Source organism: Amblyraja radiata, chromosome 46 (genome assembly GCF_010909765.2).
Source record: "Amblyraja radiata isolate CabotCenter1 chromosome 46, sAmbRad1.1.pri, whole genome shotgun sequence".
NCBI classification, from domain to species: Eukaryota; Metazoa; Chordata; class Chondrichthyes; order Rajiformes; family Rajidae; genus Amblyraja; species Amblyraja radiata.
In genome coordinates this window covers 7993975-8065479 of record NC_046001.1, presented here as the reverse complement: position 1 = coordinate 8065479, position 71505 = coordinate 7993975, and the positions used below count along the sequence as shown (strand labels likewise).

At 44.1% G+C, this 71505-nt stretch overlaps 2 protein-coding genes across 7 annotated transcripts; one reads left to right on the top strand and one right to left on the bottom strand.

Annotated features, from left to right (window-relative positions):
- The first annotated feature begins 11986 nt into the window (after positions 1 to 11986).
- avil (advillin) lies at positions 11987 to 49108 on the top strand. 6 transcript variants are annotated; one of them, XM_033015442.1, is made up of 25 exons: positions 11987 to 12249; positions 20514 to 20692; positions 20853 to 21007; positions 22468 to 22630; positions 23115 to 23232; positions 27933 to 28125; positions 29261 to 29359; positions 29949 to 30023; positions 32139 to 32335; positions 33050 to 33158; positions 34525 to 34635; positions 35656 to 35861; positions 36080 to 36158; positions 36493 to 36591; positions 37724 to 37877; positions 38511 to 38611; positions 39253 to 39390; positions 41554 to 41712; positions 42013 to 42192; positions 42373 to 42518; positions 43168 to 43312; positions 44763 to 44951; positions 45545 to 45613; positions 46670 to 46786; positions 47654 to 49108. In XM_033015442.1, exons 6-25 carry the CDS (start codon positions 27967 to 27969, stop codon positions 47765 to 47767), a joined length of 2646 nt encoding a protein of 881 aa, XP_032871333.1. In that variant the 5' UTR covers positions 11987 to 12249; positions 20514 to 20692; positions 20853 to 21007; positions 22468 to 22630; positions 23115 to 23232; positions 27933 to 27966; the 3' UTR covers positions 47768 to 49108. The 6 variants fall into 6 exon arrangements, with proteins under 6 accessions (XP_032871333.1, XP_032871331.1, XP_032871329.1 ...); XM_033015440.1 differs by adding an exon at positions 14369 to 14424 and having other exon boundaries at positions 20514 to 21007; XM_033015438.1 differs by having other exon boundaries at positions 20514 to 21007.
- Positions 49109 to 52353: 3245 nt separating this feature from the next.
- tsfm (Ts translation elongation factor, mitochondrial) lies at positions 52354 to 65533 on the bottom strand. The gene is made up of 6 exons (XM_033015570.1): positions 65344 to 65533; positions 64357 to 64512; positions 63692 to 63820; positions 62442 to 62564; positions 53903 to 53987; positions 52354 to 52859 (listed from the first exon to the last, which is right to left on the bottom strand). Exons 1-6 carry the CDS (start codon positions 65389 to 65391, stop codon positions 52411 to 52413), a joined length of 990 nt encoding a protein of 329 aa, XP_032871461.1. The 5' UTR covers positions 65392 to 65533; the 3' UTR covers positions 52354 to 52410.
- Positions 65534 to 71505: the final 5972 nt, after the last annotated feature.

Genomic DNA, 71505 nt, shown 5'->3' with positions numbered 1-71505 from the left:
CCCACCCATCCCTCTCTCCCCCACCCCCCTTCCCTCTCTACCACCACCCCCTTACCCCTACCCCTCTGTCCCTCTTTCATCACTCCCCCTACCCCTCTCTCACCACTCTTCCACTTCTATCCCCTTACCCGACGCCTCTCCCTCCCCCACCCCTCTCTCTTCCGCTCCCTTCCCCTCTCTCCCCCACCCCTTCCCCTACCCCTCTGTCCCTCTTCTACCACTCCCGCTACCCCTCTACCCCTCCCTCCCTCCCCACTCTTCCACTTCTCTCCCACTCTCTCCTCCCCCCTCTCCCATCCCTCTCTCCCCCCACCCCCTTCCCACTCTAACCCACCCCCTTCCCTCTCTCTCCCCCACCCCCTTCCCCCTATCCCTCTGTCCCTCCTTCCATCACTCCCGCTAACCCCTCTCCTCCTCCTCCCCAATCTGCCACTTCTCTCCCCTCATCCCCCACCCACTCTCCCTCCCCACTCTTTCCCCTCTCTCCCCCCACCACTCTCCCCCTCCCTCCCTCTTCCCCTCCCTCCCCATGCCCACCTCCCCCACATCTCTCTCCCCATCTCTCACCCCCTACCCTGCAAGTAGATGATTCATAAGCTGTAAAGTGATTCATAAGCTGTAAAGCGCTTGGGACATCCCACAAAGGGAGTAAAAATTTAGTAAAGCAAGCCTCTAATCAGAAAAATGTTGAATACTTTAAAATGAAAACAAATAAAATTTTGTTTTTACCTGTTTTGCTCCAAATTCCAACATCTGCAGTCTCTTATGTATCCAACTTGCTTTTACTGTGCCTTCCAAGAATTTGGGCCATCACAACGCACTTTACTGCCAATGTAGCACTCTTGAAGTATGATCACAGTTGGAAACAAGAATGCACACAAGCCAACCAGCGAACAGCAAGCTCCTACAAAGAACAATGTGATAATAACAATAATAATGCCTTTTATTTATGGGCACCTTTCAAGACTCTCAAGGACACCTAACAGTTAAAACAAGCATGAAGCAAAAACAAATACAGCAACAATACACAATTCGGAGAGAGAGCAGCGCCAGCCAATGGTCAATCTGTTACTGCAATGTAAATTATTAAATTTAGATGGTAAATCAGGGGAAGGAGTGGGGTCTAAACCCTGGCAGAAGATATTTGTTGTTCATTGAAACGGTAAGGGTTTGTTAGGTTGAGCCAGCAGTTATGCCCATCCCTAATTGCCTGAAAAAGGTGGCGGTGAGCTGCCTTCTTGAACTGTTGCAGTGCTTGAGGCATGGGTATACCCACAATGCTGTCAGGAATTCACGGATTGTTCACAGGAGTTCACGGATTTTGAACAAGTGACAGTAGGGCAGCGCATGCTGAGATTTACAAAGGGTAAGTACATTTAGGTTTGATTTCAGAAGGGCATAGAATCTATTAATCAAGTCCACTCTCAAACCAGACTCCCAGAAAGGGAATTAAATCAAATGTTTAAAAACGTGCTTAAAAAGAAATTGGACAATTAAAACTACCCAATAGAAATGCAGATTTTATCCTCCAAAAATTGGCTTTTAGAAGTAGCGCTAATATCTTTACTCACAAGAGGGAGCTCTTAAAGCTCCCAACACCATCGCTAATCTCTTCCTTGCTGATGATTTGGAATGATGTGTCAATTGTACAATATGTACGTGGCCTTTCAGGCAGTGAATTTTCTTCACATGCATTTCCTACACATCTGCTCTCACCTTCCCTCTCCCAGATAAAATAAAGATAGAGTTCCCCTGGTCCTCACCTTTCACTCCTCTAGCCTCCGCATAACATCTTTCACCACTTCCACTACCAGTCACATCTTCCCCTTTCTGCTTGTCAGACCTAGATTACGAAAACTTCATTTTCGGGTACTTCCACTGTCCTTTGTGTTCCTAACACACTATCCTCCATTCTGCTCTCCCTTTCTGCTTTAGTGTTAGAAACCAGTAGCCATTTGCACTGACCCTCTCTGACATAAATTCCTCTATACACTTATTGTTGCCATCATTTTAGTGAAAAGTCTGACTCCAAACCTTCCTCTTTTGTTCAGGTTAATAAAGCCAGGACTGACCTTGAGTGTAACACTCACGTTGTCCTCAAATACACGAGGCCCTCAATCGTGAATTAAACAAGCAAAAATGAGTTTTCTCATCAACTTCTTGGTAACTTTCACAAAACATTTTTCTGGAGGAATAGAGTATGTCAGAGTAGAGTAGAGGGATAGAGTATGTCAGAGCTCTAAACCTTGATGAATTACAATTAAAACACAAAGTACTTGTGCTATAACTCCAGGATAAGCGCTCAATTAAGAAAACCAAGCCCATAACATTATCTAACTGAATATACCAAAACAGCTACCTACATGTTAACCAGGTCTTACAAAACGAATCATATAGATGCAAGTATATGATTGAGGTTATCAAGTGGGCACCTCCCTTCACTGATGTTTCGTTGAGTTAGGCCCACAACATCTCGGGAAGACTCAACAGTTGGTTCTGGCATCCCAGAATACCTTTTCCATATAAAGCCACATGACTAAGACACCGTGGAACTTCTTACCATTTCCTAATATATGAACTAACCAATCTCTCTAATTTTTCCACCTTAGAAATTGGCACCTCATGTCAATGGCCACATCAGCCTGGGGAATAGCCCAAACTGCAAACACCACAACTTCAACTTCCCTGGAAGCCATGACTTCTCTATCCTTTCGAACTCATCAATAACATCCTTTCTAAGTTGCTGAGCCTGTTCAGTGTCATCCAACTTCCTGTTATACCACCTACCCAAACTTTTAACTAGTTTCTCCATTATAGGTAGGATTTTTTCTTCATCTACATAAAACATTTTCTCTACTACCTTTCCTTGTGCCAAATAAATACTCCGTGACTTACTAGGCTTAATCTTCAATCTAGTCCATTTAAGATTATCATTTATCTTCTCTGATAACCTTCTGTTGTGGTCACCAAGGTCATATCATCCATATAGGCCCTGATTGGAGGGAGGCACAGTCCGTCATCCGTCTCTCCCCGCAGATGACCCACCGTGATGTTCTAATCACTAGCTCCATCGCCATTGTAAAAGCTAACGGGGAAATAGTACACCTTGTCATAATGCCCATCTGTAGTCTCTGCCATGCTGTCGTAAGGTCTGCTGTACTAAAACCCATTCGGACATCTAGGAAACATGCTTTCACTAAATTTACTATCAATCTTGGAACTCTAAAGAAATTAAAAGCACCTGTTTGTTCTATCATTGCTCCCACACATCGTTTATTACCCAGAAAAGCAGAAAACATAGCTTTACCTGATTGACTCCTGTGGTGGCCTTACCTGATTGACTCCTGTGGTGACTGTGGCACACCCCTCACAGGGGTGGGAGGGGGGAGAAGGTGGGGCATAGTCTGTCTGCATCTTTAAATTCAGAGTGCCAGTTGTTATTTACTTCAGCCAGACAGTCATATGATTTCCAGGAAGTCAATGTGACTCCACCCCTGCATACTGGGCAGCAACACAACTCCAGCCTGGCTTCACGAAAGATTGTGAGGCCCAGGAGGGGTAATGCTCCATTCAGGAATAACAGGAAAGTGTGAGAGAGAAAGAGAGGGGCGGGGGGGCTGGGGGCAGACAGAAAAGGAAAATGTGAGATTGGGCGAAGGCCGGATCAAGGCCAATGTTCCCTCTTTTTCCCCAGTACTGTTTTGTCAAACACCCTGTTTATATAGTCAAGGAGAGTGTTTTTATGTGAGGGTCTAGCATCCAGCTCTTGATAAAAAATATAACTACTTTGCTTGTGTTGGCTGCTCACACTTGGAAGGAGGCCATTTGTCAGTGACATAAGTTAAATGAAGTTGAGTTACCATACAAGCCTGGTCACTCACTTTTCTTCTTGCTTAAACAGTAATAAAAAACAAGTACATCATTCTTTCTTGAGATATTGATGACACCATTTATTGCCCATTCCCGACTGCTCCTTGTGAAGGACGCCTAACATCTGTGGTTGGAAAGTTACTAGAGTATTCTGAGGAATAACATATACATGCATTTAGATGGACAAGGGCTGATTAGAGATAGTCAGCACGGATTTGTACGTGGGAGATCGTATCTCACAAATCTGGTTGAGTTTTTTAGAAGATGTGACCAAAAAGGTTGATGAGGGCAGAGTTGTAGACATTGTATATATGGATTTTAGCAAGACATTTGACAAGGTTCCGCATGGTAGGCTGCTCTGGAAGGTTCAATTGCATGCAATCCAAGGAGAGATAGCTGAATGGATGGAAGATTGGCTTCATGGGAAGCAGAGGGTGCTGGTGGAAGGTTGCTTCTCGGACTGGAGGTCTGTGACTAGTGGTGTGCCTCAGGGGTCAGTTTTGGGCCCATTTCTGTTTGTCATCTATATCAATTATGAGGATTAGAACATAAAAGGCATGATTAGCAAGTTTGCAGATGACACTAAACTGTACATAAAGTGTACATATGGTACATAGTGAAGCAGATTGTCAAAAATTGGAATAGGATCTTGATCAGTTGGGCAGGTGGGCTGAGGAATGGTTGATGGAATTTAACATAGAGAAGTGCGAGATATTGCATTTTGGGCAGTCTAACAAAGTGAATAGTTGGACTCTGTGGAGTGTTGCAGAGCAGAGGGATCTAGCAGTGAAGGTACATAATTCTTTGAAAATGGCATCACAGTTAGATAGGGTGGTCAAGAAGGCTTTTGGCATATTAGCCTTAATCAGTCAGAGTATTGAGTATAGATATGTAGGAAGGAACTGCAGATGCTGGTTTAAACCGAACTGAAGAAGGTTCTCAACCAGAAACGTCACCCATTCCTTCTCTCTAGAGATGCTGCCTGTTCTGCTGAGTTACTCCAGCTTTTTGCGTCTACATTGAGTATAGATGTTGGGAGGTCATGTTACAGGTGTATGAGACATTGGTGAGGCCACATTTAGAGTTTGTTGTTCAGTTTTGGTCCCTATGTTACATAGAAACATTGAAAATAGGTGCAGGAGGAGGCCATTCAGCCCTTTGAGCCAGCACCGTCATTCATTGTGATCATGGCTGATCGTCCCCAATCAATAACCCGTGCCTGCCTTCTCCCCATATCCCTTGATTCCGCCAGCCCCTAGAGCTCTATCTAACTCTCTCTTAAATCCATCCAGTGACATGGCCTCCACTGCCCTCTGTGGCAGGGAATTCCACAAATTCACAACTCTCTGGGTGAAAATGTTTTTTCTCACCTCAGTCCTAAATGGCCTCCCAGATTGTGGCCCCTGGTTCTGGACTCGCCCATCATTGGGAACATTTTTCCTGCATCTAGCCTGACCAGTCCTTTTATAATTTTATATGTTTCTATAAGATACCCCCTCATCCTTCTAAACTCCAGTGAATACAAGCCTAGTCTTTTCAATCTTTCCTCATATGACAGTCCCGCCATCCCAGGGATCAATCTCGTGAACCTACGCTGCACTGCCTCAATCACAAGGATGTCCTTCCTCAAATTAGGAGACCAAAACTGTACACAATACTCCAAATGTGGTCTCACCAGAGCCCTATACAACTGCAGAATAACCTCTTTACTCCTATACTGAAATCCTCTTGTTATGAAGGCCAACATTCCATTATCTTTCTTCACTGCCTGCTGTACCTGCACACCAACTTTCAGTGACCGGTGTACAAGGACACCCAGGTTTCGCTGAGATAATAATCTGCCCCCTTGTTTTTGCCACCAAAGTGGATAACCTCACATTTATCTATATTATACTGCATCTGCCATGCATCTGCCCACTCACTCAACCTGTCCAGGTTACCCTGCAACCTCCTAACATCCTCTTCATAGTTCACACTGCCACCCAGCTTTGTGTCATCCGCAAACTTGCTAGTGTTGCTCCTAATTCCCTCTTCCAAATCATTAATATATATGGTAAACAGTTGCGGCCCCAACACCGAGCTTTGCGGCACTCCACTCGCCACTGCCTGCCATTCTGAAAAAGACCCGTTTACTCCTACTCTTTGCTTCCTGTCTGCCAACCAATTTTCTATCCATGTCAACACCTACCCCCAATACCATGTGCTCTAATTTTAGTCACCAGTCTCCCGTGCGGGACCTTATCAATGGCTTTCTGAAATTCTAGATACACTACATCCACTGGCACCCCTTCATTCATTTTACTTGTCACATCCTCAAAAAATTCCAGAAGATTAGTCAAGCATGATTTTCCTTTCATAAATCCATGCTGACTTGGACTAATCCTTTTACTGCTATCCAAATGCCCCATTATTACCTCTTTAATAATTGACTCCAGCATCTTGCCCACCACCGAAGTCAGGCTAACAGGTCTGTAATTCACCATTTTCTCTCTCGCTACTTTCTTGAAAAGTGAAAAATAGGAAAGATGTTATCAAGCTGGAAAGGGTGCAGAGAAGAGTTACGAGGATGTTGCCAGGACTTGAGAGCTGATTGCGGGCCTGCAGGCATCATATGCCAGATGGGATCTGGGCATGTTTGTGTGCCTTCACCACCACCCTCCAAGCTGCAACAATTGGGGGATGGGCTGTTGAGCGAAGCGGGGATCAGAGCAGACTCACTCGCTCACTCACCGAATCAGTGAGGCCAGCTGGCAACCACTTCTCCTTTGCCTGCTTGCCCTCCTGTCCCAGCTGTTTCTGTAACCCTCTCTCACACACTGTTTTTGTTAACTTTTGACTTACAGAACAGTTTGGGTTATGAACAGTTCGCAGGAACAGAGCCCTGTTGTAACCTGGGGACTTCCTGTACCCATACATCCAAATCATTAACTCCCAGAGTATATGTTCCCAACATACATGAAGAAAAGCAGTGAATCTAGTACTGCCGCTGTGAGCTCCACTATACAATTCCCTTCAGTACAAAAAAGCACATTTTCACGAAGACAGTTTCCTGCCAATGTTCTATCCTTGCTGCTCAAGCTCCTTTTATTCCATGGCTTGAACCTTGATGACAAGCCATATAATATATACCACATCAGCTCATCAATCCTCTTTGTTATTTCATCATAAAACCTAATCAAGTTAGTTGACAAAATTTGGCTTTCTAATCAATCTACATTTGTCCAAATGACTGCTAATTCTGTCCTTATTAATTCTAGAACTTTGCCACCACGAATGTTAGAAAGAATGGTCGATACAGTAGTTACAAACTTTTTGAAAAAGGATATTTCAGTCAATTTTTGAGTCCTCAGGCACCAACCCTTAATCTACAGATGCTTGGAAGATTATGGGTATGTTTTCTACAATGTCCTCATTTATTTCCTTCAGCAACGTAGGATGCATGGCAGATGGACCAGGTGATTTGTCTTCTTTAGATGTAGCTAGCCTTTCTAGAACTTCCTCTTTATCACTTTTTTGCCCATACAGAATCTCAATTACATCTTCTGCGCTGAGCATCAAGCAATATCTGTTGGAGCTAGAAGGAATTGCAAATGCTACCTTATAAAAAAAATAAAGTATTTGAGTAACAGCGGATCAGGCAGTATCGCTGGAGAACATGGATAGGTGATCTTTTGGCTTGGGACTCTTCAGCAGTATAATTTTCCTTGGTGAAGGCTAATACAAAACAATTTTTTAGCATCTCATCTATGCCATCTGGTGCATGAGCAGATTTCCTCTTTGGTCTCTGATTGATCCCATTACCATCTCTTACAACCATTTTCCTAATCATAAATTACTAAGGTTCCTTTTTATACTTGCTACCAGTCTTATATTATATCTTTGGTCTTTTATTTCCTTTTTGATTTGCTTCTCCTCTTATCTTACATAATCAGCCAGGTTTTCATACGATACGATAGAACTTTATTCATCCCCGGAGGGAAATTGGTCTGCCAACTTGTCAACAACACACAACAAGGTACACAAAAACTTGAAATTAAAATTAAATTAAAAGTGAAAACACAACGAAAAAGACAAGCGACTGTTTGGCTGGCTGCCGTGTGCATAGCGCCTTCACCCGAACGAACGAAAAAACAGACAAACGAACACAGGCTTATCCCCTGGGCAGAGGATTCTACAACTAGAGCGCCCCGCCCCCACACTGGGGGGAACATGTGTTTAGACCTAGCTTTCTCGTATGCTTGTATTTTTCTGCTCTATTTTACTCTCTATTTTTACTCCATTGTTGGTTATCCAAGGTGCTCTGGCTTTAATTTCCCTCCCTGCTTCCTCATGGGTAGGTACCTAGACTGCAGCTGAACTTACTGGTGAAGGAAATCAGTGGGTCAGGCAGCATCTGTTGAGGGAAATGGATGGACAACGTTTTGGGTTGAGACCCATGTGTTTCCACATGGCTGAAACATCGCTTTAAATACCTCCCATTGTTCAAATGAAGTCTGCTTGCCAAGCTTTGATGTCAAGGAATAATTTGCATATTATTCTCCACTCTATAGTACAGTACAAACTGTTCCCCACTCTAACTTAGTGGTTACATTCCTGGTCTGGTAATCCAGCGTCCTGGGTCACTGATCAGGAGGCATGTGTTCAATTCTCACATTGGCACCTGGGGAATTTAAATTCAGCTAGGTAAGTAAATCAGCAATTAAAAACAGTGATTGCAATGGTGATCATGAAATGCCCTGATTGTTGTAAACTCTCATCTGGTTCACTGATGCTCGTTGTGGAAAGAAACCTACCACACTCATGCCCTCTACCAGCTAAAAGAACAAAGGCAACAAAAACATGGGAACACCATCACCTGGAAGTTGCCCTCCATGCCACACACATCCTAACTTGGAAATATATTGTTGTTCCCTCACTGTCACTGGGTCAAAATCCTGGAACTTCCTCCCTATCAGTATTGTGGGCACATCCACATCTCAAGGACCGCAGTGGGTCACGGCAGCAGCTCTCTACCACCTTCTCCACAACAATTAGTGATGGGTAATTAAATGCTAGCTCAGCCTTTCTTTCCCAGGGTCTAATCCAGTGTAATGGGCAATGTGGACTGGAGTGTGGACTCTCTCATCATCATCATTATCATCATCGTTGAAAACATCAACGGGCACGTAGTCTTACAATGCTATGTACGACAGTGATCACAACTTCTACTGAAGTGTGGATGGCCGTTGGGTCGCTAGGAGCTCATCTGCCCTTTGGCAGGTCTTGTTTTTGGTCTTGCTGGGGGGTCTACAACCCCCTCCTCACTTGGCAAGCCAGGTGGGGGAGACGGTTTAGTCGCTGACTATCCAACCATGGAGCAGGTAGCACAGGATTACATGGTACCCGTCGCAGGGGGAACTCCCCCCCACCTGACCTCCCTCAGGATAAAGGAATCACAAATGTTTCCTAGAAACCTGGCATGCATCATGTTCTTCTTGTGATTCACAATCACCAGCACATTGAGGGAACAGAAATGGGTTATTAAGGGAAGCCCTTATGGGCATGTGAACTCAGTCAATAGCAACGTACACATGAGAGGCCAGCATCTCTGGGAGATCCCAATGATCAGGATTCCACCTGTTCCGAACTGAAATAATTTATTTACAAATAAATCTCTGATGCAGCAGTGAGGAACAACTTGTGAGACATGCAAGAGATTTGCTGTGACTGCTTGGAAAGATCTTGCAGTGAAGAAGTTGAGAGTCAATGTGAACTTGACCTTCATGGAGAGCATGAAAGCATAACAGACGGTCTTCCTGTAGAATGTCACATAGCTCAATGATGACACCCTTGGAAAAGCTGAGCCTTGAATACATTGTACAGCAGAGATGTCCAGGTGGAATGTGGTGTCTCTGAAGACTTTGTAGGAATAAGCTGGTCGGCATGTCTTTGCCTTATGCCCCGAGGTGCCCAACTCACCCTAGTAGCAGCATAATGACCTCTCCAGTGATGGAGTGCTGACAGCATGTCACTGCTGAAGCATCCTTGAATACGTATCTCAGCACCTAAATGCTGGAAAAAACACTTACTTTCAGTTGCAACACATTCTGTGGATATAGAAGAAGTCTGAGCAACTTGCAGTGATTTCTAAAGGTGCCAAGTCAGGTCTCCTGATGTCAGCAGACTGCCACATTCAATAGAAAAGAAATTCTACATCGTAATGCATTCCAAATTCTACTTAGACTGTTCCATGACAGTTGTGGTGTAGAGATTTCTCCTCCAAGCTATCTTGGCACAGGTAGAATCTGACATTATATGAATAATGACATCATTTGGCACACACCTGAAGCAAGGAATTGCCAGGCAGATTAACATGAATAGACGATGCAAGTGCCTGGCACAATTTCACCTGGAAATGATCGACAGCATGATCTACTCTGGGCAAAGTCAAAATTGGATTGCACGATGCCCAATATTTTTTATTCGATCTTTTATTTATAGAAGATTTTGGGGTGGTAAGAGGAATAGGGAACAAGGAAAAAACACATTCCTGTGAAGTGGGACACAAGTTGGGGAGCCTTTGACATGGGTTAATTTCTATAATTTAACAGTTAATTTAACAGTTAATGGTCCTAATCAAGAGTTGATTTCACAACAGCCATACAAACATTTGTCAACCAAATAATTTTCCTTTCACCTTGCAAAGTACTATGACAGGATTCTAGTAACTTCTACTAACACTCCCCTCCCCCCTCCATCCACCCTACTCATTTAACCAGTTCCAGTTTGCTACAATGTATCCCTCTTGAGATCATAACTTCCCTAACCAACAATTGGCCTTCCAAGGAACCAACCTGCCTGAGGTTATCTATTACTGGCCCTGATTTACCCTGGTCTTCTCTCGCCTCCAGTTCTCCTCCCCACACCCCACCCCCCCTCCCACATACAGTCTGAAGGGTCCTGACCCGAAATGTCACCTACCCTTTTTCTCCAGAGATGCTGCCTGTTACTCCATCATTTTACTCCATCGTTTTGTGTCTATTTTTGGTATGAATCAGCATCTGCAGTTTCTATCACACTATGACAGTATTACCTGATGTAATTTTATCAGTAGGCTATGGTTGCAGATAGTTTGTGTTGCTACATTATCCTTTGCACTCAACAATCATGTAAAGTAGGACATCACCCTAAAATCTTATAAAGCATTCAGGGAGACTTCTGGAACATTCCTGATAGCTGGCTATTTTAGTACAGGCTCAATTTACAGAAGAAACTGATCTATTTCATCTCACTGATCCCGAGAGATAATTTTAGTATCTGTGATGCCACTGATCAGACAGGACCACAGATCTCTCTTTCAATATTTAAGTTAGCTTCTCAAGACAGGCCAGCTATGATCAGCAAGCATTTATCACTCTCTCTTGAAGGGCACCGGCTGCATTTCTGCCATCTCCATAATCTATCCTATCTCCCCCTCCTTCAATCCCTCTACCCCCCCCCCCCCCCCTTTGTTATCCTTATCTGGTTCTACCCATTGCCTACCAGTCTCTTGTCTCGACACCCTCCCTCTTCTCCATCTGCCCATCATCCCATCCCCTCATTGCTCGCACCTATAACCTATCTCTGTCTCACCCTTCCCTCTCACCAATGGGCTGACTATTTTCCCTCTACACTATGACTATTGATCCTGATCCAGGGTCTCTACCCGAAATGTCGGCGATCTATTTGCCTTCACATATGCTGCTAGATCCGCTGAGTTCCTCCAGTAATTTATTTTTATGGTTAACTACGCGTCTTTCTCCAAAAGAGAATTTCACATTCGCAATGAGTCGCACACGGCACGTAAACAATCCTAGAGATTCATGTGTTGGAATCCTATGTTGAAATGTGGCAAAGCAGCCTATCTTTCCCTTTAAGATACCAGCTTTCCCAATTATCCAATCAAAAGGTTCACGGCAGTTTCAAGCCATCCCACGCGCTGATCTGTCTCTTTTTAAAACTGTTAATAAATAAAAGCATTCTTTCAGGTATGGCATAGTGCAAACCAACAAAGAAGCAGACTTGTATATGCCTGTACTCCGAGGGAGACAAGCTTTGCGGTTGGTATGTCCGGAGCAGAGCTGGGACCCTGTTCGTGTGGGAGGTTGTTTACTGGAAACCCGGGCGCCTTGAAACTGTTACGGACTCATTTGTTCGGTTTGTTTTCGTTTCCTTCCTCTGCCCCTGTTGTTGGGGTTGGAGGGTACTGGATGGAGGAGGTATAACTGTAATTTCGTTGTAGCTGGAGCTATTTGGGATCGGACTGCGCCGGTGGGGAAACTAGGCGACTAGATGGAAAAGAGAGTTTAAGACTAGCAAGCCGCAACGAGGCGCATCTCTCACCTCTGCGATGGAATGCAGGTGAGGAAGGAACTTTGTATGTCGTCTCCTCCCCTTATTTTCAAAAAAGTGCAGTCCATCCACTTTTTTTTTTGCTGGTACATCCACGTGTTTGTTTTAATCATTTGAGTGTAACAGAGTGTAGAGATTTGCAGCAAAATATTTTTTTTAATTTAAGAATCGGGGATAGGGTGTGCTATAGTTGTAGAACATCAGCATTAAGCCCAGAGAGTTAGGGCTCTATTTAACATGTTATTTTTGTTTTCTTTGTTTACGGTGAACGTTTCCAAATTCTATTAAACCTATCCTCTGCTTTGCAATCTTTTCTCTCTAGCTGGTGAATAATTTTCCACATCTTATTAAAATGAAAATCATTTTCACATGAACATTGCTCCTGAATTACAGGATACTGAATAACTGTCATTGTTTAACGTGAATGTTCCCTTCCACTTTTTTAATGTTTACCTGGGTGTTCGATTACCATCTTGCTATTTCCTCTGCCCTTGTAATTCCAAACTTCGTCCCAATATATTTAAGAATCCTCAATTTCCCCATTTGTTTTAAATTGAAGCATTTTTTTTGGCAGTGAATGCACTAGGCGAAGTCGTTTTTTTAAATGTTGTTTTAAACATAAACTGGTCTCTTTCTGGTGCTATAAGAAATGATATGTAGACCAAGCTTGAGGCTCCTTTAAGGGGAGATGCAGTATTATTAGCTAAATAGAACCCTGTCGCTCACTGAGGTATATTCAAGTGTTTCAATTGTAAATAGGTAAGGGGAGTGGAATAAGATATGGGGAGGAGAGAGGAAAAAAATAATGTTTTAATGTTATCATTTTAATGTTTATCATTTATGTATCTGGTAACAAAGTACCCTTTTTATACAAATAAAACAAAAAGTGTTTACCACAATTGGTAAAGGATGGGCATGGGTGTTTTCTTAACCCCTGGGTCAGTTTATGCATGTACCCAATGGCTTCTTAGCCAGACAAACATTTAAGCACCTGTGAATTGGGGTTAACAAGTTGTTGCTTTGTTAGATATGTTGGTTACCTATGAAAAATTGGCATCAAATGTTCAGTGTTAGGCAAAGTAAGATAAAGAAAATCACAAGTTTGTTTCTGGTTTCTTGGTTAATTTTGACAGGTTAAAAGAAAGAGGGATTTGCATTTCAATAGTCCTTTTTTCCAAGTACTTTTGTTTTTCTTAAGTACAGTTCCTGATGTAATAAATTGGACAATACTTTGTGCATGGCAAACTCCCAAGAATAACAATGAGATTGGTGACTAGTCATTCTGTTTTAGTAATGGTGATTAAAGGACACTACTTTTGCAAAATAATGCTGTGGGATCTGTTCTGTGAGATGGTTGATAGGCCAAACTGGATTACTGGATTTTGTCTTGCCAAAAATCTGACACCTGGAACATGAAGCCCGCCACTATTGAATACTTAAAATTCTTCCCAAATGGAGCTTTAACCTATGTAGTTCTGACTTGAATTGAGATTGTTGGTCGGAGTTTTGGTATTGGGGATACTGCAATTGGTCTCAAATACAACAAACTTGTGAGGTGTGCTGGACCGTGCAGTATGTTGAGGGAGTACAGTCATTTTCTATCTGCAATGCACTTTCTGATCATTAATAATCATGGTTCTTCTTGCAGAAGTATGGTCAATTTAGTGAGAAATGGGGGGGCTTTGGTTTCCCATGGAACTGAAATCCAATTCCATCAAGGAATATGACAGAACTTTTTGAAATGAAATGTTATTTAAAGAAGAAATGAGATTGTGAAGCTTGTTCTTAATGAGATAAAGAATCCATGTGAGATTAGACACCTCAATCCAGTATTGCCAAGCTTTCCCTCTTTCAATCCATGTGCATACAGTACTGCACATTTCTTTAAGTCTTACTATCACAATTGTTGATAATGTCCCTTTTGTTCGGATCATGTATTCTATCCTGTGCCTCACTCTGGGTAATGTTCTGGGAGGTGTGCCTGTAGTAATGTATATAATTTGTGTAGTAACATAAAATGTGTACAGTTTCTTTCTACCAAGCCATCAGGGTTTGTGGTGCTTCTCAGGGCTATCTTGTGCCACTGATTTGGTCTTTTGGTAAACACCATTTTTGCTTTTCTGCACAGGCTGTGTTTGCAGACATGTGCACTCAGCAGCCTTGAAGGAAATCAATTTCCTAAAGGTAGAAACTTTTGCCTCTACCTCCTTTTTATTTTAAGATCTAAAAGTGACATAGTAGGTATATGGAACATTACAAATAAGTGATTTATGAGGGGTTTGAGTGATTTTAAACTCCAATGGTTTCTAACTATAATTTATTTTGGTATTTGGAGACCAGACCAGCAGCTTGAGTTTATGTGTGTTAATCTTATGTGCTGTTCTGTAACTGGATCCTTCCCCTGCAATTAGTGTGGGCTATGATCCAGCTTGGGATGCACAATGAAATAAAAAATGACTGAAGCGTAGGCAATTGGTGGCACTGTGGGGCATTCATTGGGTGTCTGGTTCACACAAAACCTAATTTTAATTTGTAGCTTTCTTTATTTTACTGGATTTTTATTAAATGGTCATATTAATAGCAACTCCATCCATTTTCCATCATCCCACCACTTTTTATAGGACTGCACTTGAAGCATTGTGCTTAGTTTTGGTCACCCTACAATGGGAAATATGCCTTCAAGCTGGAAAGGGTGCAGAGAAGATTTATGAGGATGTTGCCTGGACTTGAGGTCCTGAACTATAGGGAGAGAACAGGCACGCTAGAACTTTATTATACCTTGGAGTGCAGGAGGTTAAGGGTTGATCTTATGGTGAAAATAAATGGATGAATGCAGTCTTTTTTCCAGAGTACGGGAATCAAGGACGAGATGACATATGTTTAAGGTGAGGAGAGAGATAGGAAGCTGAGGGGCAACTTTTTCCACTGAGGGTGGTGGGTATATGGAACGAGCTGCCAGAGCAGGTAGTTGAGGCAGGTATTATGACAACATTTAAAATACAATTGGACATGGGCGAGGGATGTGGGCCAAAAGCGGGCAAATAGGATTAGCTTAGATTGGGCATCTTGGTCGGCATGGAAGAGTGGGGCCGAAGGGCCTATTTCCGTGTTGCATGGTAGCAAGACATTCCTTAAACCTACCTTGGATGACGATGCTTGACCCAATGCCTCCCTCTATTTGGTCCGTGTCAAATTGATCTGATGACATTTTACTACGTTAAAGACAGTGTACAAATGCTAGTTGTTGCCATTAAAGTCCTAACTGCGGGACTGTCAATGGTCGACGGATCATCTGCATAGCTGACGCACATGAGAAGTGGCAGATGTTCCTTTCGAGTTTTGCCTTTTTAATGCCATAAGTTTACTTCAAATGGAGGGTCGCGCTGAAGAGGATTTCCGCTCCCCGTTTAAAACAAGAGCAGGCGTGAGGCAACTTGAGGTTGCCCCCCCCCCCCCCCCCAATAAAGGTCATCTTTAGGAAATGGTTTGCATCATAAACTTTCTTAGCAGTGTCAGTAAAAAAACTTTCTGAGGTGACTTGCGATGCTGCGCGCCTTTGTTGCTCTGCAGCCAAGCGGTCGAACAACTTGGCCTCGTGGGGCAGTGGAGGGCGGGGCTCGCTCTCCCGCGCGCGCTCCGGGGCGCTGCGGCGGTGGCGGCTTCCTCCGGCCTGCTCATGGTGGCCGAGCCGTGGCGCCGTCGCTCGGTGAGCGAAACGACGCTCTTTAGAGAACGTTTGGGAGGCAAGTTGTGCAGCCCATCTAGAAATTATACTCTACAACAAATGCATCCTTGCAATTACTGTGGTCGCTGCCATTGGCAACCAGCCTCTTCGGATGAGATTTTGTGTTGTCTTTTTTGAAGTGTTAATAATGGGGTAGGTGGATCGCCGCTACAGCTGTTACTGGGTGGTCTTTAAGTTCCATAGTTTGTGAGTGGAACCACAACGTGATGCCTGCTCTGTGCCAAGCTGCCAGTTGACGGCTGAGGCAGATGGAGGGGACATATCCGCTATCAGCCAGCACTATGAAATAAGTGGCAGAGGCAAACGAGTCTGCGTAATTGATGACTCCAGTCACTTCTGAGCCTGGCTTTGGATAGGAAGCAACTATGCCGTTGAAGAGCCTATTGACAAAGTCACTTCGGTGTGATGTCAGTGCTAATGGCTAAGAGACAGTTCCTCCTCGTTGAAGGTAGTTTGTTCTCTCTTTTTGAAAGCTGTGCATGCATGCTCTAGTAATCGAGTGAGCTTTGTATGGGAGCCTAATTAGTAACATCGCCAGGACAAAGAGTCCTTTCACTGGGGTATTGATGTATGCACTTTGTATCGTGTATCTCAGCGCTGTAATCTGTACAAAATACTTTGACAAGAAATGTTGCACCTGGGACAAACTTCAAGAAGTTAGAAAGCAAAACACAATGCATTTCTGTACCACACATTTTATGTCCAAATAATTTGTTTTTACTAATATTTTATTCTTAAATTGCAGTTGGATAATTATTAGAGTTGGGATATAGGTTGGTTTGTGCAAAATAATGATTAGGATGAAAAGGTATTCTAGAAAAATATTTGTCAGAAACAGCATTGGGAGAGAATGGGAAGTGGTTTGTAATTCGATAGTGTGGATGACTGCAAAGGGGATTTTGACTTTGGGGATCCAATGTTATTGATGGTAGACAAAAATGCTGGAGAAACTCAGCGGGTGAGGCAGCATCTAAGGAGCGAAGGAAATGGGCAACGTTTCGGGCCGAAACCCTTCTTCAGACTGATGTGAGGGTGGGGAGGGAAGAAGAAAGGAAGAGGTGGAGCCAGAGGGCTGAGGGAGAGCTGAGAAAGCGAGGAGATAGTAAGGACTACCTGAAATTAGAGAAGTCAATGTTCATACCGCTGGGGTGCAAACTGCCCAAGCGAAATATGAGGTGCTGCTCCTCCAATTTACGGTGGTCCTCATTCTGGCCTTGGAGGAGGCCCAGGACAGAAAGGTCGGATTCGGAATGGGAGGGGCAGTTGAAGTGCTGAGCCACCGGGAGATCAGGTTGGTTATTGTGAACCGAGCAGAGGTGTTTGGCGAAGTGATCGCCAAGCCTATGCTGGGTCTCACCGATGTAGAGCAGCTGACATCTAGAGCAGCGGATGCAATAAATGAGGTTGGAGGAGGTGCAGGTGAACCTCTGCCGCACCTGGAAGGACTGCTTGGGTCCTTGAATGGAGTCCAGGGGGGAGGTAAAGCGACAAGTATAGCATTTCTTGCGGTTGCAAGGGAAAGTGCCAGGACAGGGGGTAGTACGGGTGGGAAGGGACGAATTGACCAGGGAGTTACGGAAGGAGCAGTCTCTGCGGAAAGCAGACGGGGAAGGAGATGGGACGATGTGGCAAGTGGTGGGGTCACGTTGGAGGTGGCATAAAATGACGGAGGATTATTTGTTATAAATGACGGCTGGTAGGGTGGAAGGTGAGGACTAGGGGGACTCTGCCCTTGTTGCGGGATGGGGAGAGAGCAGAGTCACGTGGTATAAAAGAGACCCAATGTTATTGATGGTTTGCCAGCTGAATGGCTGATTCACTAAATACACTTTCATCTGTGGTATTGATTTGTAGGGCTAATGTCCCAGGTTTGCTACCCAGATTACACTAGGTCTGAATTTTAGTTATGTTCTGCACTAGTATTTTGGTTCTGTTTGTAGGCTGTTGAAGGCACAGCCTTGGGCAAGAGGTTAAGCCAACCAAAATAGGTTATTGGAAACACAAATTGTAGCTGTTGGAAATCTGTAATAAAAAGTGAATGCTGAAATTAACCAACAGTCCAGGTAGTATCTGTGAAGAGAGAAATAATTAATGTTTTTGGTTCATGAAGTCATGATCTAAAAGATCACCTTTTTTCTCTCTCTCCACAGATCTGACCTGAGCATTTATTGGATTTTTTATTTTGTACAGTTCTTAGAAAATTGGAGTAATTTGGGAAGCTTACAATACTTTATTGAAGCCATAAAGGGATTTTTTTTAAAGAGATGTTTTGAAATTGAATCAATAGCTGAATGAACATTGATTGAGAGGTGTGGATTGGGTTGCAGTTGTAACAGAGCTAGAAAGATTATAAATGAGTGGCGAGGCAACTATCTTTTCTCATAAGATCTGCATAACTCTGTGTAATTCTCCAATCCCAGTAACTGTTTGAGATTGAAATAGCCCCAATCAAGATCTATCTGAATCTGGTGATGAATTCTCGTTAATATGGGCCTTCCTTCCTTGATAATCAAGCTTTTATCCAAAGTCAACCCTGGAATAATATTTGCTAGGTAAATGATACTGGCAGCGAAGTTCTGGCATAAACACTTCTTCATAGAGCCAAAGTCCATCAGTCCAAGTTTAACCGATGAGCCTGGCCAGCAGAAACATTGCTTCGTTTACCGTGGATTGTCAGTCTGTTGTCTGGCAGCAAGGGAGCCAGGGGTGAGCAAAGTCATTTGGATGAATGATACTTTTTAACTGTTTGATTCTGGTGTATGAACAGGCTGGGTTTGCAGCCACTATTTTATACATTTATGTTTCTGAAAAACTTTTCAAAATGGAAGCAAGCCAAGACTGGATTAAGTGAGTACAGTGTGCCTTATTCAGTGGAAATTTATAAACTAGGTCCTCAATTTACTGTTTATAGTTTGGGTGTTTATTATTGACTGTCATCAACTTTAACAATTGAAATCTGTCATTAAGTGGCATCCACTCCATAGATGATTACTGTATCCTCATATCACCCAACTGTTTGGTTGGTTTGTGTATAGACTAGGGATTTTTCAACACCTGACATTCCTCAGTGCATGTTTCAAAGACTCTGTGTAACATCATGGTGACTCCAGTGGGTAAATAGGGTAAATACCAAATGTAATCTTTGGCAAATCTAACGTGTGCCAATGTATGAGCCTGTTGCAACCATCCCAAATTGGTTGCTAAATTTAATTCCATGCTACATTGTGGGATTTGAGAGCTAAGAGTGGATGAATTTGTTTGAGCACAATTCGTAGGAAGAGACGAACATTCATCAAATTGCTAAAGATAGACACAAAGCTGGAGTAACTCAGTAGATCAGACAGCATCTCAAGAGAAAAGGAATAGGTGACGTTTCGGGTCGAGACCCTTCTTCAGACTGGTAGGTCGGCTATCTCGAACAATTTGTTTGATTGGGCCACTCACTGTATTTTAAGAGTGCAGTTTTCTTAACATGAGTTGCAGATGTGTTTAGACTTCTGACATTTACAATCCTGTGCCCACAATAATTTTCTTTTGGAGCTTCACCCTAAAGTGTTCCCAAGATCGCTACTGGATGTAATTAAAAAAAGTTTGGCTATTCTAACCAAAATAAATTGGTTATTTCTATTCCCAAAACTGGAGAAATGTGCTCTGCAGTCTTTTATAAATCTACTTGGGATTTTTTTTGAAAAAAGCAAAATGGCACTTGAGTCAGATGCCAAAAGAATCGCCCTTAGAAAATAAACATGAATTTTCTTCTTGGTTGCAATCTGGAGCACTGCTCATGAAGTACAACTTCACGTTGGATTAATAACTGGTTTTGATCACACAGTTTATTTCCATTATAATCTCTGGACTTTGATTACATTTTAAGTGGTGAAATAGGATTCTTGAAGCAGAAAAGCTGGATTTGATGTAATCAGACCCTGAGATTGTAAGCAGCTGCAATTCTTTCTGTCTTCAGTTCTGTGTGTGAACAAAACTAGGGTTTCAGTCCTCTATCTAATGCACTCTCTGGTGGACTCTAGCTGTAACAGCAACTGATTGATATAATAGAACTGGAGTACTTGTCAATGTAAGTGGGGGGCAGCAGGAAGAAAGACTGTTACAAAGGGATGAGTCAGTATTAAGGATGGTGTAAATACAAAGTGTGGATTAAAAAAAAAATCTTCTCTGGGATAAAAGACGAGCCGGTCAAAGGGTGGGGGTGGGATGGTTAGACATGTGAGTTACATGTGGGTTTTCAGGAGACTCTTTTAACTGGTTGTTAATTTGACAGATGGGACTCTTGGGAGATAGCTGTTGTCCTCTGTCCCAAAAACTTATTGTAAAAGAATCGGGTTTTTTTGTGTCGTTTCCGGATATCTCAAGGTGTACTTTGAATCCAAAGTTCCTAACTGAAAAATAAAGTTAATTGAATTGATACTTTATAGCCATTTCAGGTTTATTTGTATGTGTTGATGGTCCATAATCTATGTGTTACTCTCCAAAGACATGGAAGTTACTTGACTTTATTTTTTAAATGCAGGATTTTTCAAACTTCCTTGTTGGTTATGTGCAGACCTCAAATGCAACCTGTTGGCGAGCAAATCTCATGGCATGAATACCTTTGGTGCTCTTTTCTGTTGCTGCTGCACTTGGAATGTCAGCCGGTTGCTGCAAGGTTTTGACGACCGGTCACCTCAAAAGAAAGTGGCACATCTTTAGGCAAGTACACCTTTCTCTTAATCCCCATCTTCATTATTCTTTCATGCTCTGATGGTATTGACCAGCTTTTAAAGACTGGTACTTTGCCCAAGTAGCAAGCTAAACTATCACTAAAAGAAATTGTAACATTTTGAAGCAGAATTCCTCTGTCTTCCCCCAGAGAGGTCTCTCTTCACAACACAGGGAGTCCCTGGATTACAAAAGGATTCCTTTCCTGAGAACTGTTTGTAACTTGAAAATGAACGAGAATGGTATGTGAGAGAGGATCACAGAAACAGCCATGGGATGGGAGTGCGAGCAAGCGAGATTAGCTTGGTAAGTGAGTCTGCTCTGTGCACCCAGCTCTGCCTGGCTTGAACCTGCCCCTGATTGTTGGGGCTCTAGTGGATTGGGTGAGACAAATAGGGAAATGCTACATTCCCACCCAGTAGAAGATGCAGCCCTGTAGCATTTGGCAAATCCATCTCCATACAGACCGCCAAACAATGGGCATAGATGTTAAAACTACTGATTCCTGTCAAAAATATCCCAGATAGCTGCACCCTCGGACTTAGACCACATAGGCCAACTCCAAGTCACTTGATTTGTGTCTCAGAATTGACGGAAGCTAAGTTCATTTCATTGGAAAATGTTCTAGTATTTTGCATCTGTCTTTGAGGGAATGGCTGGACTGTTTTACTCCAGGAGTCTTTAAAAAAAAATAAATAAATAAAATTATAATAATAATTTACAGCATTAATTTTCAACCAGTAATGAGCTGGATTATTTTGAAATTGGGGTTTGGCTATTGCCTGATTCAAGTAATCCAGGATAGGCTGTTAGTTTAACTTGGTCTATTCTCGATGACTTGTGTCAGGAGATGGTCTTTATTGCATCTCCAAAGATGGTTGTGTATTCTACCATTTTGGATTTTCCATGGTTCTGCCCTGCAAGAAGAATATCTGACATGGTGTGTAATGGTGCTTGCCCAAGTTCACCTTGACTGTACCATCAAATCTGTAACCAACTAATAGTGGAAGATCTTGCAGAAAATGACTTGGAAACTATTTGAATGGGCACTGGGATGGGAGCTGAGGAAGAGCACTAATTATGTTCTGTGTGTGTGTGTGTTCTTGTTCTCAACAAATACTTCAGTGTAGCAAAGTGACTGGACGCTTTTTGAAACGATATTTCATCTCCTGAAAGATAGGATTACGGAAGCCTCTGTGGATCTTAGCTTTTTAAATAAATGGACTATCAAGTAGTGTATTGCTAGTCCCAGATTATGGAAAGCATTTTGCTATATCACAGTGCAGCATTCCTTCAAATATAGTCAAATGACACACTACACTTTATCGCTATACGGAATGAGGCTTGAACCCACTGCTTTCATGGAAAAATAAACACTACCAATTGACCCAAAGTTAACATGTGTGCATTAGCTGCTGAACTTTAAACACCAGGAATATCCAAAGTTTCGTTCCTGCTCTATCCAAGACTTTTATCTCATGAGCCATGACATTTGACTGCAAACCCTTTTGGGTAATCGGCCTGAACCCTATTTGAACCACACCTAGAAAATATATGTGGTTGAGGGAGTTTTGTGTTGGCTTAGGTCTGGTGATATTCCAATTGAATAGCATGCCAGCATATTCCAAGTTCCCATGTAGGTCAACCACTGAAGTCAAATGTTGCCTGTGGAAATAGACTCCAGCAAGATGGGTAAGGAAAGAATGAAACTGAGTTTGACTCCTCGATTTGATATATTTTCAGTTCCTCTTCTGTTCCCTCGGCAGCCAGAGAACACGTGATGACAATCTGAAGAAGGGTCTCGACCCGAAACGGTACCTATTCCTTTTATCCAGAGATGCTGCCCGACCTGCTGAGTTACTCCAGCTTCTTGTGTTTATCTTCCATGAAAAGCAACTACTGCCTTGGCAATTACCCTTGTCCAAACAGGTAGTTATAATTGCTGCTATTTTTCCCCATCACTATCATCCACCTATCCAATGTAATGGGGATAACTTTTTTCAACGATTAACTGTGGTATTGAATTCTACAGCTCAAAAAGAACCAGCATTTATAAATATCTTTTACAACCTTGTACTTCCCAAACTTTTTTAGCTCTTGCCAATTTTCTCTAAATGTGGGGAAATGCAGCCAGTTTTAAGCATAGCATGCCCCCACCAAGCAAATATGTTTTTGATTTGGAGATAAATATTGGCCAGGATACTGACGCTAATTCCTCCATTTTTCAAAATAGTGCCATAGAATTATTAGAGATCACCTGAGAGGGCAGTCTAAGCATTGCTTTAAACATCCCATTAACTCAGTGCAGCACTTCCTCAAGATGCTTGGTGTGTTGGCTTTTGTCATTGAGAAATAGTGCAAATAGTCCTTTTTTTCTCTCCGTTTCTTGCACCTATGGTGCATTGTTCTATAGAAACCAAAATTGAACATTGGTGAGCTCTGTTTTGGAATTGAGCACGACTGAAAATCAAAACAACACAACCGCATTCTGAAAACGTCTGATGGATGTTCCAGAATTCTACAAAGATCAGGTATGTCTGGGGTTTCAGCTCCTGGGTACCTGGCTGGATCATTTGTTTTAATTGTGTAAGAAGGAACTGCAGATGCTGGTTTACACATAAGATAGACACAAAATACTGCGGGACGGGCAGCATTTCTGGAGAGAAGGAATGGGTGATGTTTTGGGTTCTGACCTGAAATGTCACCCATTCCTTCTCTCCAGAGATGCTGCCTGTACTGCTGAGTTATTCCAGCATTTTTTGTCTACCTTCATTTGTTTTAATTCATGGTTCAAGTTTGCTTGGAATGGGTGATAGGTTTAAAAAATGGTACTGATGGTGTATTTGCCTGTCAAAGTAAATGGCGAGCTGCTGGGAAAATTTTTGCATAAATGAGCAATACTATAAAAAGGTACCGAGCACCTTTGCATTTAGTGTTTGCAAATGCAATTTAGAATGACATGTTTAACTTTCACTTCACGACCCAGTTGTAAATGTTGATGACATTTATTTCCTGTGCTGGATTGCCCTTTGCAAGGGTGGTGGTGGGCACTTTTGTTTGGAAGTAGTGCAGACCAATAATGAACGACTGTACATTTTTTAAACATGGTGCTGATAAACGTCCGCAGGACTTTGCCCCAGCAAAAGGAGGAAGTGTGTGCGTGCAATGCTAACATTCATTATGAGGGGACTAGAATATAAAAGCAAGGATGTAATGCTGAGGGTTTAGAAGGTGAGACTACATTTGGGAATATGTGAGCAGATTTACGGCCTCGTTTCTGAGGAAGGATGTGCTGGTGTTGGAGAGGGTCCAGAGGAAGTTTACAAGATTAATCACGGGGATGATTGCGTTAACGTAAGAGGAGTGTTTGATGACTCTGGGCCTGTACTTGCTGGAGATTAGAAATATGAAGGAAATCAGATTAAAAGGACGGACCTTCAAAATGGAGATGAGGAGTTTCTTTAGCCAGAGGGTGGTGAATCTGTGGAATTCATTGCCACAGATGGCTATGGAGGCCAAGATATTGGGTATTTTTAAGGCGGAGATTGATAGGTTCTCGATTAAGAAGGGTGTCAAAAGTTACAGGGAGAATGGGGTTGAGAAGGAAAAATAGATCAGTCATGCTTGAATGTTGAAGTGGACTCAATGGGCTGAACGCTATGTCTTGCGGTCTTATTGGGGGGCGGGAGGGTGGATCTCATTGAGACCTACTGGTTAATGAAAGGCCCAGATAGAGTAGATGTGGAAACATGTTCCCAGTAATGGGAGAGTCTGGAACCAGAGGGCACAGCCTTGCTGACCTATATGCAAAAATATTTTACTGTACACTGGTACATGTGATAATAAAGAAACCATTGAGGAAAAAAAGGACATGCCTTTTAGAATGGAGATAAGGAGGAATTTCTTTTGCCAGGGGGTGGTGAATCTGGGATTTGTTGCCACCAGTACTGTGGAGCCCAAGACATTGGGTACTTTTAAAGCAGAGATTGATAGATTCTTGATTAGTAAGTGTGTCAAAGGTTACTTTTGAGAAGACGAGAGAATGAGGTTGAGAGGGAAAAATAGATGAGCCGTGATTGATTGGCAGACTTAATAATAATAATAAATTTTATTTATGGGCGCCTTTCAAGGGTCTCAAGGACACCTTACAAAAATTTAGCAGGTAGAGGAAAAACATGTAAGGGGAATGAAATAAATAGTAGAGACATGACTAGTACACAAAGTAAAGACAGAATTCAATACAAAACACAATATGAGGCAATTAATGCACAGATGAAAAGGGAGGGGGACGTGGGGCTAAGGATAGGCAGAGGTGAAGAGATGGGTCATGAGGCGGGACTGGAAGATGGTGAGGGACACGGAATTGCGGATCAGTTGGGGGAGGGAGTTCCAGAGCCTGGGAGCTGCCCTGGAGAAGGCTCTGACCCCAAAACTACGGAGGTTGGACTTGTGGATGGAGAGGAGACCGGCTGATGTGGATCTGAGGGACCGTGAAGGTTGGTAGGGGGAGAGGAGGTCAGTGAGATATGGGGGGGCCAGATGGTGGAGGGCTTTGTAGGTGAGGACCAGGATTTTGTAGGTGATCCGGTGGGAGATGGGAAGCCAGTGAAGTTGTTTGAGGACTGGAGTGATGTGATGCCAGGATTTGGTGTGGGTGATGAGTCGGGCGGCTGCGTTCTGGACCAGTTGAAGTCGGTTGATGTAGGTGGAGCTGATGCCAAGGAGAAGTGAGTTGCAGTAGTCCAGTCGGGAGGAGATGAAGGCATGGATGAGTCTTTCAGCAGCGGGAGGTGTGAGAGAGGGTCTGAGTTTGGCGATGTTGCGGAGATGAAAGAAGGAGGTTTTAATGACATGGCGGATGTGAGGCTCAAGGGAGAGGGTGGAATCAAAGATCACGCCAAGGTTGCGGGCCTGGGGAGATGGGGAGACAGTGGTGCCGTCGATGGTGAGAGTGGGGTTATTGATTTTGCTGAGTGTGGCTTTGGAGCCTATGAGGAGGAATTCTGTCTTATCGCTGTTGAGTTTGAGGAAATTATGTTGAATCCAGGTTTTTATAGCTGACAAACAGGAGTTGATATGGGAGAGGGGGGGGGGGGGGGTTGTGGGGGGATTTGGTGCCGAGGTAGATCTGGGTGTCATCAGCGTAACAGTGGAAGTCCAGGTTGAAGTGGCGGAGTATCTGACCAAGGGGGAGGATGTAGATGATGAAGAGGAGGGGGCCGAGTACGGAGCCTTGGGGAACGCCTTGAGTGACTGTGGCTGTAGCAGAGGTGTGGTTGTGGAGAGAGATGAAGTGGGATCTGTTGGAAAGGTAGGAACAGAGCCAGCTGAGTGCAGAGCCTTCAATGCCGAGGTCTTTGAGTCTGGTGAGCAGGATGTTATGGTTCACTGTATCGAAGGCTGCGCTCGGGTCGAGGAGGATGAGGATGTTGAGAGAACCAGTGTCAGCAGAGGTGAGGAGGTCGTTGAGGACTTTGAGGAGAGCAGTTTCTGTGCTATGGAGGGGGCGAAAGCCAGATTGGAGGGGTTCAAGTAGGTTATCCTGTGTCTTGTGGTCTAACACCAAGACTAACAAGGCTTTGCACTGTGCACAATGACACAGCCATTGAGTCACAGTGCAGATAGATGCATGTGGATATGATAATGAAGCCACAATAAAAACCTATGCACGGAATGTAAATATAAATTTGCTTCTCTAACTTCATAATTCGCCCTTCCACTTGCATTCCTTCCACTAACTACACAATTCACAACTCTTCAATCCTTTTGTCTCGTACCACCTTCAGTTTTATTTTAAATCTCTGGCCTTTACTAACCATTTGCCTATTAGAACCCCCTCTCACCAGACTTTGTCCTGATCCTCCTCTCTTCCAGCCTTCTTTTCACTTCCTCGCCTCCCCCTCCCCGCTACAATCATTCTGACCCAAAATGTCACCCGTCCATGTTCTCCATTGATGTAAGCCTGACCCACTGAGTTACTCCAGCATTTTGTCTTTCTTTGTAAACTGGCACCTGCGGTTCCTTGTTTCTATAAATTTGCTTTGTTCATTTGGTTTTGAAAATGCAGCATGGAAACAGGCCCTTCGGCCCACTAGTTCAATGTTATCCCACTTATCATCCACTCCCTACACACAAGGGGCAATGTTACTGAGGCCAATTAACCTAGAAACCTGTACGTCTTTAGGATGTGGGAGGAAACCGGAGCATCCGGACGAAACTTGCGTGGTCATGGGGAGAATGTGCAAACCACAATGACGGCACCTGAAGTCATGATCAAATCCAGATCTTTGGAGCTGTGGGACAGCAGTTCTACTACCTGTGCCACTCTTATGGTTAATATATGCGCTGAAAGTTTGCTACAGATTCGTAAATGTGTGAAGACTGAAGAAGGGTTTCGGTCCGAAACGTTGCATATTTCCTTCGCTCCATAGATGCTGCCTCACCCGCTGAGTTTCTCCAGCATTTTTGTCTACCTTGGATTTTCCAGCATCTGCAGTTCCTTCTTAAACAATGTACTGCAGCTATTGATCTGCAGATGGCAGGAGGCAAAATGAGCACTTGGATATATCCTGGTCAAGTTTCGGGTTGAGACCCTGCATCGGGACTCGTAGTGTGGAGGGAAGATGGCAGCATAAAGAAGTGAGAGGGGAGGGAAAATAAACCAAAACCCATACATTTCACCTACAAAAAAACCCTCTTTACCCCCCCCCCCCCCCCCCCCCCCCACCTCCTCTGGTTCCATCTGCCTTTTTTACCTCCCCTAATGGTTCCCATTTTGCCTTCCTTGCTTATCAGCACTTGCTTTGTACCCCTGCTTATCAAGAGCCATCACCAGCTTTAACCTCCCCTTCCATTTTGTGTGTCCCCCCTCCCTAAAAGAAACCTGGCTCACAACAGCGACTTTTTTTTCTCTTTGTTTTCATTGTTTTCCTCCACCTGTCTCTGTCTTTCAATTCCTTCCCTCCCCCACCTTGCTCTATCTGCCCATCCCTTCGTCCACATACACTTATCTCCCTCTCCCTCATGTTAACCCAAAGCGCTAACATTTCCTCTCCCAAACACCCACCCACAACCGGAGTGGTGGCCTTCAAAGGACAGGCTGCAACCAACCACCTGATTACCTGCAAGTAATGCTGTGGGAGCTCAATGAGCAAGATAAATCAATGGCCTTGCAGTTGGTCAGACTTCCGTGTGTTTGAATTAATAGGTTCTTTTGTTCCCTCCCTTATAGATCCAACAGATGAAATCGTGTGCCATGCAAATACATGGCAACGCCCAGAACAGCAAGAACTGCTGGATCAATGACATTTGATGTTGGATTGCAGTTGCCTGCAAGTGTATCTGTGTCTGTCTCTTCCTTCTGCTTTCCTCTCATTCCATCCTGCAGCCGAATTTTGACCTGTGAACTACAGCAAATCATTGAGGTAACGTGTTTTTATAATAACCTTTTCAGTTTTCATTTCTACTGGGAAGTGCATTGGGTAGATGAGGAAAACAAGCTGGCAATTGTTTCAGAAGAGTGCAAAGCGGGACAGCTAATCTTTTGTGGAATGAACATTGCTAAAGGTATTTTTCTCATCCTTGTGCAAGATCAGTAATGCAGAGTCCTGCGGTGAAGTCCTGAGAAATTGATCAGTAAGGCTCTATTTTCACCAGGACCTTTCACTGCAATTCTCTCCTGTTTATTTTCCACTTGCCTGGTTCATCTAATCAATCGTTGGAGAGAAAAAATTCTCCTGCATGTGCACGATGATTTTTAAAAATATCTGGTGATGTTTTTAAATGCTTTGTAAAATATCCAATATAATTGTTAAAATACTCCCCTAGGGAAACGGGGATGTTGTGGGTAAGGTTAAGGGAATGTTCACTCTTCAAAAAGAAGCCATATAGCTCTTGTACAGATGCCTTGGTCAGAATTTCCAGGAAGAGCAGGTACACAGCAATCTCTGAAGTATACCCAAGTAGGTACGTCTGTGAATTTGCTGAGCCCTCCTTGTGCTTTATTTAAACACAAGCAACTGCAGGTGCTGCTTTACCAAAAAAGATACAAAGTACTGGAGTAACTCAGCAGGTTAGGCAGCATCTCTGGAGAACATGGATCGATGATGTTTCGGATTGGGACTCTCTCCAGAGGGGTTCCGACCTGAACTGTCACCTACCCATGTTGTCCTGAGATGCTGTCTGACCCGTTGCCTTTCTCTAGTACTTTGCCTTTTTTTGAGCTTCATTTAACTGTTTCAGTTCTGTATAGGATTCCTACTGTGCTCTAGGAATTTAATATCGATCTCCAGGATATTCCTGTGAGCAATCTTGGCAAAAATTCATGAGGACAAATGTAATAGCTTTGAATTTTCTTTAAACTCTTAGATATAAAAATATTGAAATCGGAGAAAAGATAGTTTGGCCGAGAGTGATGAATCATGCAGTTAGATAATGATAAATGTATACACGGGTGATCAGGGATGGGGCAGTGGGACACAGATTATGTCATAAAATCTCCAGAAATGCTTTCATTCAGGGTTAGCAATCCTGCTCAGCCTGCCTTTTTTCTTTCTGCAGGAAAAATTACTGATTTGCAGAATCCAACCCATCATGTCATTGGAAACTGTTTTCAAAGTTATCACCGACACTCCTGGTATCCTGATCTGGAGAATTGAGGTGAGTTAGCACATTGAGTCCAAGATGTCTATAAACAAATGAAGGGAGTTGACTTCCCCATTACGCTTTCCTTCTTTCCCCCCCCCCCCCCCCCCCCCCCCCCCCCCCCCCCCCCCCCCCCCCCTCAAACTCCAAGCACTGCAACTTCAGTTAGCATTTGTAAGTCTAGCATAAATGTAATAACAATTTCAGACAAATGTAAATAGGATTTGTGCCAGAATCAAACTGTAAATTGGGTTTTGCTGAAAAATGATTTGCTGAATTCCCGTGATACCTGGTCTTAGTGCATGCAACAGGGAACATGAGGTCAATGGCGTCAAATTTCAGAAGGGTGGTTTAAAATGCATATGCTGGTACATGGCACGCAATGGAGAACAAATATGTGCGGAGGCTTGTTTAGGGATCAGGAGATCGTAATGCAAAGTTAAAGCTTTTTTTCACCAATAGTTGATCTACATATGTAAAACCAGCTGCACCCTTATTGATTTCAAGCTTCATAAAATACTGGCATTAAGCATATTTTTTAATATAGTCTTGTATTTCATTATTACCTTTTCTCTGTTAATAGTGACCTATTTAATTTTATCAGAAACTGGAAATGGTGCCTGTCCCTCAGAAGGTTTATGGCAATTTTTTTAATGGTGATTGTTACATCCTTCTGGCGGTAAGTTGATCTGGTTTCTCAACATTAAAAATTGAATTAACCAAATAGACCTGTTTTAGAGTTGGCTTTTTATGCCTATTAATGCAATAAAAGTCGGTGATAGAGAATGAAAAATGTGCAGGGACAGCTCATTGGATTTTGTTCAAATCGTGTCTTTGCCATTCTGTATTTAAGAAATAAAAATATTTCCTTTTATTTCAGTAGAAAAAATTAAACAACTTTAAAGCTTGGAATACTTGTACATTAAAGGCAAATGGTGGGAACTTAAAACATGGGTTGGATGCAGAGTAAATCTCCATCTTCAGGGCTCGGTTAAAACTTCCAGAGCATGTATAACATAGATGAGACAAAATAAATTCCTCCCTGCTCTGCATGAATATTGTACCCAGATCCCAACAAAATATTTCTTGAATTAATTTTTTTTTAAATGATGGCTGCACAATAAAGCTATGTCTGTTGTCCCATCAAACAGTCCCTGGCTGCATTGGTTACACAGCACTCTGTATGTAACCTACGTGACAGTTGTATTTCCATCCTTATCAAATCCCTCCATTGCTTTGCTCCTCTCAAACTCTAGAATCTCCTCCAGCTCCTTTAGTTTGGAAATCTCTGCGACTCCACATTTTCTGGCATGCCTGAATTAAATCACTGGGGCCTATGCCTCCAAGTTTTAACGACCTAAGCTCCAAAATTCTCTCCTTCACCCTTTCACCCTCTTTTTTTCCCCCAAAAGATGTTCCTCAAACCTGCCTCTTTGACCAACCTTTTCAGTCACACGCCCATGTATCTCCTTGCGTAGCTTTATATCATTTTTATCTATAACTAGACTAAGTGGGACCCGTTGGGTCCCAGCATCACACGGGAGGGCTGGTCACCAACGCAATATTCCACCTCTCCACCAATTCCAATACTGCTCGCCAGTGGGGGGGGGGGGGCTGTCTGTTGCGCTAGTATGGGTGTTGCGGGCTGAAGGTACTGGTTTCCAGACGGCTAGTATAGACATTGTGGGCCGTATGGATGCTTGGGCAGGCATCCAACTGTTGCAACAATTTTAAAAGCCAAGGCAAACAATTGGGCTGCAGCTACCCGACAACCAAAATTCATTTCGTGAACACAAACTTGTTAAAAAGGCGGGGCAAGCAATTGGGCTGCAGACACCCGACAACCAAAATTAATCTTGTGAACACAAACCTGTTAAAAAGGCGAGGCAAACAATTGGGCTGCAGACACCCGACAAACAAAATTCATTTTGTGAACACAAACTTTTAAAAAAGTGCTTCAGCCACTTTACAGCCGCATCGAGGGGACTCGCCGTGGAGTAGACATGCGTTCAGTGTTATTCGTAGCTCAGAACCGTGACCCTCTCGCTTCCTGGTCTGGCAGAGACCGAGTGACCCTCTTGCTTCCTGGTTTTATAGTCCCTCCCCCTGCCGCCAGCGGGGGCAGCAGAGAGAATGGGAAATTTTGTAAAAACATTAATATCTCACTAATTTTTCATCGACGGGAAAAAACCTCCGCACTCATACGGTGGAGGGGGGCTCTGAGCGAGGTGGCCAAAAATGACAGCCGTAGGTGGCGGCGTTCTCTCGGAAATCACAGCACAGTAGGCCAAAAGCGGTCAAGATCGGAGATTTAGTAATATAAGATAAGATGGTCCTGAAAAAACACTTTCGTCGTCAAGAGTCGTGTTTCATTGTTATATACACCAAAACTGAGCAATGAGATTCGTACTTGCAGCAGATAACATAATAGACAAAAAGGGAGTTCAATTAAAAAAACAAACAATATAACACAAAACAAAACAAAAGTCCCTAGTGCAACCAAGACCGTTTGTAGTTTGAAATTATTAGTGTTTGCAGTGTTCTATAGCTGGATGATCGTTGGGAAGAAGCTGTCCCTGAACTTGGATGTCGTGGTTTTCAGACTTCCATATCACCTTCTGGATGGCAGCAGTGAAATGAGAGGGTGGTGTGGGTGGGTCTTTGATGATGCTGACTGCTCTTTTGAGGCGGCGGCGCCTCCTCTGGATCCCTTCGATGGTGGGGAGGTCAGTACATGATGGCAATCTAACTGGTTGTTGGAGTTGGAAATCTAATCTTCTCGCCCATCATGTAGACCCAGAATGTTGCCAGTGGTTTCAAGCGTGACATCCATTACTGGATTGGGTTGGAGTCATCGCAGGATGAGCAGGGCGCAGCTGCAATCAACACCATGCAGTTGGATGACTATCTCGATGGAAGTCCAGTGCAGCATCGAGAAGTGCAAGGGCATGAGTCTGAGATCTTCAAGGGTTACTTCAAAAGTGGTATCATGTGAGTCCTTTCTCATGCTGTGAACGGGGGATCGAGAGACATTATGCCTCTCTGGGCTCTACTGTATTTTTACTCATGTACATTGTTGTCTTTGCTTGCGTTGTGAGTTAATTCTGTTCTGCATTGTGCAGCTTTAACCAAATGCTACACAATGTACAGAAGTTTCACAAGGTTCCACCTTCCTTTTCATAGTCACTGGCAAAAAAAAGAAAATCTATTGTTTCAAAATCATAGAAAAGTGGAAGGAAGATTACAAAAGCTTTTGTGCCCCTTAATTAGAGAGGAAATTAGCTAGTGTTTTGGTTACTGACCTTTTATCAACTGATCTTTGTGTTTCAATGATACTGTGGGGAAAATGGGGCTGCTCCTGATACATCCTTCTACACCACAATTGAGCCAAAAGTGAGTTCCTAGGTTAATGGTGAGGTGAAATTCTACGTGTTCTGATAATATCTCATGGATGGCCTGCTGGATATGGCTTCAGTGTGTCCCGCTTAGATTGGCAGCTCAGTCAAAAAAGGTTTTTGAACCTCTACTTGTACTCTGCAACGCTCTAACATCCTCTGTAATCATGTTTACCCACCAGTTTTGGGAAGTCCTGCGCTGTGTATGGAAGGCACTATGTGAATGTTGTAGCACTGCACAGATGTATTGTTTAACACCCTGTTACCACCCACCTCCACATTTCCATGACAATGTGTCCGTTCCTTGCAGCTACAAGAAAGGGGGAGTAGCCTCTGGGATGAAACACGTAGAAACCAACATTTACGATGTGGAGCGCCTCCTCCGTGTGAAAGGAAAAAAGAATGTCGCAGCCACTGAGGTAACGTTAGAACTCCAGTACTGCCGGCAGCCAAGTGGGGTAAAAGTTCACTGTATCAAGACCATAGTTTAGGCATGGGCACCTCTCTGGACTATGTATTTTAATTTTGAGAAGCCAAATGTAAGGGGAAAGTATATGATTAACTGCAATACCTACAACAGCATTAATATACAAAGGGACCTTGAAGACCATAGGTGCCTTAAAGTGGCAGACCAAGTAGATAGTGGTAAAGAAGGTGTATGGAATGCCTGCTTTCATTATTCAGGGCATTGAATACAAGTCAGGAAGTCGTGCTGCAACTTTATAGGACTGTGGTTGGGCTTCATTTGGAGTATTGTGTGCAATTCTGGTCGCCACTTTACAGGAAGGATGTGGAGGCTTTGGAGATGGCACAGAAGAGGTTTACCAAGATACTGCCTGGATTAGAGCATGTTAGCTATATGGAAAGATTGCACACTTGGATTGTTTTTTTTTGGAGATAGGAGAAACCTGATTGAAGTTTATAAAATGATGAGAGGCATACAAGCAGAACTGTTTTGCCAGGGTGGAATATCAAATACTAGAGGGAGTAGCTTTAAGGTGAGAAGGGGAAAGTTTAAAGGAGAGGTGCAGGGCAGGTTTTTCCTTTTTTACACAGTGGTAGGTGCACTGTTTGGGGTGGGGGAGATGGTAGAAGCAGATACCATTGTGGGGTTTAAGAGGCATTTAAACAGACACATAAACATGGAGGTATATGGATCATGTGCTGGTAGATGGGGTTAGTTTAATTTGGCATCATTGTCAGCACAGCCATCTTGGTCTGAAAGGGCCTGTTCCTGTGTTCAACCTTCATATCAATGTTCAACATTCTCAATCCATGGTAAAACAAAGCAAATGTAACAAAGCAACATTCTCTCCTCTTCTAAGGCTAGGGATCTGTGCAGTAAAGGATTGAAAGAATGGCTGTATATAACTGATGTTCAGAATATTACCTGTTGCAATCAATCTGAATGGAACCAACCTTGCTGTACGCTTTCAATATTGCGAAGCAAAGCTGAATCATCCATGCAGAAAAACACAAGGCATACAGATAGAAACCCATTCATCAGCACCCAACCATGGGACATTGCTGGAGAAGATTGATTGCAAGAAAGATCTTCACTGTGCATTGACAGTGGTGTTCTTTCCCAGTATCACGCATTTGGAGGATCTCCCATTTCACCACACACTCTGTGGTACTTGTTATAAATGCCCCAAAAAGATGAAAACACCTTCTGGTCTTGACTACAAATCTCAGCTGACTGAACTACCCAGCCTATTGCAGATGACCAATAATGGATCTTACAATGAACGATATATGTGCTCTAATGTGTGCTCTTGTTTACAGGTTGAAATGAGTTGGGAGAGTTTCAACTTGGGTGATGTATTTCTTTTGGATGTCGGCAAAGTCATCGTTCAGTGGAATGGGCCAGAGAGTAACAGAATGGAACGGTTGAAGGTACCACTGCTTTGAAGTACTGGTGCACTCTAAAGGAAATCTTAGAATGGTGTAGTTGCATTGGGGTGTGGAAATTACTTCTATCCTGGTCAATACAAACCAACTGTTGTACATTTTTTGCCTTAAATAACTTCTCTGTGGTTGTGTTTGAATTGTGTGGGTGAAGGAGAGATCACACTGGCACTGGGGAGGAGGGGTGGTAGTGCGGTGACCTGGAGGTCAGGAGATCTGCCAGTAGCAAATTGCATTGGGACGGCGATGGCTTGGGGTGGTGGTGAATGAGGACCCAGTTAGTCCTTCCTGGACATCTGGGAGTGTTGTGGGTTTAATTTAATGCAGGGAGAATGCAAGGGTTTTACCAAGTCTTGAGGGCCTCCCAGGTTAACACTGCAGGAGTAAGACGGCGTTGTACAATGCAAGTCCTCGGGACCATGGCATCCATGTTCTCTCGCAATACTCCAAAAGGACGTTGCACAGGGAATTACGCTCATCACATGCACCCCAGCACAGAATTTGCATCAGAGTCATAACGGTGACTCATCCAAAATCCTGGTTCAATTTTCCAGATGATATGAAATGTGACTGCGCTGGTTCTTTGCACAGTGAGATCCCCTGCTACTCAACTCTGGCATCTTTATTTGTCAGCTATAGTTCAGTGGGTGTCACCCTCGTCTCCGAGCCAGAAGGTGGTAGGTTTGGGCTCCACTCCAGTAACCTTGAACTCTTTGACACTCTCCTTGCAGAATTGCAGGTGTGCTCACTGTCTTTCAGATCCGATATCAAATCTCCCTTCACCCCATCAAGTGGATATAAAAGATACACAGAGGCTCTAACTATTATCACATTGCTGTGTGTGGGAACTTGCTTTGCACAGATAGGCTGGGGTGCTTCCTACACTACAAACATTTGGAAAAATATGTTGATTGCAAAGGGCTTTGGGATGTCCATAAGCACAGCCCTTCCTCACAAAAATTACACTAGTTAATGGTTCTTTTGAACTCCCGTTTGCCCTTGACATAGGGCATGCAACTCGCAAAGGATATTCGAGATCGGGAGCGAGGTGGGCGTGCAGGCATCGGAATAATCGAAGGCGACCAGGAACCGAATTCTCCTGAGCTGGTGAAGGTTTTGGCAAAGTTTCTTGGGGAAAGGACAAAGAAAATTAACCCATCAACACTTGATGAGAAAGCAGATCAGCAGCAGAAGGCCAACCTTAGCCTCTACCAGTAAGATTGGGTGTGGTTTATGTATACAATTGTAAATATAGAATATTGCATGGAGCATGTTTTATATAGTGGACAGTAGATTTATGAAGTATGTATCTATTATTCTATGGTGAACTGGATTAGAGCACTGCTGCATTATTTTGTATGAAGTTCTGTATAGCTTTCAAACTAAATGATAGCTGCAAGCACCAACATTTTTTTTAAACTTGATAACTCAGTGTTTCAGATGCTGATGGTCAAATGAAGGTCACAGAAGTTGCCACAAGGCCTCTCGTCCAGGACATGCTAGATCACAATGTGAGTACCCAGCACATTAGCCATACATGGCAGGGCTCTTCTCTTTCCACTCTTCTCTTTATTGCTGATACTAACTAATTGAACTACGTCACAAGCCCTAGGTCTTTAGCCAAGATTTAACACTGACAGTCTTGCAACTGTTATCAGACTGCTACCTGCAGGGATAGTGAGTAACGGGGGAAATATGTGGACATTTTCATTGATATTTTTCTTAAGACCTTGTTTATGTTGGACTTCCAATGAAACTTGCATCCTATGTACAGTGGTCACATATATATTACTTCCAACAGAGTTCTTGTATTTAAAAATATGAACCTGTTCCAATATCTTCCAGGATTGCTTCATTCTTGACCAAGGTGGAACCAAGATTTATGTCTGGAAAGGAAAACTAGCTACAAAGATGGAAAAACAGGCTGCAATGTCTGGAGCCCTGGTAAGTACAATAGAATTGACTGCAGTGTTCAGATGGTGGATCCTTCCAATGTCCATTGTGGGTTTCATTTTGAATTTGCAAACGTCCAGATGATATTTTGGTGACTGACTTATCACTTTTTCAGTATGGCTTGTACACGTGAATGTGCAGTCCAGTGTTAGCCTGAGGTAAACCTTGTTTGTGCAGCGTGTGTTTCAGCTGTTTGGGAAAGAGAAATTTACCCCAGCAGAATTTGCAGATCGCGACGCAAAGTTTTGAGATAGTCAGAGATATGGCATAAAATTTTCTCTTGCAGAATTTAGATTGGGGGGGGGGGGGCGGGGAAGATACCGTAATTTATTTCAACACTCATTTCTTAAAGATATGCAGATGTGGTTTTGTGTAGTGGGAATTCTCAACTATTTTCTCTCTCTATCTCTCAAACTCTCCCTATAAATTTTGTATCTCAAGTCCTGGCAACATCCTTGTGAATCTTCTCTTCACTCTTTCCTGCTTAATGGCATCCCTTCCTATAGCAGTATGATTTAAAACTGAACCCAGTACTCCAAATGTGGCTTCACCAATGCCTTGCACAACTGTAACATAATGTCCCAACTTCTATACTCATTGCCCACCCTGCTGAATGCGAGAGCTGAAAATTTGCTCTGGTTCCACCGCCTGAGCTACTTGAAGTTTGTCTTTCCCTGGTCAGAATTTACAAATAGAACCAGACTGAATAGAATTTAGGGGGGGAAAAACAATGACAAAAGAGGCCATTTGGCCTGTCGTGTCCATGCTAGTCAGTGCAACCCAGTCTAAATGCTCTAAGTCCATAGAGCTGCAGTACATCCAGACATTTTTTAAATGTAATGAAAGTTTCGGCTTCCATTTCCCCCTCCACCCCACCCTCAGACTGAGATTAGAAAATAAGAAACCATACCAATACCACCTACTGAGTGGAAAAAATGTTCCTTTGTTTTCCCTCTAATCCATTTACCTATTAGTTTAAATGTATAGTGCTGGTTTTGGATCTTTTCAGCTGAAAGAAATAGTTCTTCATAAATTTTATACAGCAACTTCAGTTTTTATTCCTAGAGAGATTTAAAAAAAAATAGTTTATCGCTCAATTGATGAATTATTTTGTCTCGCGCAGGAGTTTATGAAGTTGAAGGGCTACCCAAACACGATTAACATTGAGATCGTCAATGACAGAGCGGAGTCGGCCATGTTCAAACAACTCTTCAAGAAATGGTCGGTGAAGGGGCAGACAGTGGGTTTAGGGAAGACCTACACCGTTGGTAATGTTGGTGAGTATGCCCAGTATGAACTATTCGGATGTTGGGCAGGAATGTGTGCTGAATGGATTAGCTTTGACATCTTTTCAAATGATAGAAATGTTCTTTTATAATCCAAGTGGAGATCCAGAGAGATTGACGTCTGTTCACACAAATCACTAAAATGTAGCTGTCATGTACAAATCATAGTTTCTTGGTCTTTAAGTGTAACTGCAAATTTCAGCAGGGGTATGACTTGGAGTGGGTCACAATGAGCATGACAGGGACTTCTCAGGAAATATGGGACTGTCACCTTTCTGTGAGTGGTTCTCAGAAGTACTTTGCATTGACAATCCGGCCCTTCCTATGGAATGGTGCACAAATGAACTAGAAATCTAGAATCTAATGGGGGGGGGGGAAAGTTTACTACATCCATACATAGGCCTGGTTTGACCATGTGGATACCATTTATGGTTCTGATGCACAGAATCCAGAAAAGATATATGGCCTTAAGTCCAATGTAGATATAGAACTAAGGGGAATGGACAGAGTTAAGATGTAGATCAGCCATGGTAAAATGGGCTGAATGGCCGGGACCTAGGCCTGTGTTACTCTTTAGGAGTTCATAATATTGCTAATCTTTCACTGCATCTGTTCCCTTTCCAGCCAAGATTAGCCAACAGAAGTTTGATGCTACCCGAATGCATGCCATTCCAGGGATGGCTGCTCAAGAGAGGATGGTTGATGATGGTACAGGGAAAACTGAGGTACAGTATTATTACTAAAGATTAGCATTGAGAGCCATGAAGTATAAAGATGGTGGAACCAATGAAGACATTGTTCGGCAGATGAATGAATGGAAACAGTGAAAAGATAGATGTCTGATGTAAAAACCAATGGATGTAAGATATTAGAGTAGGTACATGCCTCTTGGCCCCTCAAACCAGTTCTACTTTTCAACAAGGTAATCTGCTTCCATATTCCTACCTTTTCACATATCCCATCATTCAGTCATCTAAAATCTATTGATCTGAGTTCTAAGTGGAATCATTGATTGAGCTTCCACAGTCCTCCTTGGAAACACCTTCCAAAGATTCACCATCACACAAGAGAAGAAATTTATCCTTATTTCAGTCCAAAGTAACCTGCCTTTTATTTTGAGGTAGTTACCCCGATTTTTAAACTACCCCACCAGCAGAAATATCTCCTCCATAATCCTTTTTCTTCAGAGATGCTGCCTGACCCGCTGAGTTACTCCAGCACTTTGGGTCTATCCTCCATATCCCACCCTATTAAACCCTGTAAGAATTTTGTTTCAATGTGGTTACCTCTCATTCTTCTAAACATACACCCTCTGCTTCCTCTGGCCACAAAGCTAATGAACTCTGACTTGCTCTTTTGATTGTAGGTTTGGAGAATAGAGAACCTTGAACTGGTTCCCGTGGACCCAAACACGTATGGATATTTCTATGGCGGCGACTGCTATCTGATCTTGTACACTTATCTAGTGAATAGGAAGGAGCATTTTATCCTCTACATTTGGCAGGTATGGATATTTGAATCATGCACAAGAAGACATCATAAACCAACCTACAACAGACTTCCAGTTGAGACATTTAAGTTGTGCTTAGTGTCCAGTTTGTGTACTCGTTTCATTTTTGCAACCCACACATTTTCAAGATGCCAGGCTTTTGCATTCTGTCCTGATGCATCCATGATTTGCCTAATTCCTGAGGGAATGAAATAGAAATAATAGCTAGGATGTGTTTCTGTTAATTATAATGATTTGAATCAGTATGGTACTGGTATAACTGGGTGCTTGCTGGGCCATTTCACAAGGCATTTAGAGACACCCATACAAAGCAAGGTCAGCAGACATTAGTAAACCAGATGGTTTCTAAGCTAATCTAGTCGTGTTTGTGGTCATCTTTATCTCACCATTACTAAAACATCATGTTCTAGCCTCTTACACTTTTCTTAAAAATCTTGCCTTGCTTTTCTCCTTTTAAACTTCCCCATCTTGCCTTTTATATTTGTCCCCTCTATTTAATGTTTCTCTCTGGTGGGTGGGGGTGGGTGGGTGGGGGGGGGGGGGGAGACTTTACTATCTACCCAATCTATGCCTCTCATAATTCTATCAGGTCACCCCTCTGCCTCGTGTGCTCCAGGGAAAGGAATCCAACGTTGTCCACCATCACCTTATAGATAATGCGCTCCCATTCTGACAACTTGGTGAACCTTTACTGCATCTAGTCTCCACATTCTTCCCATAGTGTGGTGACCAGAACTGCACACAACACTCCAAACACGGCCTAACTACAGTTTTATATAACTGCAACGTCGTCTTGACTTTTATAGTAAACTATACCAAGTGCAGACCCGTTGGGTCTGTTCCCGCAACGTGCGGTTGCAAGGGGAGGGGGCGGCCTGACGTCATCGCGCAACGCCACGTGCTAGGCGTACGCCGTCAAGACTATGCGTACGACGTCAAGACGCTGCATACGCCCTCAATGCGCCTGCGAGGACGGCGAAAAGCAGCGGGTGGAGCAGGCGATCTTTGGCTTCGGCCAGCGTGACAGAGCCGGGCCGGGGGGGGGGGGGGGAAGTAAAATCGCTAGCGAAATGGGGAAAAATGTCGGCGTTTTTGGAGGAGCCGGGCGGCAGCGGAGTGGATATGCGAATGTAAAAGTGAAATCGCTAACGAAATGGTAAAAATCTCTGAGTTTTAGCGTGTGGTTTTGGCAGACCAACGAATCAAAGGCCATAAACCTGACACACACACACACAGTTTTGAAAATATATAGATGCTAAGACCAATGAAGGCAAGTATTCCATACACCTACTTTATCACCCTATCCACTTCTGCTGCCAATTTTGGGGAGCTATGGTCTTATGCCCCAAGATCCCTCCGTACATCAAAGTTTTTACTTACTTTGTACTTCTTGCATTCGACCACTCTAATGCACTCCCTCACATTTGTGCAGAATAAACTGTCTACCATTTCTGTCCCAAATTCCAACTGATCTACATTCTGCTGTATCCTTTGTCAACCTTCTTTGCTTTCATCAGTAAAATAAAGAGCATCTCCCGTGGTAAATTGGCAAGGAGAAACTAATTAGAGTTCCCACTGGGGCGGCGATGTTTTGCCCACAGCCTCTGCTGAGATTTGTCTGTGCTCCACTTTTGTCCACAGGCAGCACATACAATAATCGGTCACCAGTGGTTCTAAAATGTGTAGTTAAAATGCTGTGATTACTGTTGCTTTGAACCCTTCACTGGAAATGGCTTGGCCTTGGGGTGGACCAGTCCATCGCATTGCAAAAGTAATTATTTTGTTTTCCCCCAGAAGCCTCAGGCCAATTTCCATCTTCCACTGTAATGCTTTCTGCTGTTGTCGTGAAGAGTGTACATTTAAGAGCAGTCTGTGTGGCATTGACACAGTAGCAGTGAGCTGCACAGTCAGCTGCTGTTGGGAACTGTGCATGTAAAGTTCTGCAAGATTTGGGGTGAAAACCACCCCCAGAGATTGTGTTTTTAAATGGTGGTTTTCTCCAGTTTTCCAATTGTTTGGGGGCCATTCAGTTGTGCACCATTGCTTCCTGCAGCACCCATTTGGCTTACCATAACGGGGTGGTCCAATTTCCAGGCACTGGTGAGCAATAACTCGAGTTATGAGTATCTTTAACCAAGTTAGTGACTACTTTCCTAGGGTCGTCATGCCACACAAGATGAATTGACTGCCTCAGCATATCAGGCGGTCCAGATTGACCAGAGGTTCGGTGATAAACCAGTGCAGGTTCGGGTCACCATGGGGAAGGAGCCACGTCACTTCATGACCATCTTCCAGGGCAAACTGATCATCTTTGAAGTAAGTCTCAGGTTTAATATGGATGTATGGGATTAAAATCAGGGTTAACAGTGGCACAGAACTGAATATAACGAATATAACAAAATCAAAGGTAGACAAAAGTGCTGGAGAAACTCAGCGGGTGCAGCAGCATCTATGGAGCGAAGGAAATGGGCAACGTTTTGGGTTTCGGCCAGAAATGTTGCCTATTTCCTTCGCTCCATAGATGCTGCTGCACCCGCTGAGTTTCTCCAGCATTTTTGTCCACCTTAAATAACTACCGTGCTCATTTACAAAGTGTATCTTTTGATCATTTATTAGGGGGGCACTTCGAGGAAGAGCGGCCAACAAGAAGAGCCGCTCATCAGACTTTTTCAGATCCACAGCTTCGATAAGTCTAGCAGCAAAGCATTCGAGGTCCTGCCCTACGCTTCATCCTTCAACTCAAATGATGTTTTTCTTCTAACGACCAAAACAATTTGCTACCTGTGGTTTGGAAAGGTAAAAGACTTGAAACTACGTGACACAATATCAACCAAACTTGGGATAAGAGCAACCCCTTTTGGCATAGCTTATTTTATTGGTTCAATCCTTAATCTATAGTGAGAGCTGCTCTAATCAGGAAATAATACTGCTGGAAGTTTAAGGGTTTGGTTCAGATATTTCTCTTCATATTTGTAGGGCTCCAGTGGGGACGAACGTGAAATGGCAAAGGAATTAGCTGCCCTTATGTCCAATGGAAACGAGGCCACTGTTGCTGAGGGCCAAGAACCATTGGAATTTTGGGAAGCGCTTGGTGGAAAGGCACCTTATGCAAATGATAAAAGGTAAAAGGCGAATCTTCCAATCATTGTTTTCATCATGTCCTCTCTCAAAGCTGAGCTAAAGTTCCTTGGGTTGCTACTTTGGTTATGTGTCCTTTCAGCACTCGGATAGGAAGTGTAAGTGGGCGACCCATCCAGGGAATGAGCATCATTGAGAAGTCCTACCATGTCTCTGACTCTTATTCTCTCATGACCCCTTGCAGGCCACTGGTAGCAATTGAGGCTTTGACTCGAATTAAGCCATTCAGCCTAGTGTGTCCATGCCAATTGAGAACAGCCACTCAGTCTGGGTCTTGTCCTGCAGGCCAGAGTCCTTCAAACCCACATACAAGTCCTGCTCGTGTGTGGAGAGGTTTCTGCCTCGCCACCCTTTCAGGCGGGCAATTATTTCCAATCTTCCTCATTTCCACTGCTTCATGATGTTTATGACAGAAGCTCTTTAATATTTGATTCACCAGTGCTTTGGAACACCTAGCTAATAAGATTCCAGGAATCAACAGCAGCCAGGCCCAGGAGCACCCTCCTCCTCCTCCTCACCCCCCCACCAAGCTAGTTGAGGGTATGCTGACCCTTCATGACAGGAAATGGGACTGTGCTCTTGTTCTGCAAATTATCTCTGTCCATTGTGAAGAATATTTTTATTCCTGTGCAGACTACAAGAGGAAAATGTGGATTATCAATCCCGTCTGTTTGAATGTTCCAACAAAACGGGGAGATTCATCGCAGAAGAGATCACAAATTTCATTCAGGAAGACCTCAGTGAAGATGATGTCATGCTCTTGGATACATGGGATCAGGTAAATGGAACTGACCAGTGGAAAGGCAGTTGTCAAGTAGTTACCTGAAAGTGAGATTACTGGCTTTCTGTGCCCAGCCAGTCTGTAATCGACTAGGATGAAGGGCCAATCTATCCCACTGAGGCAAAGGTCTTTATCCAGAGTGTGTCTCTTCAACCTTGGGAGGGAATGAATTACTGGACAAGTAGACAAGAGTTTGGGACCATTAACACAAGGTTGAATCTCGCCACAGTCGCTGGGAAATTAAATTTTTTTTAAATGGGATCAATCTGGAATTGGAGCTCATCTCTTTAAAATCGACTGATGTCGTTAAAAAAGCCACTTGTTTCACAATGTCCTTCAGGTGCAGGAAATCTGCCATCTTTGCTCAGTCTGTGGGGAGGAGGGGTTTACTTGGAGCTAAAGAACCGGGAGCTGAAAGACCCTGTGGGAATTTGAAAGCTTAAATCTGAGCTTAACATCTGTAGTTGGTAAGTTACAGGAGAGTATCCTGAGGGATAGGATATACAGGCATTTGGATGGGCAAGGGGTGATTAGGGATCATCAGCATGGTTTTGTACGTGGAAGGTGGTGTCTCACAAATCTGATTGAAGACGTGACCATGAAGGTCGATGAGGGCAGAGCTGTAGATGTTATGTACATGGACGTCAGTCAGGTATTCAACAAGGTTCAGCATGGTCGGCTGCTCTGGAAGGTTAGATCGCATGGGATCCAAGGAGAGATAGCTGAATGGAAAGCAAATTGGCTGCCGCAAGGTTCGGTGCTGGGCCCGTTACTGTTTGTCATCTACATCAATGATTTGGATGACAACATGCAGAGCAAGATTAGCAAGTTTGCTGATGATACAAATGTTAGTGGTTTTGCAGGTTGTGAATGATTGCAGCAGGATCTGGATCGATTGGCCAGGTGGGCGGAGGAATGGTTGATGGAATTTAATACAAAGAAGTGTGAGATGTTGCATTTTGGGATGTCTAACACGGGCAGGACCTACACAGTAAATGGTCGGCCTCTGGGTAGTGTTACAGAGCAGAGGGATCTAGGCGTACAGGTGCATGGTTCCTGGATGGTCGAATCGCAGGTAGATAAGGTGGTCAAAAAGCTTTTGGCCAGAGTAGGGGAATCGAGTACTAGAGGACATATGTTCAAGATGAAGGGGAAAGGATTTAATAGGAATCCAAGGGGTAACATTTTCACACAAAGGGTGGTGGGTGTATGGAACCAGCTGCCAGAGGAGTTAGTTGAGACTGGGACTATCCCATTGTTTAAGAAACAGACAGGATAGGACGTTGGGAGGGATTATGGACCAAGCACAGGCTAGTGTAGCTGGGACATTGTTGGCCGGTGTGGGCGAGTTGGGCCGAAGGGCCTGTTTCCACACTGTATCACGCTGTGACTCTAAGTCTGAATTGTTTTAATCGTGCTTGGATTCCTGCCCCTCGCTGTTCTGTAGATTTTCCTGTGGATCGGTAAAAATGCAAATGAAACGGAAAGAGAGCAATCCTTGACAACCGCGCAGGAGTACCTGAAGACGCACCCCAGCAGCCGGGACATCGACACTCCCATATTCATCATCAAGCAGGGCTTTGAACCACCAACGTTCACCGGCTGGTTTGTGGGATGGGACATCAGCAAATGGAGTGTAAGGAACTTCAGAGCCTTGACTGTTCTGTCGTAGACTTTCAGTGACAGGAGAACAGCATTCTGTGCATCGCCACCAGGGCTTAGAATAGCAGAGCAGGACTCTAAGCTAGATGCATACAATATACCAGAGACTTTAGCACTAATTTGTAGAGAAAGCATTAATGACACAGGAGGTTGTAAACGTTTCCCAAAATATCCAGTTTAATTTTTTTATACTCTGATGTTAGTCACCTCAAGTTGAGATGCAAGTATGAATTCAATTGTATTAGTACGTGGGTGCTTGAGAATTAACCTGGGAGCAATACTGTGCTGGAACGCACAAGCAGACCGGCCTGTTTCGGTGCTGTATTACTCTATAACAGTTAGCAATATCTAGAGGTGACACCAAATCTAACTTTAAAATGAGGCCTCCCTAAACTGTTGTCACTGATTTAGTACATAATGCTATCTAATTGCCCAGTTGTTCAATTTTAAATGGATAGGAAAGAAATATGAACTGGAAGTGCTCATTTCAACCAAGTAAGCTTATCCCTCGAATTCAGAGTCGAGCTCGTCCAGCTCATAATACCTGTGTTCTGATGTCTTTTCCAGGGTGGTAAAACATATGAACAATTGAAAAAAGAACTTGGCGACACTGCAGCGATTGTCCAGATCACAACTGTAAGTATCCTTCGGTTCACCATCGCAAAGTCTTGGAATTGTTTTTGTTCATTCATGGGATGTAGGGGTTGCCATTTGTTGTCCATTCCCAGCTGTTTCCTTGCCGAGTCATCCACAATGCTGTGGGTTTGTAGTCAGAAATGAGCTAGACTGGATAAAGGGAGATCTCCTTCCCTGAAGGACATTGTTTTATAGTCAATGTGATTGATTACATTTTTATTCCATTTAAAATATATATCTAATTAACTGAATTCAAATTCCCACTGGAATTCTTGTCTTGAGATCATCAGTACTGGCCCTTGGTTACTTGCTCAGTAACATAACCACTATCCTACCGTACCTAAACCTGCAATATTCTTGCTGTGTAAATCATCCATTCCTGTACCCCCACCAACTTGATTTCCCTCAGTTTTGCCATCTCTTGGCTTCTAAAACAAGTTTCAATCATCTGCTTGGTGGTTTGACTTCTCTGTCTTTTCATTCTCTGTGCTGTTCTACCCTCGGCAAGTTGGAGTCATACCCAAGTCTGCAAGTAACAGACTATAAAATGTAATATGATCTGCTGTGGTTTTATTCCCCATGTGACTATTCTCTTTCATGACTTGTGTACTGTAAAATGCCACAGGCCAAATCAAAGTTGCAGATAAAGTTTTGGCATCAAAAAAGATAATTAGAGGCAAATACTTTATGGATCAATCGTATTCTCCTGGCTTTGCACCAAATCTATCTCTCCCTTTATTTTCCACCCAGTTGCTCTTCAATATATTAATATGCAGAGGGTTGCGAAGCTTTGTAATTTGTTTCCCCCAGAGGGCTGTTGAGGCTTGGTTGCTGAGTATAGGCGAGGCCAAGATCAATAACATGGATACATCAAGAAATATGGGGATGAAGAGGGAATGTAAATTTGATTCATCACCTGAACAATTTTACAGGATCAAAGTGGACTAATCTATTAAAATCTGTGGATGTATAGAGTTAACATTATATGATAGGCTATCTTAAGTGGAGATTAAAAAAAAAAAAAAGTGACAAATCCATTTATCTTATTTATTGCAGGATTTAGCTGAGGTGGAATTAGACTGTGCAGCTGCCCACAAGCACTACCCACCAGAGGCACTGATTAACAAAAAAAGACATGAATTGCCTGAAGGTGTCGACCCAACCAGCAAAGAGGTTAGTCCAGATACAGGGATGGGCACTTGGGAGTGTAAGAGACTGAAAGCACATGGCATGACAGAAGTTGGGATCTGCTTTTGTTAGTTGCCTCCAGTGTGATGAACACAAGGTGCATGTCTTAACTAATCCATGGAGGCCAAGGGGCTTGAGAGAAAGCTGGAGGGGATGGGTGATCTTGAGGCGAGGATAAAAAAACTCTTAACACAGGTAATGGCATTGAAGCCAACATTAAGTGGTGGAATACTTGCTCTGTACCACGTGAAGTTCTTTTGGGAACTACTTCTGTTGAGGATAATAATAGCAAAGTAGTATTTGCTACGTGTGCTGGCAGCCTTTGGCGCTGATGCTGTAAACCTCGTGCTATGCATCTCGTACAGCTGATCATCTCTACACGTTACACAAATGATAGATCAGGCTCCACACAACGAGCAACTACACGCGCTTATTTTCACCAGGGGTGGGTTTAAACTACTATTTGTTGAGGGTCAGAGGTAGGAATCCAGGCCCCAAATCAGAAGCCAATAGAAGCATCCCAGTTGCCGCCCTCTTGCATCAGCCAACTCGACATAGAACATCTAAGTGTCCATCTCCAATGGAAGGGACGGGCAAGGAACATCCCGCAGGAACCTGCGCTTGGGTTCCGAGTGGGTTGTTGTGGGGATGGGAGAGGCAAAGGCCACAAGGTTGATGGAAAGAAAATGTAGTTCCTTGTGGGGAGGTACCTGTCAATGACACAGCCAAACCTGTGTCATTAAAGAACCACAAAAAGATCCGAGAACTTTCAAAGGGGTACCCAGTGCAACGGGGTGAGAAAGTTAGTCGTCTGGAGAGAATTCAAACTGAACTCATAAACTTCCTTCACAGAACTCCCTGACAGACCAAGATTTCAAACTGGTTTTTGGCCTGTCACGAGAGGTGTTCGCTGCGCTGCCCAGCTGGAAACAGATCAACTTGAAGAAGTCAAAAGGAATGTTCTAAAAGAAGGAGAACTGTAGAGCATCTGCAAACTGCATCCTGTCGCTTTAGCTTGGGGAATATCTCCAAACCACCCAGAAAAGTAAACCAGACAAACACCATCTATTCTATAAACCATTCACTAAAAACCTTACCTCTACTTACAAATACTTAAACTTTATTGTTTACTTGCCTAGATAATTTTATGCATCACCAAGACTAAATGGCAATAAAGGAGAACCATGGAATATCACAGCAGATCCACTGAGCACCATGTCTGTGACTCTTCTTCCAAATCTCCACTAAGGTCTTCTGCAGAAATTCACTTTGAGGAATGAAGACATTTTTTAACTGCCCTAATTCTCTTTAAGAAATCTTTAAGATTTATTAAGATAATAAATTGAGGGATGAGTTATTGCAACTTGTCAGATTAAACCCTCTGTCAAATAACAACAACACCCATCCATTTTCAGGAGCAAGGGATTACAACAAAATATCACTGATGCCAAATAAATACATGTCATGTCTTCCACTCTTGAAATTCCTAATTTAAGCCTAATATTTCAGTTCAAAGCCCTAATTTATACATGTAGTTCCCTGCATCTAAAATGTTTTACAGTACAAATTTTCAAATATTATAAACAAATATACATATAAAATGTGTACTTGGATCCAAAGTTGTCTTATTGATAAATGAATTGCACTTAGTTGCAGCCAGCTCGTGTGCAGGCAGCCAGCTCGCAAATAGTTCGCAAGCAGCTCGCAACTAGTCCACAACCAGCTTGCATGCAGACCAACTCGCAACTAGTCCGCAACCAGCTTGCATGCAGACCAACTCGCAATTAGTCCGCAGCCAGCTCGCAAACAGGCAGGCAGCTCGCAAATTGTCCGCAAGCGACTTTCATGCAGACAGGCAGCTCACATACAGATCACCAACTCTCAACTAATCTGCAGCCAGCTCGCAAATAGTTTGCATCCAATGTTCATCATGAACGCCTCCCATTATTCCAGCTGAAATCTAAGTAAAACCATGCACTGCAACAGTTGAATCTCTCCTAATCTATACTCTCTCCTTTATCCTACATAATTTAGCCTCTTGTTTTTGTACTAAATGTTTTGTTTGGTTCTGCATTGAGTGGAATGGGCGAGTTAGTCAAATTTTAAATTAGCAAAAGCTGCACCAACTATACTGACAGAATTTGAATCTGCAACAGAGTGAAAAGCTAAGCATCTCATTTCTTGCTATTAGAAATTAGTCAGGCCGTGCACAGCTTCTGCCGCAACCCATCGGGCATGGGATTTCAGAAACTGCTTCCATTGAGTCTTCACTCAGTAACAGTGGTAAATAAAATAGTTTCAAAGCCATTAATGTGTCTGCTTATTTCACTGTAATGTAAACATGTTGCATTTTTTTGTACACATGTCAAGCTGAGCCTTTGGTCACAGGTTCTACATGCATGTTCATATTGTGCTACTTAATGGAACACGTCGCATTGTTATTTCTCGGTAACATTCCTATTACATGTATCGTTGACTAAAGTGGGAAGGAGGGTAGCTGCATGGGTAGGAATACAATGCCCTTAGTATCTCTGAGGGGTTAGTCACCAACTTGGTTAACAATGTGGCTGTCCTGTGCCTGAATGACCTGCTGAATTGTCAAGTGTCAGATATTGATAATTAACAAAGAAATAGTTTATAACCATGTGTCAGCTGTTGCTATGACTAGAAAGGGAAATAAGAGAAAACTGCCCTGTTCATTAGAGCAGGGAATCTTAATTGGAAAATAAATATAAGATAGACACAAAATGCTGGAGTAACTCAGAGGGACAGGCAGCATCTCTGGAGAGAAGGAATGGGTGACGTTTTGGGTTGCGACCCTTCGTCATTGTTTTTGCACCTAGTGCCAGTTCCAAACACAATAAGGTCAGAGTTGAGGATTTGCCTCCCGTTACCTTTATTGACCAGGCAAGAACTCACACTAATTCTCTCTTTGTGGCTATGTTGAACAGTTAACACGCACTAACCACGGCAGGGCTGAAGTGTGCACCTGTTGACAGACTCTATTTCGCTTATTATTTGCCTGGGAAGCTGAGCTCACCTTTGTTGTCCCATGAGGTAACGAGCTGTTAATGCCATGCACTTAAGGCAGCTGCATAACGTATATCCTGCTACTACATTGCACAAATATTAACATTCACACTGTCAATGTTCAAATGAAAGAGACAATTTATTTATTTAGCGAATGCAAAGCCCTTTAGCCAAGCAGTTGCCTCTTGATCTGCTGTATGAAGGGTGACAAGTCCTCCTTTGAGTCTTTGTTGAGGGCATGCTTCAATGATGTGTTGCATTGTTTGCTGCTCTCCACAAGCACACCGTGGGGTTGGGCTGCTGCCCCATTTGTGAAGGCTGGCCAAGCAGGGGCCATGTCCAGTCCTGAATCTATTCAGCGTCGTCCACTGCTTCCTTGGGAGATTGGTGCCAGGGTGGGGTCTGACACCAGATGTTTATTTGGGACGTCCTTGGACTCCCATTCCCTTTTCCAAGCTGATTGGATGGTGAAATCAGCTGGTGGTGGGTTCTTCCAAATTGGTCGTCTAGATGGAAGTCGAGCAGTGGGTGGGTTGAAGATGTCCATGTGAATTGGCAGGTGAGGGGAGTTTTTGGTCTTTTGGAGCATCCTTTGAGTGAGGACTACTCGCCGGATGTGTGGAGGGGCTATGTTGGATAGGACAGGGAGCCAGGGGAGTGGTGTTGAGCGGATTGTTCCTGTGATGATCCTCATTGTTGAGTTCAATTGGGTGTCCACATGGTGTGTGTGGGATGACCTGGACCAAACAGGGGCACAATATTCGGCTGAAGAAAATGCAAGGGCTAGTGCTGAAATGCGCAGTGTGGGGGCTGCTGCCCCCCACTTTGAGCCAGCAAGCTTACTGAGGAGATTGTTTCTGGACTTCACCTTAGCTGCTGTTCTTTTAAGATGTTCCTTGAAGGATAGGGTCCTGTCAAGGGTCACTCCGAGGTAGGTTGGAGTGGGGGCATACTTCAGTTTGGTCCTGCTCAGATAGATGTTTGGTTCTCTTGTGGCTTCTGCATTATGGAGGTGGAACACACTGGAGACCGTTTTTGCTGGGCTTGGTTTTAGGCGCCAGGTTTTGCAGTACTCGTCCAGTTTAGCAAGGTCTTCATTGAGCACCTGTTCCAATGTACCAAAATCTGGTGCTTGGAAGGCCAAACAGATGTCATCTGCATAGATGAATTTGCGGGATTTGGTGGTGGGTAGGTCATTTGTGTAAAGGTTGAACAAGGTTGGGGCTAAAACTGACCCTTGCGGGAGCCCATTCTTCTGCGTTCTCCATGCACTCTTGTTCTGTCCAAGGTGAACTCTGAACCTGCGGTTGGAGAGCAGAGATTTGATGGTTTCTGATGCCCAGGCAGGGAGTGCTTTGGTGAGGTTTAGGTGGAGGCATTTGTGCCACACAGTGTCATAGGCTGCGGTGAGATCAAGGAACACTGCCCCGGTCTTCAGTTTGTTCTCAAAGCCGTTTTCAATGCTGGTGGTTAGGGACAGAACTTGTTCTCCTGTGCTGCGGTCCTTGCGGAAATATATCGTTTGTTCAGTTCATTGGATGGTGTGGAAGTCAATAATACAATCCAAGAAGTTTGCAGCTTCCTGCGTGACTCAGTGGATAGTACTCTCACCTGACTCAAGGTTGTAAGTTCAAATCCCACTCGAGGGGAGAGTAGAACAAGCCAGCTAGGCACTGTGCTTTTGTAGATGTGTATTTAACATCACATTCAAAATGGAGGTCCGCTCTGCACTTCCAGGTGGATGTTAAGGAACCTATGGTGCTGTTTCACCACAGTGCAGTGTGAGGAAGTTGCTCCAGGGTCTGGAACCAATATTGAAATCTCTCAACCATCATCATCAAAACATGTGGTCATTCAATCATTGGTGATTGTAAGTGCTTGCAATGCACAGTTTAACAGTTGTGTTTCCTACATTACAATGGGAAGTATAGTGCCATTGGACTGGTAAGTATCGTGGGATGCGTTGTTTTAGAAAAAACTGTTGAATAAATACTTTTTGCATTCCTTTTAAACACTGGTACTGGCTGAGCTCATTGATTTCAATCTGGCTGCTGGTGAGGGTACTAATGATTACCTTGCCCCTGCCCGAGCTAAAGTCAGGGAACACTTCCTGATGCTGAAAACTCACCAGTGACCACTCGTTGATAGTTCATGGCTGTGGATGTTGTATTTGACTAGTGTTGTGCATCCACCCCACAGACAACTCAAAAGCCTAGTCAGCCTCACAATGAAGAACTGTAGCTTGCGTTAGATTTCCATAGAACTACCCCAGCCTGAAAGACCCAACTCGAGAGGTAATTATCTACAAACTGTCTTGGTAGCGTGAAGGACTTTGGGCTTTTTTGTACAAATATTAGTTTTTAATTTATTGAACTTTTTCTTTATGTTTATTAAGTTCTGAGTACTGTATTTACAAGACCTGGAATGCTGCCACAAGTAGGAATTGCATTGTTCAGTTTTCAGTACATATGACAAACACTTGAAACAGCAAGAAGAATTAAGAACGATGGAAAAATCCATACTAAATGGGCTAGAGCTTGTTATTTTATTTGAACATGGAGAAATAGACAATGAGGAAGTTATTGATTTCCAGGTCTGCAATGTCCCAAATATACACTCTCTGCCACCTCGGTTACTTCGCCACATTCGTACCGTACAAAGTCCAATACCGACACTCCACTTGTGTGCAGGAACTGCCCCACTGTGGTGCCAGGGTCCAGCAGGAAAGGCTGAGCCAACATTTTGGTCTCTGAATCATCACCGGGCGGGTCATCGATGGAGCCCACAGACAGAGGCATCATTCCGACAATATGCTGTCCCAACCTGCGGCCTACCTCAGAGACGTTAACTTTGGAATTCTGTTCCACAGCCCTGTAGATCACTAATGCGCCATATTTTCCAAACACCATCTTTGAGAGGGATGGGCTATCTGCTGGCAGCTGTCCGTGCACATATGTGCCAATGTACCAGTCAGATGGTACAGCCACCCAGGCTGCTCTTCTGATTGCCATGTTCTCACCAAGGTTACCTTGAAAACAGATTTGATTTACAAAAAAGGACCCGTCAAAATGTTGTATAAAGCAGAATGAATCTTCATAAATAAAGCTAACTAAACAGATCTCAGGGTTAGGAAGAGGATACCACAAACCAAATGTTGTATCTAATGGAGGAACAGCAGATGCTGGTTTATAGAAGGAAAAACCCCCCAATATGCTAAAGTAATTCAGCAGATATGAAGCAATGTCCTGACCTGAAATGTCCTCCAGAGATGCTGCCTGACCCACTGGGGTACTCCAGCATTTAGTGTGTTTTTTAATATAATGGTCAGCTTTACCACATGATAATGGGAGAAGGTTGGGAAGTGATGAAGGAGTGGTGGAGGAATGCAAACTTCAACACATCTTGCACCTGATGTTAACACCGGTTGGAAGGAGTCCAACCATCTGGCCAATCCTTTACTTCTTACCCAGCATCACAACCAGGTATGTCTCCGCCTTCGACGAATGCTACAAACATCACTCCTACAACCCTTCCTCTCTGCCCTGCACCCTGAGTACGCTAAAACCAAGACTTGGGTCCCGCTCCAACACATATTCTTCTGCAAAATCTTTGCCTCCCCATGTGATGTTTCTGATATCACAACCAATGTGCTTTTAATGCAATGTGCCAAGGATGTGAAATGCAAATCTTTCTCTCGCTCTCAGTCACTCTAGAATCTGCACTAAACCACGGGGACCATAGAATTTACATCGAAAATATTTACTGGAGAACCACCTCGGATGCTGTCTGTGCGGAGTTTGCACGTTTCCCTGTAACCACGTGGGTCGCCTCCCACATCCCAAAAATGTCCGTAAATTGCCCCTAGAGTATAGGGAGTGGACGTGAAAGTGGGATAACACCAAACTAGTGTGAACGGGTGATCAATGGTCATCGTGGACTCCCTGTGCCAAAGTGCCTGTTTCCATGCTGTATCTCTAAACTAAACTACATTGACCAAGAATACCATGCCTGTGTCACCCAAGGAGAACAACAAAATAACGAAGTGGTCGAAGTCTGCACTTCCAACCTTACCGATAGCCAGGGCGAGCTGGTCAGCAAGAGCACGCCTGTCCACAGGAGTCTTCAGTTGGTTTATTTCTTCAGCCATAAGGGAACTCTGCAGAGTAATAAAGAACATTTTCAATACATACATTTGTAAAGTTGTCACTTATTAATTGGAAGCACCCATCCTTTGGGCAAACAGTTTCAGCTGGAGTCAAGTTTATTCGTCACATACACATACGAGATGTGCAGTGAAATGAAAAGTGGCAATGCTCGCGGACTTTGTGCAAAAAAACAAACAAACTACAAACAGAATGGAACAGAATCACATATTCTTTTACTCAGAACTGCTGTAGCTTTGGGAGCAACAGCAGCAGCAGAAGGAGGAGATTAGCAAGAGATACGACTGATTGGCTCTAGCCCAAGTGGGAGGAGAGAAGTGAAAACAGTTTAAGTACAGGTCAAGGACAGGCAGACTTGACTCAGAACTGCTGTAGCTTTGGGAGCAACAACAACAGCAGCAGCAGGAGGAGGAGATTAGCAAGAGATACGACTGATTGGCTCTAGCCCAAGTGGGAGGAGAGAAGTGAAAACAGTCTAAGTACAGGTCTAGGACAGGCAGACTTGACTCAGAACTGCTGTAGCTTTGGGAGCAACAACAACAGCAGCAGCAGGAGGAGGAGATTAGCAAGAGATACGACTGATTGGCTCTAGCCCAAGTGGGAGGAGAGAAGTGAAAACAGTTTAAGTACAGGTCAAGGACAGGCAGACTTGACTCAGAACTGCTGTAGCTTTGGGAGCAACAACAACAGCAGCAGCAGGAGGAGGGGATTAGCAAGAGATACGACTGATTGGCTCTAGCCCAAGTGGGAGGAGAGAAGTGAAAACAGTTTAAGTACAGGTCAAGGACAGGCAGACTTGACTCAGAACTGCTGTAGCTTTGGGAGCAACAACAACAGCAGCAGCAGTGGGAGGAGATTAGCAAGAGATACGACTGATTGGCTCTAGCCCAAGTGGGAGGAGAGAAGTGAAAACAGTTTAAGTACAGGTCAAGGACAGGCAGACTTGACTCAGAACTGCTGTAGCTTTGGGAGCAACAACAACAGCAGCAGCAGGAGGAGGGGATTAGCAAGAGATACGACTGATTGGCTCTAGCCCAAGTGGGAGGAGAGAAGTGAAAACAGTTTAAGTACAGGTCAAGGACAGGCAGACTTGACTCAGAACTGCTGTAGCTTTGGGAGCAACAACAACAGCAGCAGCAGGAGGAGGAGATTAGCAAGAGATACGACTGATTGGCTCTAGCCCAAGTGGGAGGAGAGAAGTGAAAACAGTTTAAGTACAGGTCAAGGACAGGCAGACTTGACTCAGAACTGCTGTAGCTTTGGGAGCAACAACAACAGCAGCAGCAGGAGGAGGGGATTAGCAAGAGATACGACTGATTGGCTCTAGCCCAAGTGGGAGGAGAGAAGTGAAAACAGTTTAAGTACAGGTCAAGGACAGGCAGACTTGACTCAGAACTGCTGTAGCTTTGGGAGCAACAACAACAGCAGCAGCAGGGGGAGGAGATTAGCAAGAGATACGACTGATTGGCTCTAGCCCAAGTGGGAGGAGAGAAGTGAAAACAGTTTAAGTACAGGTCAAGGACAGGCAGACTTGACTCAGAACTGCTGTAGCTTTGGGAGCAACAACAACAGCAGCAGCAGGAGGAGGGGATTAGCAAGAGATACGACTGATTGGCTCTAGCCCAAGTGGGAGGAGAGAAGTGAAAACAGTTTAAGTACAGGTCAAGGACAGGCAGACTTGACTCAGAACTGCTGTAGCTTTGGGAGCAACAACAACAGCAGCAGCAGTGGGAGGAGATTAGCAAGAGATACGACTGATTGGCTCTAGCCCAAGTGGGAGGAGAGAAGTGAAAACAGTTTAAGTACAGGTCAAGGACAGGCAGACTTGACTCAGAACTGCTGTAGCTTTGGGAGCAACAACAACAGCAGCAGCAGGAGGAGGGGATTAGCAAGAGATACGACTGATTGGCTCTAGCCCAAGTGGGAGGAGAGAAGTGAAAACAGTTTAAGTACAGGTCAAGGACAGGCAGACTTGACTCAGAACTGCTGTAGCTTTGGGAGCAACAACAACAGCAGCAGCAGTGGGAGGAGATTAGCAAGAGATACGACTGATTGGCTCTAGCCCAAGTGGGAGGAGAGAAGTGAAAACAGTTTAAGTACAGGTCAAGGACAGGCAGACTTGACTCAGAACTGCTGTAGCTTTGGGAGCAACAACAACAGCAGCAGCAGGAGGAGGGGATTAGCAAGAGATACGACTGATTGGCTCTAGCCCAAGTGGGAGGAGAGAAGTGAAAACAGTTTAAGTACAGGTCAAGGACAGGCAGACTTGACTCAGAACTGCTGTAGCTTTGGGAGCAACAACAACAGCAGCAGCAGGAGGAGGAGATTAGCAAGAGATACGACTGATTGGCTCTAGCCCAAGTGGGAGGAGAGAAGTGAAAACAGTTTAAGTACAGGTCAAGGACAGGCAGACTTGACTCAGAACTGCTGTAGCTTTGGGAGCAACAACAACAGCAGCAGCAGGAGGAGGAGATTAGCAAGAGATACGACTGATTGGCTCTAGCCCAAGTGGGAGGAGAGAAGTGAGTCAGTGCTGGGAAAACAGCTGAAAACTGAGGAATTTGGTTTGTAAATTGGTAAATCAGGCAATTTATCAGTCAATTTAAGTAAGACTGCTCTTAGGGAGCGGCAGTGAGTGAGCGGCCTTGTGAGGGAAGTGCCCTGTGAGAAAAGTGTGAGTCTTTGGCTCGAGAGTCTTCGGAGAGGAGGCTGAGGAGAGGAGACCACGCAATACGCTTGATAGGTAGAGACGAAAGAAGGAGATGTCAGGCAAACTGATTCAGTGCGATGCTTGCAGTATGTGGGAGGTCAAGGACACCGCTGGTGCCTCTGGCTGCTACAAATGCGAAAAGTGCATCCAGGTAGAGCTCCTGAAGGGCCGTGTTGGGGAACTGGAGAAGCAAGTGGATGACCTCCGGTTCGTCCGAGAAACTGAGTCGTTCCTCGACAAGTCTTACAGTACGATTGTTACACCTAAGGTACTGGAAGAGAGAAGGTGGGAGACAGTGAGAACGGGAGGGAAGCATGGAATGCCAACGTCCCCGGGTGTTGTACCTCTTGTGAACAGGTTCACCCACTTAGAAGCTGTCGGGACAGAAGAGGTGTTTACACTGGGCGGCGGACTGGCTTGCGATGCGAATAGGGCTGCTGAGCCAAAACCAAAAAGGCCTAAGGCAGGCAACGCCATTGTAGTAGGAGACTCCATTGTGAGAGGTACGGACAGGGGTTTCTGCGGCAACAGACGGGATGCGAGGATGGTGTGCTGCCTTCCTGGTGCCAGGATCCAGGATGTCACGGACAGAGTGCAGAAAATCCTCAAGAGCGAAGGTGAACATCCGGAAGTGGTAGTGCATGTCGGCACAAACGATGTCGGAAAGAAGGGGATGAATATTCTGCAGCGTGACTTTAGAGAGCTTGGAAAAATGCTGAAAAGCAGGACCTCCAGGGTTGTTATCTCCGGTTTGCTTCCAGTTCCTCGTGTTGGCGAGAGCAGGAACAGGGAGATACGGGACCTGAACGTGTGGCTGAGGAACTGGTGCACGGGGCAGGGATTTAGATTCTTAGATCACTGGGATCTGTTTTGGGGTAAGGGGGAACTGTACAAAAGGGACGGATTGCATCTTAACAGGTGTGGGACCAGCATTCTGGCAGGCAGGTTTGCCACTGCTACACGGGTGGTTTTAAACTGAATAAGGGGGGTGGGGTGTCGAATGGGCTAGTGGAGGATGGAGATAAAGGGAAAGGGTTTCTTAAATGTGTGAGCGTAGAGACAGAGGGGTGTAAAATGAGGGTAGAAGCAATAGGTAGCAAGGTGAAAAGTAAAAGTGGCAGGCCGGAAAATCCAGGGCAAAAATCAAAAAGGGCCACTTTTCAACAAAATTGTATAAGGGGTAAGAGTGTTGTAAAAACAAGCCTGAAGGCTTTGTGTCTCAATGCAAGGAGCATTCGTAATAAGGTGGATGAATTGAATGTGCAGATAGCTATTAATGACTATGATATAGTTGGGATCACGGAGACATGGCTCCAGGGTGACCAAGGCTGGGAGCTGAACATCCAGGGATATTCAATATTCAGGAGGGATAGAGAGAAAGGAAAAGGAGGTGGGGTAGCGTTGCTGATTAGAGAGGAGATTAACGCAATGGAAAGGAAGGACATTAGTTTGCAGGATGTGGAATCGGTATGGGTAGAGCTGCGAAACACTAAGGGGCAGAAAACGCTGGTGGGTGTTGTGTACAGGCCACCTAACAGTAGTAGTGAAGTTGGAGATGGTATCAAACAGGAAATTAGAAATGCGTGCGACAAAGGCAAAACTGTTATAATGGGTGACTTCAATCTACATATAGATTGGGTGAATCAAATTGGCAGGGGTGCTGAGGAAGAGGATTTTTTGGAATGTATGCGGGATAGTTATCTAAATCAACATGTAGAGGAACCAACGAGAGAGCAGGCTATTTTAGACTGGGTATTGAGTAATGAGGAAGGGTTAGTTAGCAGTCTTGTTGTACGTGCCCCTTGGGCAAGAGTGACCATAATATGGTTGAGTTCTTCATTAGGATGGAGAGTGACATTGTTAATTCAGAAACAATGGTTCTGAACTTAAAGAAAGGTAACTTTGAGGGTATGAGACGTGAATTGGCCAAGATTGACTGGCAATTAATTCTAAAAGGGTTGACTGTGGATATGCAATGGAAGACATTTAAAGACTGCATGGATGAACTACAAAAATTGTTCATCCCAGTTTGGCAAAAGAATAAATCAGGGAAGGTAGTGCATCCGTGGATAACAAGGGAAATCAGGGATAGTATCAAATGAAGGATGATGCGTACAAATTAGCCAGAAAAAGCAGCATACCGGAGGACTGGGAGAAATTCAGAGACCAGCAGAGGAGGACAAAGGGCTTAATTAGGAAAGGAAAAATAGATTATGAAAGAAAACTGGCAGGGAACATAAAAACTGACTGCAAAAGTTTTTATAGATATGTGAAAAGAAAGAGATTAGTTAAAACAAATGTAGGTCCCTTGCAGTCAGAAACGGGTGAGTTGATCATGGGGAACAAGGATATGGCGGACCAATTGAATAACTACTTTGGTTCTGTCTTCACTAAGGAAGACATAAATAATCTGCCGGAAATAGCAGGGGACCGCGGGTCAAAGGAGTTGGAGGAATTGAGTGAAATCCAGGTTAGCCGGGAAGTGGTGTTGGGTAAATTAAATGGATTAAAGGCCGATAAATCCCCAGGGCCAGATAGGCTGCATCCCAGAGTACTTAAGGAAGTAGCTCCAGAAATAGTGGATGCATTAGTAATAATCTTTCAAAACTCTTTAGATTCTGGAGTAGTTCCTGAGGATTGGCGGGTAGCAAACGTAACCCCACTTTTTAAGAAGGGAGGGAGAGAGAAAACGGGGAATTACAGACCAGTTAGTCTAACATCGGTAGTGGGGAAACTGCTAGAGTCAGTTATTAAAGATGGGATAGCAGCACATTTGGAAAGTGGTGAAATCATTCGACAAAGTCAGCATGGATTTACAAAAGGTAAATCATGTCTGACGAATCTTATAGAATTTTTCGAGGATGTAACTAGTAGCGTGGATAGGGGAGAACCAGTGGATGTGGTGTATCTGGACTTCCAGAAGGCTTTCGACAAGGTCCCACATAAGAGATTAGTTTACAAACTTAAAGCACACGGCATTGGGGGTTCAGTATTGATGTGGATAGAGAACTGGCTGGCAAACAGGAAGCAAAGAGTAGGAGTAAACGGGTCCTTTTCACAATGGCAGGCAGTGACTAGTGGGGTACCGTAAGGCTCAGTGCTGGGACCCCAGCTATTTACAATATATATTAATGATCTGGATGAGGGAATTGAAGGCAATATCTCCAAGTTTGCGGATGACACGAAGCTGGGGGGCAGTGTTAGCTGTGAGGAGGATGCTAGGAGACTGCAAGGTGACTTGGATAGGCTGGGTGAGTGGGCAAATGTTTGGCAGATGCAGTATAATGTGGATAAATGTGAGGTTATCCATTTTGGTGGCAAAAACATGAAAGCAGACTATTATCTAAATGGTGGCCGACTAGGAAAAGGGGAGATGCAGCGAGACCTGGGTGTCATGGTACACCAGTCATTGAAAGTGGGCATGCAGGTGCAGCAGGCAGTGAAGAAAGCGAATGGTATGTTAGCTTTCATAGCAAAAGGATTTGAGTATAGGAGCAGGGAGGTTCTACTGCAGTTGTACAGGGTCTTGGTGAGACCACACCTGGAGTATTGCGTACAGTTTTGGTCTCCAAATCTGAGGAAGGACATTATTGCCATAGAGGGAGTGCAGAGAAGGTTCATCAGACTGATTCCTGGGATGTCAGGACTGTCTTATGAAGAAAGACTGGATAGACTTGGTTTATACTCTCTAGAATTTAGGAGATTGAGAGGGGATCTTATAGAAACTTACAAAATTCTTAAGGGGTTGGACAGGCTAGATGCAGGAAGATTGCTCCCGATGTTGGGGAAGTCCAGGACAAGGGGTCACAGCTTAAGGATAAGGGGGAAATCCTTTAAAACCGAGATGAGAAGAACTTTTTTCACACAGAGAGTAGTGAATCTCTGGAACTCCCTGCCACAGAAGGTAGTCGAGGCCAGTTCATTGACTATATTTAAGAGGGAGTTAGATGTGGCCCTTGTGGCTAAGGGGATCAGAGGGTATGGAGAGAAGGCAGGTACGGGATACTGAGTTGGATGATCAGCCATGATCATATTGAATGGCGGTGCAGGCTCGAAGGGCCGAATGGCCTACTCCTGCACCTAATTTCTATGTTTCTATGTTTCTATATTACATATTGTGGGAGGAAGGAAAAAGGGAAAAAAAAAAGCAGTGGAATGGTACAGTAGTTAGTCCCTGGTGAGGTAGGAGTTTACAGTCCTAATGGCCTCTGGAAAGAAACTCCTTCTCAACCTCTCCGTTCTCACCGCATGGCAACGGAGGCGTTTGCCTGACCGTAGCAGCTGGAACAGTACGTTGCAGGGGTGGAAGTGTCTGGATAGAATTAAGGGAGGGGTTTATTGAGAGCAGCCCAGAATGACTTGTGACACCATTTCCCTGCCTGCTCTCCCTCTCTCTAGGTGGCAGTGCTAGGTTTCCACTTGGTGTATCTTAGGAGCCAAACCTCCTGCCGTTGCTTTGTGATACCGGCACGTTGGCATTTTCCCCAGAGAGAAACACTGAACAATCTAAAGCTGCCTCAATACAAGGATGGTGAAGGGTGCAGATAGAAAAAGTGGTCAGTCCCCAATAGTGTGGCCATTCTCCACAGATTGCCTTTTGGGAAACTCACAAGGGGCATTGAACTTTGCAGGAATTCGGAGAACATTGTATCTTGAGTGACAAGGTAGGATTTTTCTCCAGCATCAAAAAAAAAATGCCGCAGATGCTGGAAATTTGAAACAAAATTGCCACAAAATGCTGGCTCAGGTCAGCATCTGTCAAGAGTGCCACAGAATTAGTATTTCAGGTGTGATGTGAGGTAGTGGCAGGATCAGCAGCGAGAGGTTTCCCAATGCTCTGAGCAGTTGAGTTGCACGTGTTTAGCTGGTTAAACTCCATCTGTATCCCACTTTGAGGGTCCTTAAATCTCCAAGTTTAAATCTCCTGGCTCGAGGTCTGTACTTGCTGGAGTTTAGAAGGATGAGGAGGGATCTCTTTGAAACCTACCTCCAAATGAAAGGCCTAAGAGGATGTTCACATCCTCTGTGGGAGAGTCTAGGACCAGAAGGCATAGCCTCAGAATAAAAGGATGTATCTTTAGAATGGAGATGAGGAGGAATTTCCCGACCACGGGGGAAAATGGAGGAGGACGGGCCAAATTTTGTGCCTTCCACCACAGTGATGAATGCTGTGGTGGATGTTTGTGTTAAATTTTTATTGTGTTTTTGTGTGTTTTTCATTGTGCCGCTGCTGACAAATTCATTTCACTTGCACTTTATGTGACGAATAAAACTGATTGTATTGTATTGATTGTGTTGAATTTCTTTGGTCAGAGGGTGGTGAGTCTATGGAATTCATTGTCACAGATGGTAGTGGAGGCCAAGTCATTGGGTATTTTTAAAGCAGAGATTGATAGGTTCTTGATTAGTAAGAGTGTCAAAGGTTACGGGGAGAAGGCAGGAAAATGGGGTTGAGAGGGGAAAATAGATCAGCCATGATCGAACGCAGACCAGACTCAATGGGCCGAATGGCCTCATTCTGCTCCTATGTCTTGTGATCTAATGTACACCTATGCCCTCTGGGCTTAAGTATAATGTACCCTTTCAATATGGGTATCAAGATCAAACCAAAAGCTGTCGTGCAGGTACGGACTGCTCAGTCTGTTCAATTGAAGACACAAAAAACAGTGAGGAGTATCTGCTGGCATAGACACGATTAGATAAGAGAGAGAGAGAGAGATAGAAACACTTTACAAACCTTGGTATAATCAGTGGTGGTCACCTGCTTGGAGCGGCAGTGTTCCAGCGTGGCAGTGGCTGCCTGCTGCACTAACTGCTGGAACTTTACATTCCTAGCAACAAAGTCAGTTTCACAATTCACCTGCAAGGGATGAGACATTTTTTAAAAATCCAATTGATTCCCACAAGGGAGTAAAATTGTACAGCACAGGAGTTCAATCAGCCCATCACACCAATGTCCGTTCTCAACAGTAATCCCATGATTGCCACTTCCCTGCTCTTTCCTAAAGCCCATCAGTTTTTTTATTTCTTTTAAAGTACGTCTCAGATTCCCTTTGAAAAATTTATTATTGAATCTGCTTGTAATGCCACGGCAACGTGTTCAACATCATAATTTTTTTTTAACTGTCATCTGCACTCTGGTTCTTCAATTTTATTGATGTCTGTATGTTCTGGTTACATAGAAACATAGAAATTAGGTGCAGGAGTAGGCCATTCGGCCCTTCGCGCTTGCACCGCCATTCAATATGATCATGGCTGATCATCCAACTCAGTATCCCGTACCTGCCTTCTCTCCATACCCTCTGATCCCCTTAGCCACAAGGGCCACATCTAACTCCCTCTTAAATATAGCCAATGAACTGGCCTCGACTACCCTCTGTGGCAGGGAGTTCCAGAGATTCACCACTCTCTGTGTGAAAAAAGTTCTTCTCATCTCGGTTTTAAAGGATTTCCCCCTTATCCTTAAGCTGTGACCCCTTGTCCTGGACTTCCCCAACATCGGGAGCAATCTTCCTGCATCTAGCCTGTCCAACCCCTTAAGAATTTTGTAAGTTTCTATAAGATCCCCTCTCAATCTCCTAAATTCTAGAGAGTATAAACCAAGTCTATCAAGTCTTTCTTCATAAGACAGTCCTGACATCCCAGGAATCCTACTGCCAATCCAATCCAATTTACCAATCCAATTTTAACTAGTTCAAATGAAATTTCCCTACCACTACTTTAACAGACACCGTATTCCGTTAATAGGTTCCCACACCTAAAGTAATGGCTCGCGTTCAAGGAGATTTAATGGGACTTCAAAAGGAATTGCATGAACATTTGAAAATGAGTAGATTGTGGGGAGACAGCAGGAAGGGTTGGATTGATTGGAGAGTTATTTTAAAGGGACATACAGGCAGGATCCTTCAGTGCTGTAGTATTCTCTGATTTTATACATTTGTCACTATTTACTACACAGAGTAATGTCCAAACTTTGTAAGTCTTTACCTCCACCAGGACAGCGGAGTTCCCATCCTGGAGCAGTCCAATCAGTCCCTCCGTTGTCTTCCGACCTTGTAGTTTAGAAGCTTTGCTCCATCCTTCCTTGTGGGCTTGCTCGTGCAGCCAGGCTTCAGCCTTTGAAAAGAGGTCATCATTGACAAGCAGTTATCCAGTGGTACATCGCTTTATCCATAGAAAGACAATGGTGTGGAGTTGCCCCTCACTAACTCAATGGACTTCCACCACCCAGCCACCCACCTTCTGTTTCCACTTCCTGGCTTACAAGCTGTCTGGATTTGAGTAAGGGATTCTGCTGTTACCAAGTTTCTTGTCTATTTTTTTAAAAATCACATAAATCAAATCCCTGTCCATTCTCTCAAGTAAGGGAGAAAAAGGGGTAGTGCTCCTTGTTATTCGAGCCAGCACCTATCCCTCAATTAGCATCATTGAAACAATGGGGTCTTCAAGTTCAAGTGAGTTTATTGTTATGTGTCCCTGATAGGACAATGACATTCTTGCTTTGCTTCAGCACAACAGAACATAGTAGGCATTTACTACAAAACAGATCAGTGTGTCCATATACCATTGTATAAATATGACTAAATAAAAATAAGCCTAACTTACAGTGTAAGAAATGTAAGCGGGGTGTAGGCCATTCAGCCGTCACCTACCTGCTGAAGGTCACTGTTGAAATTTTCCAAGGCCTTCTTACAATTTGTAAATGAGTATCCCGTCTTTTTCCGGAGTTTTATGAGAAGCTCTTTATCTGTTGCTATCGATCTAGTCCCAGAACAGTGGAGAAACTGGACGGGTTGGGTAGAGAAGATCTGGTGAAGATAAGACCAAAATCTCTGACATGACCAAGGCAATTTTTAATCTACACATTTGCAGCCTAACTTCATTCCCACGGTGCATGCTACCTCAGTGTTACTAACATTCAGTCAAAGGTCATGATCCTGACCAACACTCGCTCTCAGGATTGTTACCACTCACAATCGTAGAAAGAGGATCATGACATGTATAGCACAGGAGGCGGCTATTATGGCGTCTTTACAAAGGGGCCTGTTTTTTAAGCTGTATGACTCTATAACAGTGAATCAGGCAGCATCTCAGGAGAACACGGATAGTGATGTTTCCGGTCAGGACCCAGTGATATAGCATGGAAACAGACCCATCGGCCCAACTTGCTCACGCCAACCAACATGCCCCATCTACACTAATCCCATCTGCCCGTGTTTGGCACATATCTCTCTAAACCTGTTCTATCCATGTATCTTCTTCAGATTGATGGTACATTTTTTTCTTTTTTTTGTAAACCGGCATCTGGGGTTCCTTGTATCCTCTTTCAAAGAATCTATTTCCACACAGATTACAACCACGCGTCAATATATTGTGTCTTCCTCTTTAATTCCGTTTGCCCCAAATCTTTCTGTCTCTTCTGTCAATTTCTGTTTTATTTCAAATAACTGCATCACACAACATCTTTATTTAGTGCTGGGCCTGCTTTAAAAGCGAGTGCCCAACCCCTGACCATTTGCCCATCATCTCCTCAGCACATTAGTTTTACTTCGGCCTTCTAAAGGATTTTTCCACCGGGATTTTATCACAACCGCTCATCATTAAAGTGGTAGCGAGTAGAGAGTTTGGTGTTTTTTTACCCTGGAGATGCGGGTTCGAGCGGTCCGCAGAGCACACGGGACGAGCATGATGCCGGGGCAAATGCAGCGGCTTCCCCGCCGGCGGAAGAGAACCACGAAGGAGAGCCGGCAAGGACAAACCTCGACAACATCTAGCCCAAAGAACTCAAGCGAGGTCGCATTTTGAATGTTGCTCTGAATTTCGGGTGGCTCCCACTACTGGTTGAAATCGACATTACTGTCGGAACAGAAAAAAGCCAAAGATCCTATAGCAAGGATCTTTGGAAAAAGCATTTCCCCTCTGATACATGCGTACACTTACGTCCCGCAGAGTTACTCCACCTTTTTGTGTCCATCACATATATATGTACATATACATATATATAATGTGTTTATTTGATTTTTATATGTATATGTGAGTATATATAGTATTGATGTGTGTGTGTGTATTATATATATATTTTTTTAAATCTCCTTTTCAGCTAAGCTGGGCGAACACCATTCTTGCCACTAATTCAACATGTCGTGGAATTTGAGCTCATAACCTCGCCTGCATCCTTCTTCGGAGATTCTAAGAAACCAATCTCTCTGTGCAACTGGATACAAAACAACCTAACAAGACTATTTAAATGCTTCTGGTGTCCAAGCCAGCTTCTCCCCTCCACCAACATCTCACAGTTTAACAAACCATTCATTTTATTTCCTTATCCATAATTATTTACCGTGCCTTGCTTTCAAATCCCTTCATATCTCGCTATCACTGTTTATTTCCTCATTCCTGTAACTTTTGGAGACAAGTCTAATTGCGCTACATTGCCCTAAAAAATCACCCAAGCAGCAATGGGAATACTACAGTTGGCTTAAGACTCTGGGTTGTGGGGTGGTGACGGGGGAGAGTAGAAAGCAAAGAAGAGCCCCTGCTCCTGGTCATTGACCAGCTTCAAGCTCAGCTCTGATTGCCCCTATGGTCAAACAGCCTGATTCACATTGCCTACATGTTAAGATTGTCAGAAGAAGGTTCTCAACACGAAACGTCATCCATTCGCTTTCTCCAGAGAACCTGCCTGTCCCTGCTGAGTTACTCCAGCATTTTGTGTCTATCTTCAGTGTAAACCAGCATCTGCAGTTCCTTCCTACACATTTAAGATTGTCTGGTTGGTCATAGAAACATAGAAACATAGAAAATAGGTGCAGGAGGAGGCCATTTGGTCCTTCGAGCCAGCACTGCCATTCATTGTGATCATGGCTGATCGTCCCCTATCAATAACCCGTGCCTGCCTTCTCCCCATATCCCTTGATTCCACTAGCTAGAGCTCTATCTAACCCTCTCTTAAATCCATGGCCGACACATTGGAGGGCATCTAAGGCAAATGGATAGGTCCCTCAACGCATGTTGGCACCCGAGCACGGGAAAACGTTTTTTTAGTTACTGTTGACAGGTTTTTTTTTAATATTCTGCTGCACTGCCAGTGCTGGTTTGGGGGGAAGCTACATTAGTCTTCACTGATGCACGACTGTGTGAGTAAGCTGAATAAATATCCAGGTCATTCAAACATATTGATTCAGCTGGCTGCTTGTTCACACAGCTGTGACAGGTAGCCGCTGGTCTCCAACTCCCTCTCCAAGTGCTACTTCACTGCTCAAACAAAGCTATTCAATTTGCCTGAAACAAAGAGGCTGGATTTCTATATACATCTATACGATGTAGAAGGAGGCCATTCATCCCGTTAACCCTGCGCCAGATAGCCTACTGAATGGCTCCTGAACCAAGTTCATCCCAAGACTAAAAACCAAAAATGCTGGGTCTCCACAGAGTCTCATGCCTGTAATGTTAACTCTGTTTCTCTCTCCATGGAGATTGCCTGACCTGCTGAGCATTTCAGCATCCACAGTGTGGATCTTTTTAGTTCTACTGGAGAGAGTAGGAGGGCGGCCCTCAATGCACCATTTGAATGATGGCAGCTTTGAAAGTGATTGAAGATCTGGAGTGGTTGAACTCACAACCCAAGGAGTTAAAGGTGAGTGTGCTACCTCTAGTCACCACGTATGTTCAAAGACCTCCATGTGAGGAGAAGGGATGATTAATGGAGCAGCTATTGCCAGACTGTCCTTCCATCAGCCAGTTCAGTTTGGAATTAACTGAAGTTACAGCAGGTGTGTCGCAAAAATAAAGTACATTTGCAAACCAAAGACAAACACAAAGTGCTGGAGTAACTCAGTGGGTCAGGCAGCATCTCTGGGGAACATGGACAGATAATGTTTTGGGTTGGGACACTTCTTCAGACTGATTGTAGGGGGGGAGGGAAGAAAGATGGGAGAGAGGCGGGGCAGGACTGAGCATGGTTGGTAAACGTCAGCCATTCATGTTCTTCAGAGATGCTGCCTGACCCACTGAGTCACTCCAGCATTTTGTGTCTATATTTGGTATAAACCAGCATCCGCAGTTCCTCGTTATTACATTTGCATACCATCTGCTCATGTTCTTAATTTGCCCATAAAGCTTGACAACGACGTACCCTCGAGTGCAGCTCCTCCTGTTACATAGGCAAATGCTGTGGCAACATTTGCCTGTCACAGGAAGCCACAAACAAACTATTGGAGTGGGTTGGTTAGGAGAAAAGGAGGAATTGTGGCCCCTTTCATTCAAATAGTCTTGTGGGATCCACATGCATAGGCAAACTGGGAGGACACCCCACATCTGAGAGACCAGTGCGGCACGCTCTTTGTATAATAAATCTGCTGGAGGAACTCAGCTAGTCAGATAGCCCAGTAGGAGGAATGTGTATCTCCCATTAGATTGTTTGTTGCTCCAGATTCCAACATCTGCACTCTCATGGTACTGCCTGCCTGTATTTCTTTGCTCGAGGCACAGAGAGGGGCTTATACATGGAGCCTTCTGGCTCAGAGAGAAAACATGAGCCAATACAGCAGCACAGTAGGGTGGATCGAGCAGTTGCAAAAGGAGTGCTTTCTCTCAGCTTCATCTACTTTCAGGCCACTACACTTACAGATTCCCAGACTGAACCAGCAACTCCCAGGTCAGTGCTGAACTTCTGGGTGATCTTTACAACATGTCCACAAAACTCGTACGTGCTCTCCTCCATGTAATAGTCTGCAAATGGATCATCGTCCTTGGGAACGGCACTGAATAGATGCTGTTCCATCATCTTGCGTCATCTCTTGACAGCTGGATTTCCTATCTCCACCAGCTCTGCCAAATTAACTTGTTCCCGACGTTGGGCACGTTTTCCCCTGGGGTGAAAAGATAAACCAATTTGAAGGGGAGAATTGTGTAAGAAGGAACTGTAGATGCTGGTTTAAACTGAAGACCTGAAACGTCACCCATTCCTTCTCTCCAGAGATGTTGCCTGTCCCGCTGAGTTACTCCAGCTGTTTGTGTCTATCTTTGAAGGGGAGAAAGACATTTTCAGAAATGCCAGCTGACCCAAAATGCAAGCAGAAAACATTTTAATTCTCCATCTAATTCCCATCCTGACATTTGGCCTCCTCCACTATTCCAACAAAGCCCAACCCAAACTGAGGAACAGCGTCTCATGAAGAACATAACAGCCCTCGGAACTTAACTAGTTACATAGATACATAGAAAATAGGAGGGAGGAGGCAGGAGGAGGCCATTTGGTCCTACGAGCCAGCACCGCCATTCAATGTGATCATGGCTGATCGTCCCCTATCAATAACCCATGCCTGCCTTCTCCCCATATCCCTTGATTCCACTAGCCCCTAGAGCTCTATCTAACTCTCTCTTAAATCCATCCAGTGACTTGGCCTCCATTGCCCTCTGTGGCAGGGAATTCCACAAATTCACAACTCTCTGGATGAAAAAGTTTTTTCTCACCTCAGTCTTAAATGGCTTCCCATTGAATTCAACAATTTTAGATAACCATCCTTTCTGTTTGTCTCAGAACTGGCCAACGTGGGTTATGTCATTCACTTTTAACATGATTCAGTTTCTTTCTCTCGCCGCAGTTACTGCCCGAACTGCTGGGTATTTCCTGCAGTCCCACCTGCGGCCTGAATCTCACAATTCCAGCATGATTTTTTTAATTCTCATCCAGACTGTAGTTAAAAACACAAATAAAGAACTCCAGATACTGATTAATACACTGAAGGACAAAGTGGTTGAGTAACTTAGTGGGTCAGGCAGCATCTCTAGAGAATTGTGCTGAGCTACTCAAGCATTTTGTGTCGTTTTGCAGTTAAAAAGCATTCATCAGCCTCTCCTCGAAGGCACCCAGAACAATTCCTGAACACCTGAAAGTTAGGTTAGTTGGTCACCAGGATAAGTCAGAAGCACTTCCTTATTTTCCTCCACTACACCCCAGTCTCTGTAACTTGTAAAGTTTGTATCCGATCTGAACCATGAACTCAGTTATTTTGTGTTGGAAAGAACTGCAGATGCTGGTTTACATCGAAGATGTACTTTACACAAAATGCTGGAGTAACTCAGCGGGACAGGCAGCATCTCTGGAGAGAAGTTTCGGGTCTCGACCAAAGATCCTATAGCGCTATAGGATCTTTGGTCGAGACCCTGTCTCCGCCGATCCTTCCTCCGCCGATGCTGCCCGACCTGCTCAATGTTTGCAGCGCGGAAACGTTTTTTTTTCATTAGCCTTTCATTTACAGAACCAGTCACTCTTCCGTCAATACTGCTCTCGCTCTTTACAGACAAGAGCTTTGAACGTTGTCCCGCGGCCGCTGACTCAGCGCCAGGGGGCGGGACTCGGGGCGCAACCTAACTTGACGCTCCCAGGACACAAACCCCTCTCGCGATTGGCCAGTGCCGCTGTCACACATCCGCCTGCTGTCAGGTTTGACTGACGCATCGCCAGACCACGTGCTCCTCACATTGTCCCGCCCACTTCAGATGTAAATGGGCGGGACAAATAGAAAGCTCCAACTTTTCCATTTTCCCCTCAGGGCGGGGCTGTTAAACTTTTATTTTTCTCTTGCACATAAATGTTTTTGCCGTGAAGTTACTTCAGGACGTGGTTGCCTCACCCGTCGCAAAACGCAGCGCCACAGGCAAGGCTTGGAGCACAACCTAACTTCGGTGCGTCACGGTAGCGCAGCGGTGGAGTTCCTGCCTCACAGCAGCACCAGAGACCCGGGTTCGATCCCGACTACCGGTGCTGTCTGTACGGAGTTTGCACGTTCTCCCCGTGAGAGACAACGTTCAAAGCTCTTGTCTGTCAGGAGCGAGAAATGACGGAAGAGTGACTGGTTATGTAAATGAAAAGTTAAACCCCCTGGGTTTAATCCGGATGCTCAGGTTTCCTCCCACACCCCTAAGACGTGTGTAAATTGCCTACAAGTGCACGGGGAATGGATGAGAATGTGGGATGATAGACTCGGTGCGTCAAAAAAAAAAAAACCTGTTTCCATGCTGTACCTCTAAATTAAACTAATAACCAGAGAGCTACCAAAGACCATTGTTCACAGTTGAGGTGAGTGCTGTGTAACGTTCAAGTGTCTGGTGGTTGCTGTTCTTGAATCTGGTGGTCACAGTTCCAGGGGCTCCTGCACCTACCTGGTTGTAGGAGTGAAATGAGAGCATGTCCATGGTGGTGTGGGTCTCTGATGAAATTGGCCTCCTTTGGTGAGAGGGGAAAGAGGGACACCCTAACATAGAGGTGATGTGTGTGCAACAAGCTACCAGAGGAGGTAGACAAAAATGCTGGAGAAACTCAGCGGGTGAGGCAGCATCTATGGAGCGAAGGAAATAGGCAACGTTTCGGGCCGAAACCTTTCTTCAGACCGAAATGTTGCCTATTTCCTTCGCTCCATAGATGCTGCACCCGCTGAGTTTCTCCAGCATTTTTGTCTACCTTCGATTTTCCAGCATCTGCAGTTCCTTCTTAAACACCAGAGGAGGTAGTTGAGGCTGGTAAAAATATAGCATTTAAACAACATTTGGACAGGTAAATGGATATGAAAGATTTAGAGGAATATGGAGCAAATACAGGCAAAGGGGACAAGCTCAGGAAGGCACTTAGGTCAACAGCAATGAGTTGGGATGAAGGGCTTGTATCTGTGCTGTATAACCTGATGATCCCACATCCTTCATGTATATAAACTCTGATACAGCCTGCACCCCTCACTAACACCGTGTACACTTTGTACTGCAGTGCGTACATGCAGGTGTGTGTGGGTGCATCTCTGTTA

Bases quoted from the DNA above. Each gene is read 5' to 3' on its own strand.
- avil (XM_033015442.1), top strand. From the start codon at position 27,967: ATGGCAACGCCCAGAACAGCAAGAACTGCTGGATCAATGACATTTGAT. The intron at 38,612-39,252 runs GTACAGTATTAT...TTTTGATTGTAG, and splicing joins ATGGTACAGGGAAAACTGAG to GTTTGGAGAATAGAGAACCT. The intron at 46,787-47,653 runs GTTAGTCCAGAT...CTTCCTTCACAG, and splicing joins TCGACCCAACCAGCAAAGAG to AACTCCCTGACAGACCAAGA.
- tsfm (XM_033015570.1), bottom strand. From the start codon at position 65,391: ATGCTCGTCCCGTGTGCTCTGCGGACCGCTCGAACCCGCATCTCCAGG. The intron at 64,513-65,343 runs GTAAAAAAACAC...TATCTTCACCAG, and splicing joins CTCGAACCCGCATCTCCAGG to ATCTTCTCTACCCAACCCGT. The intron at 63,821-64,356 runs GTAGGTGACGGC...CTCTTTTCAAAG, and splicing joins TCAACAGTGACCTTCAGCAG to GCTGAAGCCTGGCTGCACGA.